Source organism: Protobothrops mucrosquamatus, unplaced genomic scaffold, assembly GCF_001527695.2.
Source record: "Protobothrops mucrosquamatus isolate PMUCROS unplaced genomic scaffold, P.Mucros_1.0 scaffold2482, whole genome shotgun sequence".
NCBI classification, from domain to species: Eukaryota; Metazoa; Chordata; class Lepidosauria; order Squamata; family Viperidae; genus Protobothrops; species Protobothrops mucrosquamatus.
In genome coordinates, this window is record NW_015388550.1 from 2,776 (window position 1) to 74,864 (window position 72,089).

The 72,089-nt window shown below is 38.3% G+C and overlaps 1 pseudogene; it reads right to left on the reverse strand.

Annotated features, from left to right (window-relative positions):
* Positions 1 to 23,384: 23,384 nt before the first annotated feature.
* LOC114923220 lies at positions 23,385 to 25,350 on the reverse strand (annotated as a pseudogene).
* Positions 25,351 to 72,089: the final 46,739 nt, after the last annotated feature.

Consider the following 72,089-nt stretch of genomic DNA (forward strand, 5'->3'; position numbering starts at 1 on the left):
GTTGCTCTTCTCTGTACTCTTTCTAGAGTCTCAGCATCTTTTTTACATCGTGGTGACCAAAACTGGATGCAGTATTCCAAGTGTGGCCTTACCAAGGCACTGTAAAGTGGTATTAATACTTCACATGATCTTGATTCTATCCCTCTGTTAATGCAGCCCAGCACTGAGTTGGCTTTTTTGGCAGCTGCAGCACACTGCTGGCTCATATTTAAATGATTGTCCACTAGGACTCTGAGATTCCTGTCACAGTTACTACTATTGACCAAGGTACCCCCTATACTATACCTGTACATTTGGTTTTTCTTGCCTAAGTGTAGAACCTTACTTTTTTCACCATTGAATTTCATTTTGTTAGATAGTGCCCAGTGTTCAAGTCTGTCCAGGTCCTCCTGTATCTTCTGGAGTGTTGGCTATTTCTGCCAGCTTGGTGTCATCCGCAAATTTGATGAGTTCCCCATCTATCCCCTCATCCAAATCATTGATGAAGAAGTTGAAGAGCACTGGGCCTTGAACAGAGCCCTGGGGCACCCCACTACACACTTCCCTCCATGTAGATGCAGTTCCATTGAGAACCGCATGCTGAGTACAGCCGGTCAGCCAGCTACAAATCCATCCGGTGGTGATGCTGTCTAACCCACTTTTTTCTATCTTATCAAGTAGTAAGTTGTGATCTACTTTATCAAATGCCTTACTGAAGTCCAATTTAGTATATACTGTGGATATACTAAATTATATCCACAGCATTCCTCTGATCCACTAATTTTGTCACTTGGTCAAATAATGCAGTAAGTTTTGTCTGGCATGATCTGTTTTTGACAAACCCATGTTGGCTTTTAGTAGTGATTTTGTTTGCCTCTAGGTGTTCACTGATTCGTTGTTTGATTATCTTTTCCAGAATCTTCCCAGGTATTGAGGTCAGGCTGATAGGTCTGTAATTTCCTGGATCCATTTTTTCCCCTTTTTTGAAGATGGGAACTACATCAGCTGTTTTCCAGTCCTCTGTAGTTCCCCAGTGCTCCAAGATCTTTGAAAAATATAATTCAGTGGTTCTGAGATCACATCTGCCAGTTCCTTGAGAACCTTGGGGTGTAATCCATCTGGTCCTGGTGATTTGAACTCGTCTAGGTTGGACAGGTGCTCACTTATCATTTTCTTGCCTATCTTAATAAAAAACATCTTTCTAAATCATGGAAAGTAGTACTTCTATTATATTTGGCATGGTCTAACTATGCTTGTGTTCTTTGAATCTTGTTCTGGGCACCACTTTTTAAGAAAGAATCAGAGAAACCAGAATGTGTATAGGAAAAGCGACAGAGATGATAATCAAAACTGGGAACTACGTTGGAGGAGAGGTTGAGAAAAGCTGGCATACTTGGCCTTGATAAAAGACAAATGTGGCAGGTAGAATAATACTTTTCAAGTCCTGGAATGGGTGCTTTTCAGAACAAAATCAAAACAATTCTCCACTGCCCCAGAGTTCAGGTCACAGACTAATGGCCTTACAGATCAAGAACATAGAATCAAGTTAAAGGTTAGAAAAACCTTCTTAAGAGAAAAGGCAGTTTGACAGTACAACCAGTTTACAGAGGCAGTGGGTTCCTTTCACTGGTTCTGTTGTAGCAGACTGAAAAAAAAATCTGTCAGGGATACTTTACTTTGAATTTTAGGACTCAGATGGCGGCTGGACTTAGTGACTCAAATGCCCCCCCCCTCTCTATAATTGCAAGAAGGCTTTGGCTGAAATACACACATAGGTTTTCAGCGCCACTGGAGTTCATTGGTTTAGCTGCAAATGTGTCTCTGCATTTAATGGGCAGGGTTGTTAAAATGCAAATTGCATCAGATGCTGGCATGATAATTACTAGGAGCTCAACAAGCATGGAGAACACGTTTCCTTCCTTGCAGCAGCCCTGAGGAATACCTCTCCTCCGAAACTAGTATTTCCTTTGCAGTGTACAATCCTCCACTAGGAACAGTAAGATAGTTCCACCTAATGCAAGGAGCATCTGCAGAGGAAAGATTTTCTGCGAGCCACGTCGGAGAAGGAAAAACACATTTCTCCATCACATGCCTGCTTGGATCACAATAATTACTAATCCTTCCCCAGATGATACCATTTGCATATTTTAAAACCTTCCATGTTAAATGACTTATTTGCAAACAGAGCTAGTTTCAAACCAGAAGGTCCAATCTTTCCTTCACCAACCACACCTGGAAAAAAATTATACATGCCTAAATTAATTTTAATGCGGGGTCACAAATCACCCTCTCCAGGGCATGCTGAAAAAGGGGCATTTTTAATACTTTCTTAAAAGATAGCATAGCAGGATTAAAACTACAGTATGGACACTTTGGAGGAGAATGCTGTTGCCAAAGGCAGAGCTCACCAAAGGGAAGACATTTCTTTATCTTTTTTAAATAAAAAAGTGTTAATTGTAATGTTTCTAAACTGTATTTTACTAAAATTTACTTTACATTACTAAAATGTAATGTTTCTAAAGTTTGATAACGTTATGTTTAAAAGAAGGATTAAAATAACAACAGTGTAAGTAATCCATGCATATGTCCTCCTTGTTGTAGCATGGAGGGGACTATTTTAGTGGTATTGCATATACTGAAAGAGCCTGTCAAGTCAGAGAGGCATTAGCTAAGAGAATTGAACCAAGTACATTTACAACTACCTATTTTGAGTGATGAAATGTGGAAAACAGTTTTCCATACTGGATCAGCCACTCCCTGGGTCAAGAAGGATCCATCTGATGCTTTGGCACATGGGCAAAGGATAATAGTATGTGTGCTACAAGACTCAATTCTATTTGCTAGCCTATCATAACATAAAACTGAAATTCTATTATAAGACAAATCCATTGACTCATGGTTTCCAGACATGAATGTATGAAAACCACATTTCATGGAACAATGTCTTGTGGATCAGGGATGCTGTATACTTGGAAATATAGACTTTATTTAATGAATTGGAAGAACAAAAATAAATAACGAAAACAAAAGATTTGAATCTACACATGCTGTGTAGGAAAACTACACACCATGAACATATTCACGGATGTAGTCAATGAAAATTTTGAGCAAAATAATGAAACTGAAACAAAGTTATCAGAATATTAACATTAACTTGGAGAAAAAGTTTGGGAAAGCATGAAGGAAATTGTAAGATAAAATTGGCCTCATTTGAAATTGATGTCTTCTGCAAATAAAATTTAAATGGAATTTGTCATGACACAAATATGGTTACCCAATCAATTATGATCAAAGATGATCAGAGAGACTAATTAGCTCATGTACCATCTTTCAAAAGTAATAACGATAGAACTGGATCATAAACTGAAAGCAAGCCACCAAAACATTTCAGATGCCAAAGCAGACAATTAGTTTGGAAAATAAATTCGTTTCAAAAAGATATTAGCAATCAATAGAATTTAAAGCAACAAAAACAAGAAAATGAAAATGAAAAATAAAAACACCTCTGAACAAGCAATACAATTTTGACTCCAGAAAGACTGCAGGACAAAATGAACTGCATGAATTTGGGGTCAAACATCTTTCCATTTTCATTTCGCAAATAATTTCATGGCAAGGAACAATGCGTTGGAAATTTTTGGAATTAATAAAAAAAATATGAAGCTTTCAAATAAAGCAGCAGAAAAATGGAAAACAATACAAAATGTCAAATGCAAAAGAACTTGGAGAGATCAAAATCAGAAGAGTTTCCTTCATCTAAAGAAATGCAATAGTTTTAGATACCGTTTAATCTTTTGTGATGACATCACAATAGAGATTGGATTGAATTGGATTGAAAACAAAAAATGAGTACTCAGAATGAATGGTGCTAAACTCAAAGCACTAGCAAATAAAAGTTTACAAGTATGGGAGAAATCTAGGTTTTTTTTAGTAATTAGACTTTTAGTAATTATTATTTCAAACTCAGTCTTTAAGCAATTTATCTAGATTCTTGGCACAAGTGATATTACTCCTTCTCCAGAAGTCTGTTCTGCTTGAGTGAACGGGGGGGGGGGATATAAAAATGTGAAAAAGATATAGAAAGGTTTTCAGACCCAGAAAAAAGGAAATGTTCATTCTGACAGATTTTCTCCAAGAGACTGATGATGATAGTTTGACTGCATCCATACCACAAGTTCCTTTGGAAAAAAGACAACTAAGTTCTACCATAAATTTTGTAGTAGAACTGCTTTAGAATCTTGTAGCCAGTTAGGAGATTTTGAAGTATTTCAATGCAACAGTGAAGATGAATCTCTTATTTCCTGTGATGTTTTTACTAGCCTGATTTAAAAGAAAACCAACTGACATAAAATTCCTCCCCCCTCCCCTTTTTGGGTCCACTCTTCTGTGCCTTTAATGCAGAAATGTCTGTATTTGTTCCTGTCACTGGGGCAAGGAAATTCATTTGTTTTTTCAATAACAGGTTGTCAAATGTTGTCATTTGTTTTACATACTCTAAGATTCCAAAGCCCTTTTCCAAGCCTGTGATAAAGGCTTGGTTGTGCTCGGCCATTTTTTTGAAAGGACAATGCAGTCACAGCACATCAGTATTTTTCTGTCAAATGGATGTCAAGGAAATTTAGGGGAAACTGTCAAAAAAGAAGTGGGAAGGGAAGAGAGAAAGAGAATTAGAAACCTCCAAGAAAATACTATTAACTATGGAAGGCAGTTTTCAGCACATGCAATTTATTACTGCCTCTTTATGGACATGCAGCCTTGGACAGAACAAAGGTGATTCAAAGATTTTTTTCTAGATAAGTCTTCCGATGCCACAGAGAAAAGGGAACAGAGTGAGTGTCTGTCTGAACATTCACAACTGCGCTAAATGTGCCATCTTCAGGAAAAGTGTGGTATGTTCCTAGCTGCTATGGGAGATCCCAGTTCCCTCAACTGGAGGAAAATCACCAAGGGTATTTCTTGCTGAGGACCAGAAAAAAAAACTTTATAGGAAATTTCATAACAAACAAAAAGAAACAAATGAATGCTGGGGGGGGGGGGGAGAGAAGGCAATTATTTGATGGTGGAACGATCTGAATGCATTCAGTGTCTGCATTCAAAGTGCCAGTACTTTCTGCCTGAACCTGCATCTGGTCCCCCTATCTAACACTGATCTGTCTTGCCTAAAATAGATCGGTAACAATAATCTAGGCATTCACAGCTGTTATTTCAGTGCCAGAAGACTATTAGCATATCAAGCTGCTAGATAAAAGGTAGCATGCTGGGAATAATTGTACAGTGATGGAGAGAGGGTACTAATAACTAAGAAAAACAATTCTGGATTTCTAGAGATTTGATTGCTGGGGCTTGTGAATGTTCCGAGAATCCATATCTTTACATTATTTCCACATACCATATAATTAGATTCCAGTGTTTCTTACCTGTGGTAAGAATGCACAGAAATGACCATGCCACCCAGAGGATTCTGGGAGAAATCTGTGTTGAATTCTTTTTAAAACCACACTATATTTAAGGAAAGCCATCTTTGTTTATAATGCTATGATCCATCTGGGTAACAGAGGCATCTAGTGGCAGTTTTAAATTGTCTGTTTGTTTCCATTTCAGTGTATCTGTTGAACATTTGCAGCAAAATTCATTTATTCTGATTATCTAGGTCAGACATGTCAAACTCACGACGTCACATGACGTCGTGCGACGTATTGGAACTTTTTCCCCATTGCCAGCAATGGGGTGGGCGTGGTTTCCTTGACACCCCTGATCTAGGTCATCTAAATAAAAATAATTATCTAGGGGAAAAAATAACCTTTTATGAGTTAATTTCTTAATTAAAAACTTCTTCCACTTTTTCTCCAACGTATGCTATTTTGTGCTCTTCAATATGTAACGGTTCAGCCAAATTGTTCAAATGTGCAAAAATGAAGATATGTAAAAAAATGGAAGTCCCTTAAAGGTATAATGTCACCCAGCTGAATAATAAAAATTTCTTATCTGTGGATCTGTGGAATTCTTCTTTTTTATATTTTGGACCAACCAGCATTATGAGTTTAGCATCCTTCCCCACTCCCCCAAACAAAGATACACTGAACCACAATTTTGATCAGAAATATGGTTTGGGTATAACCTTGATTAATAAAAGTAGCACTAAAAATATTAACATTAGAGATAAGGATTTTCGTATAGAAGATTAGTCTTTTAGGTTTGTAGGACACTCCTTTTCCTGGCCACAAAGCTATGAGCTGTTAAATTTGCAGTCAGATATGAAAACCATTATCTATGAACTCAGAAGAATTCATTTGCTTTCAATTCAAGATACTGGTCTCTATTGCTTTATTCTTCTTTTTGATTGTGAAGGAAAAACAACACTTATTATTAGGCACTAGTCATATATAAGGATAAGCTTTTAATATCTAATTGATCTAACTCACCCTTTTAGATCATTAATGAGTCATTGGATAGATCTGCAATACAGATTTTAAAATCCTGTTATTGGTTCCACCTAAGGAATAATATTGTTCTTCATGGGGTAAAGGAAGTATCTAAGGCACCCTGAAAATATACTTTAAAGCACTCTTGCCAAAGTACATTTTCAAGGTTTCCTGAGGGCCATTTACAGTTTATGAAATACTACACTTTATAAATCATTTTCACCATCTGGAAATTCAGCACTGGTAACTTTAAGATGTGGTGATGATCTCATATGATTTTAAAAGGTTTTGTGGAGGATATTGCTATGAAGGTTATTAGTCATGAGACACAGATAATAATGATGGTATGCTTTTGAATACTTTCTAGCAAAAATAATAGTTAAAGCAGGAATGCTATCAAACTGGTTTGTCCTGGTTGCAAAAAATCATTTGGTTTTGTTTTGGGAAAAACAAAGTGGGGATGGGGATTGGATTTTGGTGGTATACTGGAGGCAACACACTTAATACAGATAGTTCTCAACTTACAATAGTTCGTTTAATGACTATCCGAAGTTACAACAGCACTGAAAAAAGGGACATGACCATTTTTTACATTTATGACCATTGCAGCATCCCCATGGTCACATGATTAAAATTCAGATGCTTGCAACTGGTTCACATTTATGATGGTTGCAGTGTTCCCGGGGTCATGTGATCCCCTTTTGAGACCTTCTGACAAGAAAAGTCAATGGGGAAGCCAGATTCACTTAACAACCACTTTACTAACTTAACAACTGCAGTGATTCATTTAACAACTATGGCAAGAAAAGTCATAAAATGGGGGCAAAAGTCACTTAACAACTGTTTCTCTTGGTAACAGAAATTATTATTTGACTGATCTAAAGAACACCCCATCTATGAGCTTGTCCTGCTTGGTCACAAACTAGCACAGGGATAACATTGTAGTATGTTTAACTTCATACCTTGTGTGTTTGGGGCACCCTTTTTTCTCAGAATTGCTTTTGTATTAGTAACAGATCTGTCATGCTGTGATCTGTTCATAGCCTTATGTTGGTTCTTGCATTTTTCTGTTGGAATCTCTTTTCAGATATTGCTCACATTTTGAACAGCTCTATATTTTTATCTCCTCTGCTGCTGAATGTTTTGCACGTAAGCATGTATCTTGAAAAGAAGCAAGTTGTGGAATAATATCCAAGACGTGATATTGGTAAATCAAACTTCTATATTACTGAGTGCAGTGTGGAATGAGCTTGGGCTGCAGAAAGAAACTGCTTATAGGCTTATAAGCTTTCTTTTGGAAAAGGGTAAAACAAAAGCTCCCAGTTAATTTGTTATTTAAATATAAATATTTTTTCCAAAAGTCTGTAGAATTTGTTCTCCTGCCTGCAGATCCTACGAATATTCCCTCCTTCCCCATCTAATGAGATATCAGTTGTCTTAAAAAAAGAAGAACATCTGGTCCAGCTTTTATTGCTGTAATCAGATTTCCTCAGATAAATAATTTCCTCAAGGTTCTGTCACTATCTCCATGACATGTTCACTATCATTCCCATGTATATCCAGAGGTAAGTGAATACAATCACATTTGCTTAAATTGACTTTTTTCTTTTCCTTTTCCTTTCTTCCTGTTGTCAGTCCCCATGGCCCATTAAAGATTGTAAGTGACTTGTGAACAAGGCTGATATATTTACCAGACACCTGCAAAAGACACAGCAACTTAAGGACAATTGACTCCAGTTGGAAGAGAGATCTATGCGATCCGTCTGGAGGCACATTCAGATAAACCAAATACAAATGAAGTCATACATCCTCTCTACCCTCAGAAAGGGCCTAAGAATCCATCCCGACAAGAATCACAGTGGCAGGTAGAAAATGTTTTACGCACCCAGAGTCATTGTCTTTCATTTCATCCCACGTTGCCTTTAGAGCAGACATGTCAAACTCACGATGTCACGTGACGTCGCGCAACATATCGGGACTGTTTTGCCATTGCCGGCAATGGTGTGGCCACAGCTTCCATGTGATGCATCCGGCCCATGGACCGGCAGTTTGACACACCCCTGTTTTAGAGGATTGAAAAGACAAGTTCCAAGGCCACTCTTGAACAAATTTTAACATGTCCCTGCAATCACGTTAATAACATCAGACATCAGTGGCAGCTGAGTAACTAAATGGATCGTGATCTGGATAAACTGAGGACGGTTGGCAGCATCTTAATTGAATTAAAGAAAAATTGCCACCCATCTGCTGCTTTGCCGTGCTAAGGCAATAATCAGGTAGTCAGGCAATTGGTTCTTTTGGATCCAGAGACAATAAGCACACTGATAAATAAAGGGATTTAGAATTTTGGCAATGATTTGCTCTCTGAGCTTGCCATTTAGTTCCCAAACATTTTGTTACCAGGCTGGATAACAACATCAGCAGGAGTTTTGTAGAAGTGCCTTGTCCTATTCCTCTTTAGCCTACATATGTCTTGTGTGCCAGTGTGGTCAGTTGGTTGTATGACTGGCCATTCGTTTGGTGCTGTATTTAAAGGGATTTTAACTTTCATTATTAGCTCAAGCAAACAGATTTAAAAGCGTAACATAAAAAGAGTATGTACCAAGCAAGATGATACCCAAATCTCTTAACAAGTTGCCAGAAGCTTCTTAATAACTATGGCAGAGATACCCCAATGGAGGCCAGTTTCCATAGTACCCAATGGTAGGTGCATAAGCTCCTCACAAATAGCCACCACCCTAGGTTTTTATCAAAGTCTTTCACTATGACTTCCTGGCTCTGCTATGGCCTGAGACTCCAAGAACTGACCTTGAGTGGGCAGCACTGAGTCTGGGATGAGAATCAAAAGTTTGAGACTTTTATAGCAAGAAAAGCTTTATAACTACATAAAGATTCTTCTCTTCTCCTCTATTCAGTAAACAGGAATATAAAAAACAAGCAGGTTATCAGCTGTAGTGGCAGAGGGTTAGAATGTAGTATTGCAGGCTAACTCTGCTCACGCTGTCAGGAGTTCAAATCTTTTGAATGCCTGACTGGCTCAAGTTTGACTCAGCCTTCCATCCTTCCAAGTTGGTAAAATGAGGACCTAGAGACTATTGGGGCAATATGCTGACTCTGTAAACCACTTAGAGACAGCTGTAAAGCACTAGGAACTGGTATATAAGTCTAAGTGCCATTAACTCAAACCAAGCTCTAAAGTTCTACATTTTTCTTAATATGAAGGAGAAATCACAGTATATCATTAAACTCCTCAAAACAACAATGATCTTCCATATTGCTACTGCATACCTTGTTTATGAATTTGAACAGATTTTTGATAGCATTACCTTACAATTAATACCTGAGTGGAAGGAAGAATAAGGGTCTTTTCATATAACGGTGGTCCAGTTTTTCTGGATCTCTTAGAAACAAGGTTGAAAATGTCACACCCAAATTACAGTCTAGACTAAGGTTCACTGCATGCCTTTAAGTAAAAGGTCACTATAAGAAGTCAGTAAATGAACACATACATAACTGTATAAAAGGTAAAAGTGCCCAGTTGCTTCTTTCAGAAACTAAAAGTTTGGGTCTTATTATGTTGAAGTTGTAACTATTCTTCATTGAGTAAGACCAGAATAAGTAAACCGGCTATGGTGACAATTGGTACATCTATCTACTTGATAGTACAGAATGGCCAGATGTGTACTGTTAAGGCTACATTCTTCCCAGTAATCATATACCTTTAGGTTCAATGGTTAACAAGTCAGCCCCACAAAGGAGCCTATTTAATATTCCTTTAAAGCACAAAGTGGTTACCAGGGGTGTCCAAAGAATATGGACAAGGAAGTCAAGGGTGTTTGTGATGGTTCTCCACCTATTTTTATGTGCATTGCATGGAAGAGACACATTTAAAAAAGGCAGAGCATTGATCCCACCATTGTGGCTATTTTAACTTTTTTTTTTCTATATCCTGCAGAAATGCACACTGAAGGATCTTCAGAAAACAGAGTTCATTTGAAAGAAAAAGGGAAATTTACTTCTCCACTGAGGATTTAACAAAGATGAACAATACTCCCATAAGTAAAATATTAAGATAACACAAATAATTGCTACAAGAAAATGTTGATATTACACAGCAATACATAAATCTTAAGTCTTTAAGTCTAATCTATCACCATTACACTTATAAGCCTTATCCAGATAACTACAGCCACAGGGTTTAAGAAAAGTTACGTTTCTCTCTTATTCTCTGTTCCCCATAGCATTTGTGTGTGTGCCTGCACGGGAATACTTTTTGTATTTTTCTGAGTTTGACTGACACATGTCATTAATTTGTAATTTACAGACAGATAGCAAGGACACTTTCTACCAGGATGTTTAATCTTCAGATTAAGTCTGTTTCCTTTCTAGAGGCGTTCATCTTAGGAGGCACATGTTGACTGAACTATATGAAAGTGATCTATTGGCCATGAGGGGTGTGTTATCTTTCAGGACACTGGCATTTTTTATCCTTTTTTATTGTTTTATTATGGTTTGTAAGCTACCCTGGGTTATGATATAAAAGATGGGCAGCTATACACATCTTTTAAATAAAGTTAAAAAAATATACTTTAGACTGTAACCAGGTATGGGTAGAGATATCACTGATGCAACAAAGATGGCTTATGAATTATTTTTTTAGTGTATGGCATGTTTGGCCCAACTACAAAGGCATTGACAAATTGCCTTTTTCTTGGCTACACCACCTATATGTTTTATAAAAATTTGGACTAAACACACAATAATTCAGGTAAGCGAAGAAAAGGCCACTATTTCAAAACACCGTTTTACTTTACTTTCTTATTGTAGGATCAGATGAGCATCTATGCCAAGGAGTCTGCCAAAACCCAAGGCAGGCAAAATGACTCATTTGGGCTCCAATTTCAAATTCTCCATGCTTACTAAACAAAACAACAGGAATTGTTTTTGTTGAAAATATCAACTACCTTCTAAAAGGAAGCAAGATAAACATTTATAACAAATTTTCTTAAGAATACACTGGTGCCTCAATAATCATTGTTAATTGGTTCTAGGAGGTGAAAGGAGTACTAAAAAAGACGAGTACCAAACAAACCATGTGACTTACCATGTGACCCATTGTTTTGGCTGGGAAGAACTTTCTGTCTATCCCTTTTCCTAGTTCAGCAACCTTCCCAGCATGGCCAACTTCCTGCCCTCCCTTTGCAGCCATCCCCTACTTCCTTTTGTAGTGCCTTCCCAGCATGACCAACTTCCTACCCTCCCTCTGCAGCCATCCCCCACTTCCTTTTGTAGTGCCTTCCCAGCATGGCTGACTTCCTGTCTTCCCTCTATAGCCATCCTCCACTTCCTTTTGCAGTGACCTTCCCAGCATGGCCGACTTCCTACTCTATCTCTGCAGTTGTCCCCCACTTCCTTTTGTAGCAACTTTCCCAGCATGGCTGACTTCCTATCCATTCTCCATGGCCATCCCCTATCCCCTTCCTATTGCAGCATGTCGAGTACTAAAAAATTGATGAGTGTGACAACATTTTCTTGTCAAAATGAGTCAAGTACCAAATTATGACAAGTTGTGAAGCAGTCAAGTATGGAGGTGGCATTGTATTACAGAGATTCCTCGGGATTTAGAAGAATGGACTAGCTTTCATTCTTCCAGTTATTGAAGATAAGAATAGTTGGATTAAATTGGAGAGAAGGATATTCTAGGGTGGTGCTTTTCAATGCATGAACTTCAACTCCCAGAATTCTAGGAGTTGAAGTCCACACATCTTAAAGTTGCTAAGTTTGAGATACTGTTTTAGGGATATGAAAAGAGCTATATGATCTATATCTTGGATAACTGAATTATTGTCTTCTAAGTCAGGGTTATCAGCTGTGGAACCTTTTAAAACAAATATTACAACTTCTCATCAAGGGGCAAAACTTTAGTGACAAAGTGAAGGGGATATTTTTGTCCTTTGTCTCTCACAGAACCCCGTCAAGGTCACATAAAATCATGGGATTCTGCAAAACAACTTTCGAAAAATCTTTCTCTACACCAGACATGTCAAACTCATGACATCACGCGATGTCGCGCAGCATATCAGAACTTTTCCCCCTTTGCCGGTAATGGGGTGGACGCGGTTTCCTCGTGACAAGTCCGGCACGCGGGCCGGCAGTTTGACACCCCTGCTCTACACTATTCTATGTCTACTTGACATTAGCTGGCAAATCTGTGAGATCCATGTTAAAGTCTTTCCCTATACCTTTAAAGCTCTGAGGTCAGAAGTCATGCAATCTCTCAGGGCCCAAAATGTATAATGACTTCACTTTCTCCTCTTCCATATATTTAATTTGCTTTCTTCATCCTGTATAAGTAAAACATTCTAGATATCTGGGGGACAAAATTTCTTGTTTATAAACTGAAAAACAGTTCAAATTAGATTAAGAAATATTTTTCTGGAAAGAACAATGGTCTCATTTAACATAAGATAACTTTTGTTCCTATACAGATACAAGAGTGATCAGAGGTCAAAGGGTGAATACCATTTTTATGGTATGAAAAGTTTTATAGTGTTCAAGAATTCAAATGCAAGCTCAACAGACAGAATTATTTCATTTCCTTAAAAGCCTGTTCATGAATCATAGCCTTAACCTTGCTGAAATATTTAACAGCAACCTGAAGCAAAGTATGCATTTTTTAAATCTGTAGTTCAAAGCAAATTAGCATTTCATAAAATTTTAGACCTTTAAAAAAAATCAGGAGATGCCAACACATGCTACAACATAGCTTAATGAAATTGATTTTTTCCTGGATTCATTATATAGACTAAGTTGGGAGTCTTTTTACTGTGTAGAAGGTATTATAAAGAAAAAACACATGGAAAAACAATGGATAGGGAAGTTTATTGTAATGGAGACAAAAAATAAATTCCCTTCTCATTTTTTTCTGACTAAATTCTTCCAGGGATATCATACATCTGAATTTTCAGATCACAAGTGTCTAGATATATTTCAAACATGTACCTTCCTATTTTGTTTAAAAATAAATTTGAGCTTATTTTATGTTATCCTGGTCATAAGTAATACTGGCTCTTCCAATGCTGCTGAATTCCAATCCCCATTGTGGTTAATAGTGAAGGTTGATGAAAATGTAAAATCTCTCATGTTGCTCAGCAATACATCATCTAAATTCTTCAAGAATGTCTATCATATTTATAAGACCCTCCAAAGGGAATAATGCAGGGGTCTTCAAACTTGGCCCTTTTATGACTTGTGGACTTCAACTCCCAGAATTCCTCAGCCAGCGTGCCTGGCTGAGGAATTCTGGGAGTTAAAGTCCACAAGTCATAAAAGGGCCAAGTTTGAAGACCCCTGGAATAATGTGATGCAGGGTAGCTTAGAACAAACAAACAAACAAACAAACAAACAAACAAACAAACAAACAAACAAACAAACAAACAAAACAGACCATCAATTTTGTTAAAATGAAAACCAAAACCTCATGACTGATTTTACAAGGAAGTAGTGTATAAAAGAGTACTTATATGAGGTTTGTGATAATGTTGAGTCTATTATCACAAAGGTAACATACATAACTGTTGCATACAGTGTCACATACACTGTGGTGTACATTTTGCTTTGCATGTACTCTGAGAGCTTCTGTACCAGAAACAAACTCTTTGTGTGTCTAATCACACTTGGCCAAATAAAGCTATTCTATTCTATTCTATTCTATTCTATTCTATTCTATCCTACGCTGCTTTTACACAGATGCTTTGAAGAATAAAGATTAATGTTATATGTTGAGCTATATCTATGTGATCCAATTATTTAAATGAGAGGGTGGATGTTATGGCTGTTATTTTGATACCAACACAGATAATTCTTGAACTGTTTCTGTATGTTAACTGTTAATTATTATTTTATTTTTATTTATTAGTTTGTCAATGTGCTAGAAACTAGGTGGACACAAATGTTAGTAAAATAAAATAAAAAAATGAGAAACAGTGGATATCCAGCAGGGAATAGCAATAGATAGCATAAAGTGGTACTTTGCCTTGAAAACGAACAAATAATGCAAAGCAGACCAATTGCTCCAATCCTATCTTTAAAATGAGTGGCCACTTCTCTTTATAAAGTTGTTTTGAACTTTGAGAAACAAAATACTTATTCAAAGATCACCTCAGCCCTTATATTTAGCTTCATGTATAACCTGATGCACAAGGTCACAATTTGCTTCTTCAACCAACCGAAGAACCAACTGAACAATGGCAACATCAGAGAAAGAGGAAGGTCTGATTTTTTTACCCTCTTCCTTCTTTGTAAAGTATTAAAGATGCTGCTGCCCCAAATCAGAGAAGAAGGCTCAAATTGGGGGTTATGCTCCCCTGACAGAATCTGTGTTAACTTTTCTTAAGTAGCAGAATTATTCCTTGACTATGTGGAATACTAGGAAAGAGAGATTCACCTTCCCATTTTTCCCTTCCAGGAATTTGGAAAAAAAAATGCTTATTTATAGATCCTGAACACATTTCAGCAGTCATAGAATGCTAGGGCACCATTTTACCAAAAAAGGCTATTATTATGTTTGAGAAGCAGAGAATGTATTTGCTAAAATAATACAGTGTTTGATAAATGCAAAAAAGCTTTTATAAACTGTTTTATCACCAGGGTGCTTTTTTTTTTAAAAAAAAAAAAATCTGCTGCTGATTCTGATAAACTTTGCTAAAAAGGGACCCCACACCTCCCACAGATTGCACAGATTGCTTTCTATGTAAATTAATGATTAACTAGCTAGCTTAGGAATCTGACAATTTGACTGAAAATGTACATGAGGATGAAACTCCAGAAAGATTTTTTTTGTCTGAGTACAATTATTTCAGCAGTACATATGTAGCAAAAGGATCCTCCTGAAGTGAACTGTTTATTCTAAAATAATAGTAAAATAATAGTGTTTGTGTGTGTATGTGTGTGTGTGTGTGTGAAAGAGAGACAGAGACAGAGACAGAGACAGAGAATAGACAAACAGACAGACAGACATTTTGATTTTGTTAACTTTAAAATACAAAACATGAGAGTGGAATTGAAAATGGAGATATTTTTTCTACTAAACCAGGGGTAGGCAACTTTGGCTCTTTTATGACTTGTGGACTTCAATACCCAGAATTCCTCAAGTGGCCTCAACAACTCCCGGAGAGAGTGCTAACAATCAGATGACTCCAAGGAATATCAGTCCTTCCACTCTCCACTATTCAGTCAGAACTGAAGAAGCTTCTTGGATGAGAAGTGAAATGACTTCAAAGGAAAACAAACAAAGTCCAGTTGCCTCTTGAAAAAGCACATTTGGGTCAAATTCATGTAGTTTTTCAGTTTGCAGTGACATGTACAGAACATAGAGCTACAATGGCAAGGATGGTTCAGCGGCAATTCTTCCTTTCACAAAATAGTACATTTCTTTCAAGATCTCAGAAAGTTTCTTAAGACAACTCAGACAAGGCTAATTAATGACACTGGCCAATGTGAGTCATCATCCCCAACAGAATCACGCAAAATGGTAGATCCATCAGCACTTCCTTCCTAATCAGAGATTTAGATGAAAATATTTCAATAAGATTTGCACTGGTTATTTCAAGTCATATCAGAAGCTTATTATTCGCAGAGGAAAGGCACAGGTTAGCTGGAGGGGAGATATGTCAAGTGAGAGAACAATTTTTGGTAGTTGTAATCCAGATTTGGAATAATTGGTAACAAAAAAGTTGAACGCAAATTTGCTGAAAGCCTGGGTCATTCAAGCTAAAAATGTTTGCAAGTGAAATGGAGTGCTACAAATAAGTTTTTAATTTTAAGATTGAAGTAGTAGCTATTAAATTAATTACAGTTGATGAAAAAATATTTTAGTCAGCAGAAGATCTGCGATGAATCTGATTTCCTTATTGTTATCTCAGAATTACACAGGCAATAAAGTTGAATGTGCTGTAATTAAACATTGATTGGTTTGATGATAATACTCTGAAATAAATAGCCAATCACTAATGTACATTATATGCACCATATGAACTAGTTATCAATAGACACCGAGTTCTGTTTTCTTAGTCCTCCTTACTGAATATTAGATAAATGGAATTTAGAATCTAAAAAATACTGTCTGGAAAAAGCATTATATGAATAACAATATATCTGATGATTGTTCATAACTTCATGGACAAATACTGTATATATTGTATATAATATGCAGCTGTTAAGACACGACATCTGATTTTTTTTTTGTCTAAATGTTTAAAATCCCTTGTAAATCTGGTATTTCAAAAACAGATAACTAGAAAAGTCTCATACAACATTTTGTTTCAGGAAAAAATATGTTTCTTTTTGGTAATCTAAAAAAAAAGATTGCTTTTTTTCTCCATTATTATTTTGTGTTGACAAACATTTTTGTCCCAGTAAGCAGAAATTTTCCCCAATAAGTAGAAACTGGGAAGGATGGGAAATGTCGGCTGTTTTGTCATTGACCGCAGGAAATATAGGATACTATAGGAAAATCATCATCATCATCATCATCATCATCATCATCATCATCATCATCATCATCTCCTACATGGATTACTGCCTTGTCGTGGCGAAGGGGCTTGCGTAACTCAATGAAGCTATGAGCTATGCCGTGCAGGGCCACCCAAGATGGACAGGTCATAGCAGAGAGTTCTGACAAAATGTGATCCAGTGGAGAAGGAAATGGCAACCCAATCCAGTATCTTTGCCTTGAAAACCCCATGGACAGTACCAAAAGGCAAAAAGATATGATGCTGGAAGATGAGCCCCTCAGGTCGGAAGGTGTCCAATATGCTACTGGGGAAGAACAGAGGGCTAGTACTAGTAGCGCCAGAAAAAGTGAAGCGACTGGGCCAAAGCCGAAAGGACTCTCAGCTGTGGATGCATCTGGTGGTGAAAGGAAAGTCCGATGCTGTAAATATCTTTTCTCCATAGGAACCTGGAATGTAAGATCCATGAATCAAGGCAAACTTGTGGTCAAACAAGAGATGACAAGACTGAACATCGACGTCTTAGTAATCAGCGAACTAAAATGGACAGGAATGGGTGAATTTAACTCAGATGATCATCAGGTATACTACTGCGAGCAAGAATCCCTCAGAAGAAGTGGAGTAGCCTTCATAGTCAATAAAAGAGTAGGAAAAGCAATACTAGGATACAATCCCCAAAATGACAGAATGATCTCAGTTCGAATCCAAGGCAAACCATTCAATATCACAGTAGTCCAAGTCTATGCCCCAACCACTGGTGCTGAAGAGGATGAAATTGACCGATTCTATGAAGCCCTACAGCATCTTATAGAATTAACACCCAAAAATGATGTCCTTATCATCATGGGAGATTGGAATGCTAAAGTAGGAAGCCAAAAGATAACTGGAATAATAGGCAAGTTTGGCCTTGGAGTACAAAATGAAGCAGGGCACAGGCTGATAGAATTTTGTCAAGAGAATATGATGGTCATAGCAAACACTGTTTTCCAACAACCCAAGAGACGGATCTACACATGGACATCACCAGACGGTCAACATAGAAATCAGATTGACTATGTGCTCTGCAGCCAAAGATGGAGAAGCTCTATATAATCAGTAAAAACAAGACCAGGAGTTGACTGTGGCTCAGATCATGAGCTTCTCATTGCAAAATTTAGGCTTAAATTGAAGAAAGTAGAGAAAAGCACTAGGCCACTCAGATATGAACTAAATCATATCCCTGATGTATATACAGTAGAGGTGACAAATAGATTTAAGGAATTAGATTTGATAGGCAGAGTGCCTGAAGAACTATGGATGGAGGTTCACAACATTGTACAAGAGGTAGCAATTAAAACCATCCCAAAGAAAAAGAAATGCAAGAAAGCAAAATGGCTGTCTGAGGAAGCTTTGCAAATAGCTGAGGAAAGAAGGGAAGTGAAAGGCAAGGGAGAAAGATACACCCAATTAAATGCAGAATTCCAGAGAATAGCTAGAAGAGATAAGAATGCCTTTTTAAATGAACAGTGCAAAGAAATAAAAGAAAACGATAGAATAGGGAGGACCAGATATCTCTTCAAGAAAATTGGAGATATGAAGGGAACGTTTCATGCAAAGATGGGCATGATAAAGGACCAAAATGGCAGGGACCTAACAGAGGCAGAAGAGATTAAGAAGAGGTGGCAAAACTACACAGCAAAACTATACAAGAATGAGCTTAATGTCCCAGATAACAATGATGGAGTGGTCACTGACCTCAAGCCAGACATCCTAGAATGTGAAGTGAAATGGGCCTTAGGAAATCTGAGCAACAACAAATCTAGTGGAGATGACAGTATTCCAGCTGAGCTATTCAAAATCTTAAAAGAAGATGCAGTAAAAGTGCTACACTCAATTTGCCAGCAAATTTGAAAAACTCAACAGTGGCCACAGGATTGGAAAAGGTCAGTTTATATTCCAATTCCAAAGAAAGGCAATGCCAAAGAACGTTCAAACTATCACACCATTGCACTCATTTCACATGCCAGTAAAGTTATGCTTAAAATCCTACAAGCTAGACTCCAGCAGTATGTGGATCGAGAAATACCAGCAGTACAGGGAGGATTTTGAAGAGGCAGAGGAACTAGAGATCAACATACGCTGGATCATGGAGAAAGCTAGGGAGTTCCAGAAAAACATCTACTTCTGCTTCATTGACTATTCTAAAGCCTTTGATTGTGTGGATCACAACAAATTGTGGCAAGAATCAAAAGTTGGAATTAAGATTGCCGGGAGAAATATCAACAACCTAAGATATGCAGATGATACCACTCTAATGGCAGAAAGTGAAGAGGAACTAAAGAGTCTCTTGATGCAGGTGAAGAAGGAGAGTGCAAAAATTGGCTTGAAACTAAACATTAAGAAAACCAAGATCACGGCATCTGGCCCTCTCAATTCCTGGCAAATAGATGGAGAAGAAATGGAGGTAGTGACAGATTTTCTTTTCCTGGGCTCCAAGATCACCGCAGATGGGGACTGCAGCCAAGAAATTAAAAGACGCTTGCTCCTGGGGAGGAAAGCTATGGCAAATCTAGATAGCATACTAAAAAGCAGAGACATCACCCTGCCAAAAAAAGTATGTATAGTCAAGGCCATGGTTTTCCAGTTGCAATGTATGGCTGTGAAAGTTGGACCATAAAAAAGGCTGAGCGCCAAAGAATTGAGGCCTTTGAACTATGGTGCTGGAGAAGACTCCTGCGAGTCCCTTGGACTGCAAGGCATTCAAATCAGTCTCAGAAGAGATCAACCCTGACTGCTCTTTAGAAGGCCAGATCCTGAAGTTGAAACTCAAATACTTTGGCCACCTAATGAGAAGGAAGGACTCACTGGAGAAGAGCCTAATGCTGGGAAAGATTGAGGGCAATAGAAGAAGGGGACGACAGAGAATGAGGTGGCTGGATGGAGTCACTGAAGCAGTAGGCGTGAGCTTAAATGGACTCCAGAAGACAGTAGAGGACAGGAAGACCTGGAGGAACATTGTCCATGGGTCGCGATGGGTTGGACACGACTTTGCAACTAACAACAACAAGGAAAATAATAACAGACATTTTAAAGAATTTTTTAAAAGGCTACCAATGTTAATGGTAGATCTTGTGAGATTGTCTTCTCACAAATAAACCTCCCCCCCCCTCGGGGAAAATCCAATCAGTGATATATTTCTATCACTTACAGATAGTCCTTGATTTTCAACCATTACTGAGTTCAAAATTACAATTGTAAGTTATGTTGGTCATTAAGTGGGTCAACATGTAACTGTGCTTAATTTTACAACCATTTTGGAAGCAGTTGTTAAGCGAACATCATGTCATTAAGTGAAGCCATTATATTAACTGGGCATTTTTTTGCTGGAAACCAGAAGTAAATGTTGGTTTCCAGCCAAAAATGTCATAAAATCCTAGTCACATAACAATACCCAAAATGCAATTGCATGATTGTGGGGAGAAGGGTGGACATCGGAACTTAGAAAGCAGGTTGTAAGCAGCTGTGAGAAGATCCATCATAGCTTCAAACAGTTGCTAAGCAATCGGTCATAAGTGAGGCCTAGTTATGTAAGACTGGACTAGGTCTGTAACATTTTGCTATTCCTTTTCTGAGCATTGTAGTTCTCATAAAATTTAAACATTTGGCTCCATGAAATGTGATGAACTGCATTCACCCAGCCGAAAGAGATGAGGTTTTCTCTCTCAGATGAATTGAATTGAGAGATGGGAGAAGCTATTTATACCAGCATCAATAGAATTTGCCAAGGACAAAGGAGTTAATAAAATGGCTGCAGCAGATCTAAACATAAACATGAAAATTATTTTTTACAAGGGTTGGGGGAGTGTCTTTGCCTGGAGTATTTAACATAGGATTTTTTCCTCTCTCCTTTCATTTTCTATCTTATTAATCTAATCATCCTGGTCCAGTTTTGTCCCACATATTTCTCTTTCCTTTCCTTCTCAATTGATATTTCTCTTTCTCCATCCTATATCCCTTCTTATCCTGTTTTCATCCTGGGGAGATGAAGAGAGGGGGATGATGATTGTAGTGAGGGAAGGAAATGGAGGGGGAGGAGGTATGGGTTATGTAGTGAAGAGATGAAGAGAGGGGGATGATGATTGTAGTGAGGGAAGGAAATGGAGGGGGAGGAGGTATGGGTTATGTATATTTGTGTATGTATGCTTGAGTGGCATGGTGGTCTAGTGGCAAAGATCCTTGCCTCCCACTGAACAGGTTGAGAGTTCAATCCTATATAGCAGCAGATATTTCTCTCCTAGGGCACAAAGAAAAAAAAATCTGCTATGAACACTGCATAGGCGTCAGGAAGGGCATCCACCCAGTAAAAGCTCAGCTGCATCCAGCTGCCTAGATCCTCTTCTGAATAGGGGCCATAGGATTGTAAAAAAAAACCAGCTTTTTGTGTGTATATGCTTGTTTACTCAAATTCTTCTTAGAGTGATTTGTGTCTGAGAGAGAATAGTTGCTAGAGGCAGATGAGTAACAGTTAGTAGATGTAAACCTTATTTTACAGATAGTTTGCTGTAATTTACAATTAGTCCTCATTCAGTGACCACTCATTCAGCATTATGATGGAGCTGAACGAGGAGACTTAGGACTGCTTCTTGTAGTTGCAGCCATTGCAGCATCCCTACAATTATGCGATTGCAATTTGGATGCAGCCTTAAAATAAAGTAGAAACAGCTCATCTGGTCGGTTTTTGGTCTGGTGTACTTGAAAAGACACAACAATTTTTCATATCCAAAAGTACAAATCTCCCACTGTTTCTTTCACAGCTTGAGAAGTTAGGGAGGAGATCCCTTCTGAGCCTTTTTCTCCAGTTGTTGTGCAGCTGCAGGCTGTACCTTCTCTTGTCTGATCATTTCCTAAGTAGCATTTCTTTGTCCCATTTCTCAAGGTCTTTCGTACATACCATTATGCAGCCATGTGATGTTGCACTTAATGACCATGCACAATTCATTTAACAACCACAACTACAGGTACTGTTTTTGTAAGTCAGCACAGTCACAATTTTTCACTTTATAATTGTGTCACTTAGCAATAGAGTTGTCAGTTCTGATTATGGTCATAACTGAGGACTACCTGTATAATTATTAACTTGGTCTCTCTCTCTCTCTCTCTCTCTCTCTCTCTCTCTCTCTCTCTCTCTCTCTCTCTCTCTCTCTCTCTCTCTCTCTCTCTCTGTGTGTGTGTGTGTGTGTGTGTGTGTGTGTAAGAGAGTGAGAGAGCAAGATTTTACATAATTCAGCATATGAAATAGGGATATCCACCATTAGGGATCTTAATATGATACAGATGGCTTTTGATGTGTTAAGCTATGGAAGTTTAAAAATTTACTACGTTGTTAACATTTTATGTCAAAATTTGTTCTATATGATCACCAGCTGTGACCCTGTGATCTCTAAACTCAACTCCTGAATCAGAAGCTGCATGTTTTATTTATTTCTCTATTAGATTTCTATCCCATCTTTCCTTCAGGTCTTTGATGTGACATGCATAGGACTACATCCACCAGTTTATGCCCAGAATAACCAAATAGTAAAATAGTTAGGCTCTGAAAGAATGACTGGTCCAAAGTTATTCAGTTTGTATATTTCCACAGATGGGACTTGAACCTCCATCTTCCAGGTTCTGGTCCTTGATCCATTGCTCATTCCATCTGCTGATACTTCTATGCTCAGAGAAAAGGATCTCAGAGAATCATGCAGGATGTTAGGGGTGGGCATACTGTATTCACCTTCTCCACGATTGTATGAGTGCTCAGTGTGTGAAGAAAGTAAATAGCTGTACCCACTTGTAAATGCTACTTTACAAGAAGTCCTTTAGAGTTTTCCCATAAATGGGTAGAATTGAACTGATAGTTATCATTTAGCTTGGGATAACTTTAATGGAACTGAATCTTAGTGGTGGTTGCAGCATCTCTCTCTCTCTCTCTCTCTCTCTCTCTCTCTCTCTCTCTCTCTCTCTCTNTGTGTGTGTGTGTGTGTGTGTGTGTGTGTTGGCAATTTTCTTCCTGCCCCAAGTCTATAAATGGTTTTTGAAAGAAATCATGAGCACAACGTACAAATATCTTTATTTTTAAGATCTTAAAAGCAATGTCATGCTTAGAAAAGACAAATACTTCTTTTCCTTGTCTCATCCTGTACTTCACTGATGGTCTCTTGCTTTGACAAGCCATTATTTACATACATGCTATTAAGATTTGGCTATTTCGTTTGTAGCTTTGGCATCATATTGGTCTTCGAATTAGGTTAAGACTGATAATAAAAATCTTAGCTGTTTGTATCACTGTGGATAAATCTTCATCATCCTTTTGAGAGATCACCCTCCAACTGCATTAATTTATATTTTGGCTTGTTATCTAGTTTATCAAACCAAACTTTCTCTTGTCATCCTACAATAATCCTACATTTAGGTCTCTCTCCAAATTTCTGCATGAGCCTGAACAGAATTATCAGTATTTGGTTAGCTGCCTTTGATTGACTAAGATTTTATTTTCCGGAGAAAAAATGTGGCTTCTGCCCAGAGCTGGTGGATGGATTTGGATGGCATAATTTGTCTGAATTAACCTTTCTACAATTCTGGTTGGGTTCACTGGAACTTCCGCTTCCTAGATGATCAGAATCTTTGTTCTTCGTTTTCCTTTTCTGATGAATGTTCTGTGATTTTGACTTGTGAGTAGCCTCAGTGCTGTTTTTTCTTACAGGCAGAGGGCTCTTGTGAAACAAACTTACTTCTTTAGACTTTGATTTTCTTTGATCTCGTCTATGTCTCCTGTCTCTGGAATAGTTTCTACATTTCTTCTCATCATGCAGAGACTTTGCTTTGTTTCTTCCCCCGTGCTTTTCTTTTGAAGCAGAACGTATTTCTTTAAATTTGCGTTCTATGCTACCCTTTGATCCACTATTTTTATGTACACTGCTTCTCTTTGGTGATGGTGTTTTTGACCATGCTGGACAATATTCTTTTAATTTATTGATGGGAACCTCTGAGGGTTGACATTTTGTTATATCCTTTTTGCCCAATTTCTTCACTGTAATGATGTTAGCAGAATTTTTGTGATAAATGTTAAAGGCATTGTCATCTACAAATGCTACTTCATTTTGGGAACCCTTACCTGTTTCCATATCCATTGGCCTAAGAATCTGAAGAGGATCTATGTCTACTGTGTCCTCTTTTTCTTTCTGTCCTTGAAATAGGTGGGAGTGAGAGAGGGAACCAGGGAGCTGTACTTTTTCCTCAGAGGATTTTTTAAACAGTATATTTTTAATAATACGATAGGCTGAAACTATCCCTTTTTCAGTATCTTTGTTGGACAAATCCATATAATTTTCTTCATTTGTTGAATGATTTTTATCATCTGCTGTAGCAAATGTGGAAGGAAGGGTTTTTTCTGAACCTGAAAGCAAGAATGTTAAGTTTCCATAATCTAAACTACCATTGGGTTTGGGCACCTGACTGTTTTCAGAATGCTGCAGATGTTCATCTTCTGAAGATGGAGAAGAAGTTAAAAAATCAGGCTCTTTCAATATCATAGGGCTTTCATACAAGGCACACCAGTCATACTTCCTCAGGTTTAATGAGGATTGAACAAAACTGTTGAACTCATGCAGGAAATGACCAGTGAAATAGCGCAAGTGGGGCTCTAAAATAGCTTCAAACTCTTTGCTGTCCAGATCATGTTGAGTCAGGTTACTTAGGATGAGATTCTGCAAAGCATGAATTGTTGATCTCTTGCTACCAAACAGCACTTTTAATTCTCGTTTTAGCCAAGGGATCAGTCTGTCCAAACATTCAGGATGGCTGCCAAAAAATTCTGCTGAAAGTATTTGACTGAAATCTGGATTTGGAGCATTTTGAACTAAAATCCCTGCATGGTAAAGAGTTCTCCTAAACTGAATTACTGTTTGGGCTTTAAATTTCCCAAGGCTGATTAAATCAATATCATTGGGTCTCTCTGTAACTGCAAACTGTCGCATGAGCTGATAAATATCCTTCTGTCTTTGAGTTAATGTTCCGCTAATTTCATTATGCACAATTCCATTGTCAGGAGGTGATGTAAGTCTTTGAGAGGAGGCTGAAGCATAGTCTTCTTTGCTTTCAGAAGAAGAAAAAGAGCCATCATTCAAAGGCAGGACATATTCACAAAAGGCACCTTTTCTGCGTATCGTGTGAAAGAATGAATAGAAGCGCTGCTTACACAATGGACATATAACTTTCTTTCTGGACCACTTCTGAATACATTTGAAGCAGAATTGGTGGTTGCAAGGGTTCAAGTAAGTCGGGTCTTGGATCATTGCTAAGCAGATGGCACATTTTGAATTTTTGGCTCCGTTTTGTTGCATAGTTTTCACTAAAGAACTCTTCCTTGAGGATCTGAAGCCAATCCTTGGCTTACGTTTCTTCTGTAAGTGTCTCATGATCTGAAAGATGACCCACAGAAAGAAAACTCAGAAAACCTGGATTTTTTAATTGAGATAGTCTGCATGATGATGGCATCATAAGCAAGACATCTGCAAATTTCAGAGGGACAAAACTAAAGAGTAAAGGGTTTTTCATGTTTTTTTTCCTGCTCAATTAGCTTCAAGGCAATATTCCCAGAATTGAAAATATTTTAAACCTAACGCTTTTAAGTAAGTACCTCACAAATCCCATCAAATCAAAACTCTTGCTGTTCCTGTTCCTAAAGTGAGGACTGGCATAAAATTGGATTTTAAAATAATCCTGCAAAATATATTTTGTCAACATCATTCTCTGCCACCCACCTCCCCTTCATATGCTTTGTGTGGATAATCTGTTCAAACTATTGGGTGCCTGTAAAAATCAAACAACTTTATTTCTGCCTCCCCAATTTTCTTTATAGGAAGAGCCAGGATAAATGTACTTTTCAGACATGCACTGAATGTTGCTCCATCTTTCATTAACTTGCTGAATCACTGAACTTTCTTGATGATTCAGATTTTGATTTAGGATGCTTAGTAAAATCCTGCTGTGACCCAATATATGAATCTCAATGTATGTGATTTTGTGTTGTATTTGTTCAAATTTGAAGCTCTCAACCTATCTTAACCACCATTCTTGATGCAATTCTTTATATTTAGAACTTTACTTACTTTACTATAGTTCTTTCAACTTCTATCCTCTCCACTTACTCCAAACTTTCGCTGAAAGCTCAGTTCTGCTTAACCTTTTTCTAGAATTATTGGTTTCAGCTGATAGTTCTCTCTCCCATAGAGATAAAATTCAACTGGGTAAACAGAACCCAGAGAAAGTTCTAGCAGTGACCTCACTATGGTGAGCAAGGAAACAATTTCCTATCCAATTCCTAAATCCTTTTGGGGTGTTTTGTGTATTTTCAAGACAGAACATTGCATATGGCTCCAACAACATTTTCAAGGAGAGGGGAAAAAAAATGAGAAAGGGTGGGAGGAGGAGTTTAGAATGAAGTTGACCTTCATTCATGTGGCTATTTATGAGCGCAGCCTTATATCAATTATGATTTTTCTCAGTGATTATGAATGAATTAGGGAACATTTGAAAGGGTGGATCTGCAAGGAACGTGGTGAACAAAGTGTCTGTTTCACGTCTTAAAGAGCTACACCCTCTGGAGGGCTTGGTCCAGCTGCTGCAAAGACTTTGCCTGGTTGTGTATGTCACAATTTTTCTGCTATAATTAATAATGAAATGAAGCAGTTGTGCATGCATAAAATCATGGAGACAATGGGGGCAAAAAACTTAGCAGAAACTGGGTCAAAATATCTAGCTGCTTTAATGTTTGAGGAGATTTTCTTCCTACCAACTTTTGTGAAATCCCTTTCCAATGTTTCACACAGCCTCAGAACTTTATTAAGAAATTATTAAGAACTGGTAATTGACAATATAACTTAGAGTGTTGTTAAATGTGTTGAATTTGTGTTCTAAGACCATATTTGCCAAGAGAAAGAGAAAAACTGTCATTAAAGCAATATAAATCTTTAACTGGACTGATTACTGAAATGCATAAGTGCATAAAGAATCATCTCCCACAAAAAATGTATAAAATGCTGGTCAATAATTATAGTAAAACATTTGGACACAGAGAAAAAACTCACCCGTTTGTGTATTATTATTTTTTTATATTAAAGTTTTACAAAAGACATAAAAATGAACAGAAAGTAATGAGGGGCAGAAGTAGTAAAGAAAGTTAAAAACTGAAAAAAGTAAAAGTGCAGAAAAAAGAACTAAAAAGGAAAAAAAACAGAAAGAAGCTTCTGATTTCCTTTGCAACAAATATAAGTACAATCACAAAACTATCTCTTACTCTGATTACAAAAATAAAATAAAATAAATTCCACTTTTCTGTTTTCTAATTCTTTTTTCCTAATCGACAACTGCATTTTTTCCTGTTTCATGCAAAAAAAAAAGTCTATAAAGGTTTTTTAGTTGACCATAAATGTGAGGAAACTCATAATTCGCTTTGTCCACCATAATACTACATCTGGATGTTAAAACCTAGAAAGATATCTGGTTTTGCCCATGGGGAGAATAAATTTTATCATGGGGGAAAAAAAGTGAAGGCAATGTAGTTTTACAAAAATGATTGTACTTAGAAGCAACTCTGGGTTCCTCATAGCTCCGGGCTGGGAAAGATTAGTAATACTAGGTAATCAAGAAATGAGAATGGCTGCCATCTTTCAGTGTATGGGATCAATGTTGTTGTTGTTACTGTTGTTATGATTATTATTATTTATTTCTTGGGTTGGAATGGTATGGTGTTATGGAGCTTATCATGATATACCTATGCCATAAAAAGACCCTTAAAATGTGGGTGGATGCCTTAATACAAACTTCCCTGCATATTACATAGCATAATAACCAGATAATCAGACTGGTCTAGTGGTGAAGGCACCAAGTTAGAAGGCAGGAGACCATGAGTTCAAGTCCCATCTTAGGCATGAAAGCCAGCTCGATGACTTTGGGCCAATCACTTTGTCTCAGCCCAACCCCCCCTACCAGGTTGTTGTTGTTGGGGAGAATAAGGGGAAGAAGGTGTGTTGGATATGTTCATCACCTTCAGTTTTTTTATAAAATAAAAAAGTGGGATATAAATTAAAGGGTTCTGTAACTGGAACAAAAAGAAATTGTTTAGCCTAACTATTGCTATCTTGCTTTTGTAATCAGTGTTTGCGTCAGGGACAAATTTCATGCAAGCGTGGGAAACATATACATGGATGGGATGTACTGGAGGAGGGAATAAGGGACTGTACAGGAATGATTGATGTCTTCCTTATGATGTAATGGCCCTGTTGTCTGATTTTCATTGGCTAACAAAGTTTATAAAGAAATGCTACTAACTTCCTAAGGTGTGGCACTTCTGAACCAACACTGTCAGTGTTCAGATTGTGTTCCCACTCAGGACTTATTTCGATCGAAAATAAAGTGCTGTTTCCTCAAGAAGCCTCAGTTTGAGTTGCCTGATTAGACTTTTAATGGTATCTCAAATTTAAGTAAATGCTGGGACCTTACAAAATAAAACAAACAAATAATAACAACTTGAAAGAAGAGCCAGAGTGCTGATCTCATACATTTCTGCTTCACTCTTTCTCTGTTCTTTTTCTGCTGTTTTTCTCCTCTTGACTGTGTACAGAGAATTCTGGATGGATAATTCAGCATTTTGCATGAGATAACATTAAACTTTGTTGATATCCTCATATGCATGTCTCCCTGGTTTCAGATTTTTGCATCGCATTAGTTTGAACGTGGTCACCCAACTGCTGTCACAGATAAAACAGGATCTGGGATTGCAAAGGAGATTTTACTCAGGCAGAGCTGCCTTCCAAGTTTGCTGTCCAAGTCTGACCAAGTCTTCAAGAGATGGAATGGGGCACATGTACAGATGCAATGTAAAAAGGGGGTTCATCACCTACAGTCCCTTTACTGCATATCACTCATGGGTCAGGTTAAAACCATGGACAGGATTTCTGAATTTTACACCAAAGGGACTAATTTAACATTTTAATACTTGACCTACAATTTAACTTCTATTTTCTCGGGGTAATGAGTGTGTATTCTGAACCTAGTCTTTTTTTGATACCCTTGACCTAATGTATTAAACTGTTTCCTCACATGCACACACACACACATATATTTAGAATGCCAGTAAGCAGATGTTTTATCCATAATTAGCTGTCAGCTGGACTTCAAACAGCTTAACCATAATGTGGCTGAAGTTAATTAAAGTTAGGATTACAATATTTTATTTTCTGAAAAAGAGTTTCTTGGAAGAGAGAAGTTTAACTCAAAACTCTTTAAGAACTTTTTGCAGAAAATGGATAAAAATTAGCTGGTGATTTCTGGATTTATTGATTAATAGGGGTCGAGTGTGGGGAAAAGGGAACTATTATTTAATTTAAGAGAAGGAAAATAGTCTCAAATATATCCATGTTGTAAAGAAGATTAGAAGTCACTTCTTTAACTATTTTTTCTTCTTCCTCTTCGCTTTTTGTTTTCAACACTTTATAGCTTTCTGACTTTTTCTATATTGTTTCATATTTATATTTTTAAAATAACATTATAAGGAAAAAATATAAGAAAAAAAGGAAGAGGGTGGCTTACAGAACTATGAGTAACACAAAAGGCTACAGTAAGTTTTGCTCCTCTTTGACAGTGAAAATGCAAACATCTCATTAAACTAGCTACCCGGAGGTTATTGGGTTTGAACCAGAGTTTCCAAATCAAAAGTTTTTTTCCAATGAAATATGTGCTTGCTATATAAAAGTACAAGTTTCACCATCAATGATGTTTGTTGTGTGAAATCACAAGCCACTGAATAGTTTGCTGCATGAAATTATAGGTCTTTGCTATTATACCAGTGTTTGCAGCGTGAATCAAAACAGCATCCCTTTAAACAATTTAAATGAGGTTTTTTTTCTACTGAAGAAAAAATTCTCTCTCAAAAGAAAGCAAACAAAAACAGAATAAGCAGCCAATGCAACCTCAGCCTGGGTAGCATCTGCTGATGCCTCATGAATGGCAATACCTCTATTCTACCAAAAGAGCAGTTAACAAACATATTGATCTAGATCCAATATATCAATATGTATGCAATTCAAAGTGCCAATCAACAAGAAAAACAATCAGTTCAGAATTCAAAAACCAACTGACCACATTGGCACATAAGACGTTTATGAGCTAACGAGAATAGGACAAGAAAATCCTGCTGGTATTACCTACTGTAGTTTGGTAACAAAACATTCAAGAATTATATTAAAACAAGCTTGGAGAACAAACCACAACCAAAATACCTCTATTTATACAATTGCTAGCCACTCCCTCCCCTCTTTATGCACCAATCAGAAAGCAAAAGGGATGATACGCTTTCTCAGGAACTATAGCTAGAAAGTGGCATCATCATTTTTTCTTGTATGCTGCTGCATGTGCTCCAGCCTCAGACATTTCAATATATTTTTAATCCACTCATGGATGACTCTTAGCTAGGAAAAATAAATTATCTGCAAACTCTGGATATTTGGTAGCCTTAGCTATGTTTACTAAAATCTCTTTATTTTTATTATTTTTAGCCATCATTGTAGCAAGTTGACTCTTCCTTTTGCCATCCCTATTGTTGGGAGGACAAGATCATCTAAAACAAATAGCTACTTCCTTCACCTGATTAGGACCATCCAATGCTGTCAGTCATTAGAGAAAAGTATCTCAGTTACTGCCAATTGTGGTATACACATACACAAACACACAGGTTTAAAACATCCAAAATATGTCCTTTAGTTTAATTTGAACCTCTGCCCCCACTTGCACCATGTGTTAATTGTTTCCATACATTCTCACATTTGAAAACTTAATTTATTTCCAAATGTCCTCATAATGGATTATTTCCAGCTTCAACTGTGAAGACTATGTCTAATCATCCTTATTTGACTTGGATTCTATAGGTTTCTTAATAGTAAATTTCCACAGTGATCTGGGGATATAGCATGCAATTTTAATGAATTGTGCTGTTCGTTGGCAAGGATTGTATGATACATTTACTGTATATAGGGAAAAATGGCATGCCATTAATTGCTCACCCTATAACTAAAAAAAACCCCACCATCCTGCAATATTCTCTTTTTTCAAGTTGCAATGGAAGACATATTGGTAGACCTATAAAGCCCTTTGCATGTGTCTAATAAATGGCAAGGATTAAATTAGGCAGGTGAAGGGAACCATGCAACCTGATTCTAACCATGCATCCTTAAGACTTAGTCTTAACATATAGTAAGGGTGTATGCAAAGGTATATAATTCTATGTCAAGAGTGCATCATACTTTTTGGGGTAGCACGCTGTAGTTCTCCATGAAATAGTGATTTAATTTAAAAATAATTAATATTGCATTGGTAAAATAGTTATATGAGTACTCCCTATGTAATAATTAATTTCCCGTTGGGTCCCATTTAGCATGTGAGAAAAAAACAATGAATCTAAAAAGGAATCCAAATTTAGTAGGGAATGTGTTAATTCTAATGTAATCTACAGTGGAATAGATTAGTTTGTACCATTTCAGTTACTCTTACTGTGCAGTCCAGTTTCCAATGAACCCACACAAAACATAGGGAAAGTGATAGTCTATCTTTAATGAATATATAAATATATACAGATATTTCATAGAAATTATACAGGGATCATAAAGCATCTCCGGGAAACTGTTCTCTGCTGTCAAAGAATGATCTAGCACTGCATAAAGTATGTAAGTAGCATCACTTTCAATTTAAAAACACTGTCATATAACTATGGCTTCAAAAATCCTTCAAAAAAACTTTTCAGAACATGTTAAATTTCATTCCCTGTACATTTTTCTTTATAACATTTGAGGTAAGTTATACAATGGGCCTTGGATTACCATCAGTGTTTTTTCCCCTTAAGATTCTACCAGTTTTTGGCCATTATACATTAAGCACATTTTTTTTTCATTTATATGAATTTATTGGATTGAGTGTAACATGTAAAACTTCAGTAAGAGAACTAGTTCAAAAGTTCTCTTGTGGGCTATTGGGTTGAAAATTTTGATGTACAAATCATGGTCTTTTAATACATGTAAAACATCCAGGTTCCCACTTAATAGCAGAATCACTTGGAGAGGTTTCAGTAGAACACGGCAGCTCTGTAGTTTTAGTCATTTTTTCACCTTGCCAAAGCAATTGACCAGAATCATCCATTTCTCTTGTTTTTACTTCAATGTGTTCAATAACCAAAATGTCTTCTGTTTGGGGCTGAAGCATCTTAATGACAATCATCTCCTCTCCTTTGTGATGAATCACTTTCGTGCTAACTAAATCTTGTTGTTGCAATGAGGTCTGTCCCATGCCATTTTCTTCTTGTTCTTGGGATGGAAGCTGCAGAGTGTTTGACGTAGGGTTACTGCTAACAAGCTGGGCAACATTAGGTATAGCTGTACCTGGACCATTAGAAAGGCCATCAACAAAATCAATACTTCTTAAGAACCCTTGCTTATGTGCTAGTTCTTCTTCTTCCTCCTCCTCTTCTTCTTCTTCATCAGCATCTTCCTCCCCCTGCTCTTCAGCAATATTGGTCTCTGCCCTCTCCTTACAGCCTGGGATGAATTTGCCTAATATTGGAGTCCTCTCTTCTAGTTGATTCAGAACACATTTATGTGATGGACAGTGTCCATTGTGAGTACTTAAATGTCCATCAGCTTGGAAAAATGCATCCATATTATCTTCATTTCTTACAAGTTCCCCATCAGAAGATCCAAAAGGAAGAAAAAAATCATCCAGAATATGCTCTAAACTGGAACTAGTTGATTCCTGGACTTCATCATCCCAAGTTTCTTCCTCATCACTTGCCATTGATTCTCCATCTTCCCCATCATTCTCATCTGAGTCTTCTGTTTCTCCTTCTTCCTCCTCATCTTCTGAAGAAGATGTAGTAAAAGAAGAATGGGTCTGAAACCCATCATCATGCATGGGGAAGGGAACATCATAACTGGCTCTCCAGTCATAAACCTTAATGTTGAAAGGAGAGCGAGCAAAATTAATGAATTCATGTAAGAAGTGATTGGTGTAATGGAGTAAGTGAGGCTGAATCACATCAGCAAATGCTTGACTCTCCAGATCATAAATAGTTATGTTATTCAGAATGATGTGCTGTATGTTATTGACTAATGATGCATGTGTTCCACACAGAACTCGCAGCTCACGCTTCAACCAAGGCACTAACCTGTTTAGGCGGACAGGATTCCTGTGAAAAAAGTCCGCTGATATATCTCTATAAAATCCTCCAGTTTGGACATTCCTGACACGAACTCCTAACTGATATAGAGTTCTTCTGAACTTCAGTGTAGCCTGGTCTCGAATTTGTGCGAGGGTTATTCCTCCAGGATGAGATGACCTCCTTATTCCAAGTTGTCTCATCAGCTCATCAAGCGTTCTTATCCCATCTTGTGATTGGAGACCTGAGGATCCTCCATATAAGATCCCATTATCTGGTAGTGCTTCAGGTCTTTGATTAGTTGCTGATCTCTCCCCACACATGCTATAGGATGCATTTTCAAAAGGAACAATGTATTCCTCAAAATCTGTGTCAGATCTTATGGTATGAAAGAAAGAATGGAAACGTTGCTTGCAGAGTGGGCACTCTGCCTTCCTGTCTGACCACTCTAGGATACAGGCAAAACAAAATCTATGGAAACAAGGGTTTAAGAGGGCCACATTCCGTATTCTTTCTAAGCAGATGGGACACCTTGAGTCTGAAGGTCCATCAGTTGGCACGGTGGTGTTTTCATTTCCTGTCCCAGTCAGGGATAAAAAACTACTGTCAGAATGAAGTTCTTCATTTGATGATGCCATAATCTGATGAAGGAGAAGATGACAAAGTCAGTATAAAGGCTTGAGTAATACAATGATTAACCATAAAAACAGTGTAATATAGTAAATGTGACATATATGCATGGATGCATATATACTTTGGGCTATCAGAATATGTATTTTCCCCAATAGTATTGCTAAGAGTTTTCTCACTCCTTCAGAAAAAGACCGCCACTCTACAATTTTTTTTTGAGCATTGTTTACTTACAATACCTTATTTATTTTGTGGTGGCTGTCTTTTCTTCCTTACAATGCCCTGAAATGGCATTATTAGCCTGGAATTAAGTCTTTGTGGCCAATACAGAATGGTGGACAAATTGCCAAGCCAGATGCTGCTGTTGTCATTTATAAAGCAAAAAATGAAATAAGTGAAAAAAGGGATGCTCCCATTATAGACTAAGAAATAAAGGAGAGCTTTTTCTCCCACTCATAAAAAGTGGTAAATTAATGTCTCTTCATACTGACCTCTGTTTTTCTGTCATAAAGAGAAAGAAAACTTTTGAGAAGCTATTTATACAAAGCTCTTGTGTAGAGAGGGATGGGTGGCGAGATAAAACACTCACTCACAAACTGCCTGTCTAAGCATGCCCTTGAAAGAAAAAGCTTGTAGCATCAAACAATATCTTTGGAAAATTGATTCTTCTGTATCCCATAATGGTGGACCCCAGTTTCATTATGTCAACTAGAATGGACAGACCAGTAGGATATGACTGCCGAGTTTCAGTGGCTGAGCTGATAGTATGATTTTCAGCTCAAAAATGCTAAAGTAAAGAATGGACTGGAAAGGCAAGAGTTCACTGTCCTCAAATAATCTCATTCCCATCTTTAACCGCTCCTTGCAAGTTCCCCAATTCTGCTGCAAAAAAATGTAGGCCAATGATGCTATCATATTTCTAGCAGACAGCCCAGGGTCTCACTATATCTGCAGGGAGACAAGTTTAGCCCTCAGGCTGAAAACATCCACCTGACCCTGACTAAAACAATGTGTATTTCTAAGATAGAACAGCAAAATAAAGAATAGATATTACAAACCAAAACTATATCAGGTTCCCCAACCTTCAGCTGCTTGGAAACAGGACACAGCAGCCAAAGTGGCAGTTATAGAATCATCTAGGACAGAAAATTCCAAAGTGTGCTATTTGTTGTACAGAAAATGATGTCAGATATGTTCCTGGAGGTGGAGAGCTTGTGGTGTTAAATTGTCTCTCTGCATCCATAGCTACTGCAGCAACTAACATCGCTAAATTGATAATAAGCTCATAGAACGAACCTTACAATGTTGGCATGGTAGAACTCATTTAAATCCCAAATCCCAGAACTGTGCGCTGCAATGTGTTGCTGTAAAACTGAGATCTGTGATATGTGGTCTCAAGGGTACCTGTCCCTTCCCCCCCTTCCCCAATATTTTGCATATTGAGCTAAGAGCCCATTAAAGTATTGCTGCAAAACTGTAGACCTCAGAGACCATTGAAATATTGATTTGAAAGTGTAATTTTTCATATGACAGGAAGGCAAAGTTATTAAATACAGAGGGGATAATTACATAAACTGTATTTAACTAATTTAATTTTAATGATACTGAAATTCAATTAAGTTTCATTTTCATCCTGGCTCTCTGATTTCTTTATTCTGTCCTTATGCAGTATTAGGAGTGCACTACCAAGATGGTTTTTGAACGTAACTTCAGCTCAGGAAAGGTTGTATGTTCCTGACCTAAAAAAATGTAATATTCACGTAAGTGTAATATTTATCTTGGTGTTTATTTGAAGTAATTTTTTTTAATTAAGAAATCATTACTGTCTTTAATATATAACAGGAGAATGTCTATGGAGATTCTCAGTCATCCAGGTCATAATTATCCCAAAGATGCTTTTCACGAGGCAACTGGACTTTCTTGTTTTTCTTTGAAGACATTTCACTTCTCATCCAAGAAGTTTCTTCAGCTCTGACTAGGATATACTAGGAAACTTTTTCAATTATCATTTAAATCCAATAGAAAAAAAATATTCTGATCCCTGGAACTATAGTTGGCCTAGATATATTTTAGAAGACATCTGGATGCTCAAATAGATTAAAAATCTCATTTTTAAATAGTTTTCTGCATATATGTTAATTGTTATGTGTTTGTCAATGCTATTTTATTTTACATTTACCACTCAGTTCATGCTTTCGGTGTGACAGTCTTGTGCTATCGTATCGGAGCCCTCAATGTATAGAAAGAGAAGAGAAAATGCCTGGACATCACTAAGATTTTATGCATTTTGCAACACAAGCTACAATCAAGTAATCCAGTGGTCTCCAATTCCTCCTCTGGATACGATTCTTTAGAATGGGACTTCCAAGCAGAGATCAAAAGCCAGCAGTTCATAGATCTCTCCTTTCCCATGGAAGTGGATGCTTCCCCCTAGTCTGAACATACTGCTGAAATCTGCTGAGCAGCTGCACAGCTCACACAGGATGGTGTGAATACAAACCTGATAAATAATGAAAATATAACTGACATTATAACCAGACAGAGCCTGCTTACAACACAAACTGCCCTTTCTATTTTTGAGCTGTTGTCCAGAGTTAACACCAAGTGGTCTCTTTAAAAGACATCTTTGTAAAGCTTTTTGAAAACCAATTAAATGGAAACTTGGCTAACTGACAGATCTCCTGTACAAAGCATGCCATAGAAGTGGTTGGCAGAGAAGTTATGACAACGTTATCCCTACATCAAGGAAGAGAGTGGTGATCAAAGACAACTCATCACTTGTGTGGGAAAATATGAGAAACAGAAACTAAGGGGGGAGAGGCATTTAAACTACACATCCTACTTACAGCTTAAACAAACCACCTACAAATCTTAAATAGCAGAGCAAACAGAGGACAATATGGATCAAAAAGCAATTACCTTATCTTTAAGCCAATTACTACCCTATGAAAAGCAGCTGATTGTTTTACAGTAGCCGAATGGCTTCCACCCAACAGAGACACCAAGCAAATTTTTCTTACAGTCAGGCAATTCACGGTCCCCAGCATGCTGTCTAAAACAAATCTTCTTGGTCTATTTTTTCCCCAGTTGTTTTCAGTACATTTCTTTTGTTCAGAGGAACTCAGCCTACCCTTAAGCCAACCTGACCCAGAGAACATGGCACTTTAAAGCAGGGGTCCCCAACCCCTGGGCTGTGGCCCGCCTCTGGGCCTTGAGCCATTCGGAACCAGGCCACAGAAGTGGCGGGCAAGCGAGCGTATCCCCACTTGCTCAAACAGTGGGCAACTGCGTGCATGCTCCATTTACATAGAATCATTTCCTCTCCCCCCCCCTCCAGGTTCAACATCATAGTACTCCATGATTACTACCAGACATGGTTAACTACCAGTGATGAAATGTTCACCTATCAGGTTTCAGATCATGATCTAATGCACAAATTCAAAGACAGAAGGATAGCCTGAGGAAATATGCATACTTGTGAAGGCAGAATTGAGCTGCCAAGAGTAGGAACAGGCCCTCAGAGAAGACCCCTTCTATCTTTTAGATATTCAATTTAAGTATAAATCATCTGAAGTTGCTAAATGTACACTTACCTTCATATCCCTTTCCATGCTTCTCCCCCTGATATCTGGATGCAATTAGAAAAGGTAGTCTTAAATATAAAATATCCCAAAGTTGATCCTACTGAAGGACATTTATGTTAGGATGGGGACTTATTTGCATGATTCTGCCCAGACCTGAGGATTATTTATTAAATGGTCCATCCTGGCAAGTAAGAAACTCTAAAATGGAAATGGTGGGCTCTAAACTGATCTCCTTTACCTATACTTGAAATCTCCATATTTTCTTTATGTATTACTTTACCTGGGAATGCTAGTTTAATGCTAATGCTAATTTTAATGCTAAATGCTAGTTTTTAGAGCAAAGTATCCTGAATTACACATGTGTCTCAAGAGACAAATCTATCTTACACTCACTGTTTACATAATGGAGGATGATGGTGACCATTGGCAAATTGCAGTTAACTTTTATGGCAATTTTGGCTTACGACTACCTGTACTATACAACAAGAGGCTATTTGCTAACAAGCAAGCTAGAAAGGCTCAAATGCCAGTGATTGAGAAATTGCTAGCTTTATGAACTCTGAAAGACACAGTCTTTGGTGAAAATATGCTACTCCAGATCCAAATGGAACTTTTACCATGCCATCTGTGTTACATGTTTAAAAAAAATATAGGAAAATTGCCAACTAAAAACTGACAGCCCATAAGATCTAATTGGTTCAACCTTGATTGCTCTCAAGAAAGATCCTAAAAGCAGCTATCATTTGGTTCAAAGAAACCCCCTCACCAAACAACCACATCAAGATATTAAACTTAAATGCAATTACAAGAAACCAATAGCCATCAAGAAGGCTCAATATAAAGTTACAGTTTGGTCTGAGCAAGAAAAGTCAGGAAAAGGGTCTAGCTCAGTCATATTTTGGAATATAGTATCTGGTATACTGAAGCAGTGTAAGCTTCTACTTGATATCCCCATATTAGCTATGTTTTTATACTAACTTATTTGCCAGCTCCAAAGAGGATCATCCAGAAATGATGACTACTGAGTTTTTGACCCTTGATAATCTCCCTCCTTGGCCACCAGTGTCAGTGACATAAATTAAACACATTATTCAGTCACTGTAACCCAGACATGTCAAACACAAGGCCCGGGGGCCGGATGCGGCCCGCAAAGTGGTTTCATGTGGCCCACAAAGCCGTCCTGGAAACAGTGAGGGAATGGCCCCCGCTGCCTTGGCTCTGGCCCAGGCCGGCCGGGAGCCAATGTGCAATTTTGTGGTGGCCATCTATGCTGAAATGCATTCAGTCTTAGCTCCACAAGGCCATCTGGAAACAGCGAGGAACCAGCCCCTGCCGCATCGGCCCCATCCCCTGGGTGCATGCTGGGGAAGTGTCACCCTTTGTGAGGAATGAATAAATGCACCATCATGTGGAAGTGGCCAGCAAATGGGCCTCGCCTACTTCACATATCTGGCTTGATGGGCTCTGCCCTGGTCCCACCCCTTTCTGCCAGAGACCCTCAGATCTGTCCCACTCCTGCCCAGGCCCCAACAGGCACCATTGACGCAAATGATGTAGAGCTGACCACGCCCACCCAGTAGGCCACACCCACCCTGGCCACACCCACCTGGCCCCCCACGGGCAACCGCAATGCTGATGCGGCCCTCAATGAAATTGAGTTTGACACCCCTGCTGTAACCCATCAAGGCTCCTAGTGAAGTCTTTCTAGCCCCGGAGCTTTTCAGGATATAATATGCCCAACAAGTCCTGCTAAAGTGGAGCCCACCATTCAATGTGTGTGTGTGTTTATATATACACATGCACACACAAATACACACACACACATATAATAGCAGGTTAGAGTTTTGCATCATAGTTCCCATATCAAAGAAAGAAGACAAGGAAGACCCCCAAAATTACAGAACTCATAAATCTTATTAACGATTGCAAGCCACCCAGAGTTAATTTGAGGCAAGATGGGTGGTCAATAAATTTTACAAACAAATAAAAAACAGATATTGTTTAATCTTCATGGTAATTCCAGAATTTCTGAATTCTATGGATGTTCCCATGACAAAAATCCTTAACAAAGACATCAACATCCTTTTGTATTCAGATTATAGGGTCCTGTGGCATAATCTCAAGTAGGCCTGAGAAGACAGATGAAGAAATATGGTGCCTAGTGCACTACTAACTTTTTGACCATTAATAAGACTAAATTCAAAGTGGTAGTTATTGGAAAACAACAGGCCAAATACAATTGGTATTTGCGTTGGGAGCCTATAAAACAAATAGATTATTTCTCATATTTAGGAGTGGTTTTTACAGATGCAGAATCTTGAGTCTTGAGCCAACCACTTTAAATGAAGTTCTATAAAGGCAACAGCCATATCTAAAATGCTAACTAAATTACTCAGTTATAACTACTCAAGCACTCTGTCCCCATTTTAAAAGTCCACAAGGCAAAAATGGTACCAATACTAAAATGTGACACAGATCAGCGGGTCTTATCAAACACTTCCTTACTTGAACAATATCAAGTAGGCTTTTAAACTATTTTGGGAACCAACAGGAATGTACCTGCAGCAGCAGTAAGAGTTGAAACAGGCACCCCTTACATTTATATTCCAATGTTCCAATCATCACTTTTAATTACTAGTGAAGGATCCTCTCAATGGAAACTGAATATGTCTGAAAGAATAGACGGACACACTTCAATCTACCACATGGATCAATCAACTTCTCCAAATCATCTCACATCATGGCTTCTCAACTCAAAATCCATCCTCATTTGGATATCAAGCCAAAGAATATTCAAATGAAGAATTTTGGATGTTGACATCCCAAAATCTGTACATTCTTACCTAAAGATAGTTGCTAATATTTTGTTTCCTTTTTGTCTTGTATCTCTCTTGATCTACCCTGAGGTCGTCTTTAGCTTCCTATTCTCCTCATGTCCCATGTCTTTCCTTAAGGATCCATCTCTCTGGATCAGCTAGGGATAGGCAACATTCTGAGTGATTATTTTGATGACCTCATAATCACAGACATAAAAACACCCAGCTCATAATATTGCCATTGCTGGTGATCCCTATCTATGAAAAGTTAAACACACACTGCAATTGCAGTTATAATATCTGAGAACTTGAAGTTGCATTGGAAAAGTTAGGCCAGTTTATAAGTAAATTAAGTGGATATAATGTTTTTGTTCAAACAGTATCTCATTCATTCATTTACACTTTTACAGTACATAGGAGTTGTTTTCTCTTAATGTTCCTACTTCGGAAACCTATTTTTCCAAGGTACAGTTAGCTAAAAGAATGGCACATGGACTAAAAATGAACTATAACAGCTTAAAGAAAAGTGGTTTTTTTATTATTTTACAAGAAAAGTACTTTGCGATTAATTTGTTGCTCCATCTAATTTATACATGGGGCTACCCAGGTTTAGCTCATGAAAATAAATTGCCATTATTATCATTTAGCCAAAGTTTAAAATATTATGCTTCATTTTAATTGGAAAACTAAATGCCTTTAATTGATTTGTATTAAATTACTAAATCTTAAAGACTCCAACCATCACTTGATCGTAACCATTATTTTTTCTAGCCTTTATTAACATAATGCCAATGCATAAATTTATTTTTTTTCCTGTTGCAGCTAACCACTAAGCTTCTATGCAAACATAAAAAAATATGGATTTTAACTTCTGTTCTAACTGACATCCTTAGGCTCTTAAATCACTTTGAAAGCATGGATTAGGTGGGTTTGAATAAATTAATAAAAGTTGCTAATGTAAGCTAAATTATTTTAGGCCACCACAAAAAGGAAGCTATGCTGGAACTACATAACAGTTAGTGATGTTCAGTTCCTTCTAAACCCAGACCATGTTATATTATTATTGCACTTCTTAAAAGGTGTTATATTATTATTGCACTTCTTAAAATTCCTGGGATGTCAGCATTTGTGCTGTCCTTGGTGCTCTCTGAGCTTGAATACTTAATAATAATAATAATAATAATAATAATAATGATGATGATGCTGATGATGCTGATGATGATGATGATGATGATGATGATGATGATGATGATGATGATGATAAAGTTGGAAGGGACCTTGGAGGTCATCTAGTCCACCCTCCTGCTCAAGCAGGAAACCCTATACCATTTCGGACAAATGGCTGTCCAGTTTCTTCTTAAAAACTTCCAGTGTTGGCGCATTCACCGCTTCTGGAGGCAGATTGTTCCACTGGTTAATTGTTCTCACTGTCAGGAAGTTTCTCCTTAGTTCTAGGTTGCTTCTCTCCTTGATTAGTTTCCACCCATTGCTTCTTGTCCTGCCTTCAGGCGCTTTGGAGAATAGCTTGACTCCCTCTTATTTGTGGCAGCCCCTGAGATTTTGGAACACTGCTATCATGTCCCCCCTCGTCCTTCTCTTCGTTAAACTAGACATACCCAATTCCAGCAGCCTTTCCTTATATGCTTTAGCCTCCACTCCCCTAATCATCTTTGTTGCTCTTCTCTGTACTCTTTCTAGAGTCTCAACATCTTTTTTTACATCGTGGTGACCAAAACTGGATGCAGTATTCCAAGTGTGGCCTTACCAGGGCATTGTAAAGTGGTATTAATACTTCACGTGATTTTGATTCTATCCCTCTGTTAATGCAGCTTGTTTGCAACCATTTCATTACTTGATAAGGTAACATCATCAGTACTAATGAGTGTGGGGTTTGCTCCCTGTTTCTATATGGTAGCTTGCCCTGGCAGTATTGGTGTGGTGTGGTTCTCCAAATAACAGATTGCACCATTTTATAACATAGAAATTCCCAATGGATTTCTTTCACATCCTTAATATGTACTGTAGATCTAAATTTAGAGGCAGGATAGGCCCAAAACTTAGCTCTACCCATTTGCGCTAGATACAGGCACATAAAGATCGGTTGGCACAATTCATCAAATATTTTCATGAGAAGCATAAAGGCATTCTTTCCTCTATTTAAAGAGATTTATTATTCTAGAAATATTCAGCCTCACTGATCACTCTACTCTGTAAACAATCTAACATAAATAAATCAAGGCTTTTCAAAGTAAACAATATCTGAAGCAGGAAATTTGATGTAATGGGATCACCTCCTCTGGAAAACAAAGTAAAATCACACTTAAAATGGCAAGGGAAAATGCATGTAGCTAAATTGAGATAATTTAGACCCTCCAACAAGATTGGTTCCTAATCTTGACAGTGATGTAAGGTCCTTGTGGCCTCACTGCTCTTAAATTAATCCTTCTTGTTCTCAACCTCTTTTAATTTCTATGGATTCCAGTCAGTAGCTTGCAAACTGCATCTTTATAATGAGCATAAAAGGTGATCTCTCATATTTCCTTCTGGTTAATAACTTGTTTGGTAAAAATACATTATGTATAGAATATTAATGCACTTTCTTTGTCTTGTTTCATATCTCTTTATCAACTTGTCCTTGAACTAAGAATTTAAATAGTAGGTTGATGTTTGTGTTCTTTAAAGCTGAATGCACAAGCTTGGGGTAATCATTCAATTCATTTCAATGTTGCTTAGCACTGCACTGAACTATTTGATTTGGTTCTTGGTTTCTGATATGGAAAGTGGGGTACAAGAAAAGAAAACAACAGATATTGGACATTGCATATTTTGAAGAGATATTAAATCGCTGTCTATTTTCCAATGTCTGGGGCAGAGGGAAGATTGAACCTCTACTGGATAGGTTGTTTGGGGTGATGTTCGTGATTCGTTTGGTCTTTTGGTTGGTTTCTTTATATTAAGCCATCCAGAATTGTTGGAGGTTGGTGGCTTTACTGTTTACTTCATATACTTTAAATTTGTTGGGGACATTTTAGGAAGTCTATGTTGCTTGTGCATCTTTCCAAAAACGATGAAAACATTTATGTAGCATTTAAAATGAGGATTGTGAGCAACAGGATTTTTTTTCCACTGAGAGAAAAGTTTAATACCTTCTAAATTGTACTGCTAGATTATATGTATTCTTCCTAATTTATGTATGTATTTGCCAACTATCAGAGCAGTGATTAGGTGCCCAGGCATTTTTTTTTTCTTTTTTGGATTCAGAGACAATAAGCACACCAGTAAATAGAGGGATTTTAAGCTTTATTATTTGCTCAAGTAAACATTTAAAAGTATAACATAAAAAAGCATACATACAAAGCAAGATGATGCCTTAAGCTGCCAGGAATTCATAAATAATGACAGCAGGGATACCAGATATGCAGCCAATTGCTAGCTAATGCTAGTTTCTGTTGCAAAAGCTCCTCCCTAATAATAACCCTGCAATTTTTATCAAAATCTGGCACCATGATTTCATGGCCCTGCTATGATCAGGAGACTGCAAGACCTGATCTTAACTGATTGGCATATGACTCTGGGATAAGAATCCAAAGTCTGAGATGTTAGCCAAATATGGCTTCCTAGGCTCGTGCTTTGGCATGCATACTTTCCAATGAAACAGAGACAGGAAGATCATTTTATTATGATTTATTCAGAACATTCTGACTAATAAGGATTCCTCTCATCCAAAGAGGGAACCTCAATCCTCAGCTTTCAGTCCCTCTTCTAGTTAACACATCAAAGAAAATGGTAGAGAAAAGTTGATTGGACAGGACAAAAGTAACCCCTTTTGTGGTAAATCAGCTACACGGAGTTAAATAGCCATTAAACATATTACATGTGACAAAACATATGTCCATTTAAATGAGGTATGACAAAAGGTATGAGGTGTTAAATTTAAGATGTCAGTGATGAAAAAAAGTCATCAGGCTGTTTGGAGTTCACTGAGAGACAAATCAAATACCAATTAGCACTAACAGCTTTCCCTTATCGGAGGACAAACTCCAGACATCCCATCCTATCCTGACTTGAGTAACAAAGACAGTATTTTAGCTTGAATTTTAGGAATGATAAAAGGTATCAATCAAACCATTAGCATCATTTAAAAAGAGAAAAATAAGTCAAATTAAAATACAAAATAACTATGTTAGTTAGCAAGTACAATACAGTACCACAAACTACATACTGTTGGTTCTACAAAGTCGATCCTATGTGAGCCTCAGAGACTTCCACAGTGGGAAACGTTTTGAAGCTAAGATTCCCCATCACCTTTCTCCATTTTTCAGCAAGCAAGGATTAAAAAACAAGCAGGCTAGCTCAGAAGGATCTCCAATTTTTTAGATTTTTCTTAAAATGAAGGAGAAATCAAAATATGTCACTGATTCCTCGCAACAATGATGGCAATTCCCCATTGTCACTATAATAGATTGGAGAAAAGATAGCATTATCTAACAAAATGAAATTCAATGGTGAAAAAAGTAAGGTTCTACATTTAGGCAAGAAAAACCAAATGTACAGGTATAGTATAGGGGGTACCTTGCTCAATAGTAGTAACTGTGAGAGGGACCTCGGAGTCCTAGTGGACGAGCCAGCAGTGTGCTGCACCTGCCAAAAAGGCCAACACAGTGCTGGGCTGCATTAACAGAGGGATGGAATACAAGATCACGTGAAGTATTAATACCACTTTACAATGCCCTGGTAAGGCCACACTTGGAATACTGCATCCAGTTTTGGTCACCACGATGTAAAAAAGATGTTGAGACTCTAGAAAGAGTACAGAGAAGAGAAACAAAGATGATTAGGGGACTGGAGGCTAAAGCATATGAGGAAAGGCTGCTGGAATTGGGTACGTCTAGTTTAATGAAGAGAAGGATGAGGGGGGACATGATAGCAGTGTTCCAATATCTCAGGGACTGCCACAAAGAAGAGGGAGTCAAGCTATTTTCCAAGGCACCTAAGGCAGGACAAGAAGCAACAGATGGAAAATAATTAAGGAGAGAAGCAACCTAGAACTAAGGAGAAACTTCCTGACAGTGAGAACAATTAACCAGTGGAACAACCTGCCTCCAGAATTGGTGAATGCTCCAATACTGGAAGTTTTTAAGAAGAGACTGGACAGCCATTTGTCTGAAATGGTATAGGGTTTCCTGCCTGAGCAGGGGGTTGGACTAGATGACCTCCAAGGTCCCTTCCAACTTTATTATTATTATTATTAAGCTATTATCTATATATTGTCTAATGTATATACTGTATTCATTAAGTAATTGTATCCTATTTGATCAAATTACTAACAATAGTAGCATTTATGCAGTATAATGGGATGAATTGAGGAAGGAGATTCGCAGGAGGGAGAGGATGCATTCCAAAATAGTAAGAGGCAACTCAATTCAGATGTTATGCATGAAAGGAAGAGGATGAAGACAGCCCCTTTCTAACAATTCACAAAGTATATTGTAGATGCAGATAATAGAAACTTCAATCTGGCAAGTTTTTATCTATAGGTGTGAAACAATAAAGAACTCAGCTTGGAAGAATCAGGTGTTAGTCTTAGTTTGAAGCAATTTATCCCTGCTGCAATGGTGTTATTGTTCCGAACTGCTGGATAACTTAAAATTAGAAATTCGGCATTCACATTAATTTAAAAATAATAAAGTTGAATGGCAGGGCTTAATTTCTTTGTTACTGCAGTCAATGATTCTAATTACTTTCTAAAGCTGGTATTTGATTATCTTCATTATTTAGATTCACATGGTTCTGCCAGAATGAAATCTGTACTTTGATTACCTGGCAGTCAACCTTGTTGAATTCCATTGTATTTACATTTGAATAGACATATAAAGAGTAGTTTTTTGGCCTTATCAGAGAAGGGAAGAAATCAGCATTAAATTATGTACATTCTCCAATATTTTGAAGAGATATTGGTATAAAAGGAAGGACTCTACAATTATATACATTTCCTGCTTTAAAACTCCACACATTCTTTTAATGAAAGGTATGGATTTGCTGAGTGAGAATGGAGCAATCTTTCCTAAGACACATAATCAACGACTAGAATTAACTATTTTCAGATACAGTGATGTCCAACAACTCTCAACTTTCCTGTTTGTTCCAGCCCCACGTCTCAGTCCCTGCTTTCTGTTCACTAAAATGGAGGCTGGAGAGATCTTGTCATAGTATGGAGTACTTAACAAAGTGAGATGGTGATTGGTCTCATGTTGTCTACATGCCTTGCTGTTTCCTTTTCAGCTACAAGCACCCCATCTTGAGAGTTTTTATGGAGAACATACCCTCCAATCACAAAAGGGTATGTCAAGTCATCTGTAACTCAGGAGCTGCTCATGAAATTTCCCTACTGAAATTTTCCAGGCAGAATTTCTTCCAGTTCTTATCTTACAAACTAGAATGTATCTTATGAAACTTTCTGTGAAACCTTCTACCAACAGGTAGGACTTTAATGGAGGATTGATTAAGTGATTCATAAGCTGCCTGCCTCATAGAAGTTAACTCCCTCTCTGCTGAAGCCAGGAAGAAAAATATATCTCCCATCTAACTGTGAATCTATTGCAGCATTTAAACTTGTAAATGCTTGCATTTTTAGAAAGAGTTTATAGATAAATCAATATTCATACAGATGCAATAAAAATGCTAAAATGCTGGGAGACAAACTCTGCAGCAAGCAGGAGATCAAACAGATTCCTAAGCAACTAGCCGACAACTTTGTCATCCAAAAGGTAGAGGAGGGAACTAGAAGTAAAGCTATACAAGACTTCTATTCTTACTAATAGAGAAGAAGTGATAGAAGGAGTTGAAGTTGCTGGAACCTTGGGGGAAAGTGACCATGTCATACTGGAATTCAATATAATGCAAACACAAGCAATAGAAAATAATTCAAGCAATGTCTTAAAGTTCAAAAGAGCTGATTTTAACAAATTCAGAGAGAACCTAGGAAAGATTCCATGGATGAAAATCCTAAAGGGGAAAACAACTCAAGAAGCGTGGGAAACTCTGAAAAATGCTGTCATAAAAGCCTAATCTAGCACAATACCACTGAAAAAGAAAAACAAGAAAGTCAAGAAGAAACCAGCATGACTGCACAAAGATCTCTCAAACAAACTGAAAGACAAAAACGACAAGTACAAAAAATGGAAAGAGGGGCACATAACTAAGGCTGATTATCAGCAGACAGCCAGAACATGCAAAGACAAAGTCAGGAAAGCAAAGGTTCAGAATGAACAAATACTGCAAAAGACAAACTAGAAACAAAAAATTAAAATAAGCAAGAAAATGGTAAGAGAACACCTATCTGACCTTGACGAATATAAATCACCAGGACCGACAGATTACATCCCAGAGTTCTGAAGGAGTTGGCAGATGTTATCTCAGAACCATTTCACCATATCTTTCAAAAATCCTGCAGCACCTGGGAAGTACCTGAAGATTGGAAAAGGGCTGATGTGGTTCTCATCTTCAAGAAAGGAAAAAAAACAGACCCAAGAAACTACAGACAAATCAGTTTAATATTAATACCTGGGAAGATCCTGGAAAAGATAATCAAAAAACAGATCTACGAACAACTAGAAGCAAACAAAGTTATAACTGGTAGCCAGCATGGGTTGTTAAAAACAGATCATGCCAAACCAGTCTTATTTCATTCTTTGATAAAGTGACCAAATTAGTAGACTAGTGAAACGCTGTGGACATAGTATACTTAGATTTCAGTAAGGCATTCGACAAAGTAGACCACAATCTACTGCTTGGTAAGCTAGAAAAGGGTGGAATAGACAACATCACTACCAGATGGATTTGCAGCTGGCTGACAAACCATACTCAACAAGTAGTCCTCAATGGTACTAAATCCACATGGAGAGAAGTAATCATTGGGGTACCACAAGGCTCCGTCTAAGGCCCAGTACTCTTTTAATATCTTCATCAATGACTTAGGGAAGGGAATAGAAGGGGAACTCATTAGATTTGCAGATGACACTAAACTGGCAGGAATAGCCAACACCCCAGAAGATAAGTTCAGAATTCAAAAAGATCTTGACAAACTGGAACAATGGGCCCTATACATATACATGTGTGTGTGTGTGTGTGGTGTTTTCCCGAAAGTAAGACCTACCCAGAAAATAAGCTGTAGCTTGATTTTTGGGGATGGGCCTAACATAAGCTCTACCCCAAAAATAAGCTCTAGTTTTGGGGCGAGATGCACGCCTAAAAATCAAGCTAGAGTGGGGGCGGGGTGGTAGAGCTGCCCCACATGCCCCACACCCACTTACCAGGCCTCCCATGAACTGACACCTGCCTCTCCTCACCGGCCCACTTCTTCTATACACACACACACAAACACACACACACACACGTATATGTATATACATGCATATATGTATATCATGGTTATATATTATCTGCCTATATTTATCATGGTTTTTATTATCGCCTGTTCACCGCCCTGAGTCCCGTAAGGGAGATAGGGCGGTATATAAATTCAATAAATAAATAAATAAATAAATAAATAAATAAATAAATAAATAAATAAATAAATAAATAAATAAATAAATAAATAAATAAATAAATATGTGTATACATATACGTACACGTATACACACACACACACACACACACACACACCAACTCCTTTTGTCCAAGTAACAGTTCCCATCTTAGCCAAGGTCATCTTCCTCACTCTCTATGGGTCCACAACTTGCTTTCTTCTCTCCCTCTCCTCCTAGCAGCTTCCTCTTCTGAGGCTGTCACTCCAAACTTTTTCTCAGCGTGACATGGTAGGAAGTGCAACATTCAGTCCATTGTTCCACTGGTATCCTTTGCACAAGCCTCCTTTATCAATGTTTGTCAGGGGAGAGGAGGGAAGAAGGAGAGAGAGTTAAAAGTCAAGACAGTGGTCATGGCAATGCATTTGAACTTTGTCTCTTCCTACAGTGCATGCAGTGGCAGTGCACATTTCAAAAGAGATGACAATGGCATTTGGACGTTTTTGATCCTCACCAAGATCTGGTGGTTTCATGGCTTTTCTCTTTTACTTCTTGTTCAAAAGTAGTGTTTCTGTCCCCAAGGAAGTTCCCTGCCCGGGTAGTTTCAAATGTTTTATCTTCTTTCTTTTTTTGTCTGCTTCTCTCTTCCTCTAATCCAAGTTGGAATCTTCTATATGTTTCTGATCTATCTTCCTCTATGCCCCCTCACAAACCAGTCTCCTCCTCTACATCCTATTCTCCTTCTTGTTATCCAGCCCTTAGCTGGATCTCCACATTTCTGAGAATCCCATTTCCCTCATCCTGCAATTAACAACTTTAACCTTTTCTGCCTTGCATGAGTTTTATTGAAAACCATTGGGTTGTACCACTGCCACAATAAATGAGTTGGCCTTTAAAATGCTGCAAGATTTTCCATTGTTTTCTTAATAGCCCATAATTTTTTCTTGTTTTCCACCGCAGTTTAACTTTCCAATTTTAATAGATGCCCTTCAGGCTCATGAATGAAGCCCTGGTGAGTAATTATTTTTTTTTTCTTTCCAACTACATTTCCCCAACTGTGAGGTTCTTCTCCTACAGTCTAAAATATGCCTGCTTTCGTAGAAAAAGCTTGACAACTCAGCAGACAGGAATGAAAACTGGTGTGCTGAGTTTTTAAAAGCTCTTGTATATCAACACAACTTCTACACCCTCTTAGAAGCTTTTGTTACTATGTTGAAAAATAAACAGTCTAATTATTTCACTTTGGATTTCTTGAGTTGAATTAGACTGGAGAAATGAAGAAAGCAAGGAAAGGATATTTTTTCCCTTTCCTGTTTAAACATTTTGCCTCAAAATTGCTTATGTGTGCATGTTTGCATGTAGAGAAATATAAATGTCAAACCTATTCTGAGAAAAAAAAACCTGATACCACAAGCTTTAAAATATGATGGATATTTTGTAAGCTGTTGGTTAATATACTTGGGTTACATGAATGGCACCAAAATATTTCATCACCAAGAATGACAGGAATCTGCTAGCTTTTAACAAAGTGTTGGAGGAGGAGTTTTGCCAAGGGAACCGATAATAGAGTTTGAATTGATAGCATGAATGAAATGTGATCTGCAACATTATCTGTAGCTTAAAGCAGCACAAATGAAATGAGAGCAAAAAACCGAAAAGCTTTGGCAAGGCCAATATCCTAGGGTTTGGTTGCTAGTTTAAAATTATGCCCCAGGAAAGCACTCATTCAGCCCTGGAATGGTGTAGCAATGTATGTTTAGCAAGCAAAGCTTCTTCATGGTTAAATACAGAGCACAGACGAGATATTATGATACAAGATAAAACTTCCATGGTAGATTTTGCATAGTAGCCTAAAGCTCTTCCCCTCCCCCTACCTCACTTTACAAAGATTTTCACTCACATGAAATTTGTGGCCTGTTAAAAAGGCAGCTGAAAATTCAGTGAATGGTGGGAGATTGTGGTTGCTATTGTTAATGTAAATAAATAAATGTTATTTATTTTAAACATTCAAAGATACTTCAAATGTGCCAACTGATTTTCAGGCTGACTTCTACCATATGGGAGGCTAATAACTGATTCCTATAAAGATAGTTTTGATTTGGCTTTCCTTATGAGTTTCAGAGGATATTATTATTATTTTATTAGAAATATTTTCTAACTAAATAATCTAAGAGATAGGTGTTAGCTGTATAGGCGCCGATCAGCTTTCTTAACTTAATCGACATGAACAATATTCTCCAACAATGAGAGAGAATGAGCTACCTCTTTTTCTTTCTTTTTCTTTTTAACGATTAATCCAGACAGGAGGTGAATCTATCATTTTATGATCCTCCAGGTTAAATACTCTGTTGACTTCTCACTGCTGGATATCAATCTTGGCCCTCTGTCTCTTTCTCTCTCTCTTCATAAAAGCCACAAAAGATAAAATACATTCTCTGGACATATTTCAACAGCACAGGGAACTTCTCCAGAGCACTCAAATCATCTAAAGGGAAAAAATTAACTTTGTATATGGGTGGATTGAGCATACAATGTAGATTTGTATGTCCAATATTTTTCCTTCCAAAATCCCTGCCGCTTTAGTCTCAGAGCTCTTCTAGAGTACAAGTAGAAGCAATTACAGAATCCCGCGCTACGCAATCTAAAGCAGAGGTCCCCAACCTTTTGGGCACCAGGGACCGGTTCCATGGAGAGAGGTTTTTCCATGGACTGGAGGGTGCATATTTTTGCGTGCTGCCTGCATCCTGCGCATGGGGCTTTGCTTGTTTGTGCGGACTAATTGTTGGCATGCTGCGGCCTGGTACTGGTCCATGGACCGAGGTTGGGGACCCCTGAGGTAAAGATTTCTAGTGAGCCAACGTATTTCTGCAGGTTTTCCCTTAGAAAGATATAAAAACCAGAACAAAAGCAATTTGGTTTAGTAGTTAAGGCACCATGCTAGAATCTGGGAGACTCTGAATTCTAGTCCTGCCTTAGGCATGAAGCCAACTGGATCACCATGGGCCAGACGGTCTCTCTCAGCCCTAGAAAGCATGCAAGGGCAAACCAGTAGAGGGGGTCCTCGACTTACAAACACAATTAAGCCTAACATTGCTGTTGCTAAGCGAGACATTTGTTAAGTGAATTTTGCCCCAAAATTACGACCTTTCTTGCCAGAGTTGTTAAATGAATCACTGCAGTTGTTAAGTTAGTAACACAGTTGTTAAGTGAATCCAGCTTCCCCATTGATTTTTCCTGATAAAAGGTTGGACATTGCAGGCATCATAAATACGAGTCAGTTGCTAAGCATCTGAATCTTGATCACGCGACCATGGGGATGCTGCAACAGTCATAAGTGTGAAAAATGATCATAAGTCACTATTTTCAGCACTGTTGTCACTTTGAATGGTCACTAAAGGAACTGTCAAGAAGTACTTCTGCAAAAAATTTGCCAAAACAGGACTTGCACAGTAGCGCAGCAGCCAAGGGATTTCGGGGCTCCATGCCCTTTGACTGAATTTCTTCCTGTTAGGGGACCCTAAATGGGCCAGAAGCCTCCCCGAAGAGGCGGCAAAGAAGGAAGGAAGTCCTGCGGGTCACAGAGAGATGGCGGTCGACCAGATCCGTCCAGGAGAAGACTTCCAGAAACCAACAGGAGAAAGGCTAGCCTAATTTCAGAGTCTAGCCCAAGCTGCAAGCAACCCAAGTCAAAAAGCACTATTTTAAGCTGATTGTAAACAATGCGTTTGAATCTGGGTAAGATCATCGATTTTCTATATCCTATTTATTAACTTTCCTGGAAAAAAAATTCCCAAGAAGCAAAAACCCTCCGAATGTGAAGGAGGGGGATTTTTACCCCACCCTTTTACTAATGGAAGCGGTGAATTAAACCTTTTATGGAGGACCAAAACATACATAAATGAAATGGAATGAATATAAAACCTAAATATGGTTAAGTTTGGAATTATTGAAGGTTAAGATTCTCATTTTAAAGGCAATTTTATATTTTGATAAATTGAAAAATAAACTGGTGCTGACATCTAGTGGGGTTTTGGAAAAGGCAACTTATACTTTAAGACCACAAGACAAATTTGAGATAAGAAAAAAGACTGGTCAAAATGTTATGTTATGTTATGTTAATTTAATTTGTATACCGCCCTTCTCCCATAGGACTCAGGGCGGTTCACAGCATATTAAAAAACAAATACTATTCACAAAATACAAAGATACAGAAATACAAAAATATAAACCCCAATAAAAGCCGAATTAAAAACCAAATATTGCCAGCTGTGTTTCCGATTAAAATTACTTTTAAAANAACATAAACACATTTACAACCCCACCCAAGTAAAACCAATTAAAACCGAATATTTAAAGCTGTGCTATTTAAAATTACTCTTAAGATAAACCCGATTTAAAATCCTCCCTAGGCCAGGCCCGCTTGCTGAAAAAGCCATGTCTTGAGGGCGCGGCGGAAAGTAAGGAGATCCGGAATCGTCCGGATCTCGGGGGGTAGTACTTGACTTATTTTTTTATATCTACAGTGATACCTACAAGAATATGCAAAGACTCTTTGATTCAGCAGAATATATTGATTAAAGATATTGGGCAAAAGAAGAAGGCCAAAGTGAAAATTAAGAAAATAGATGATGGGACTTATCAGAGAGAATATTTTAAAAAGAAACACTTGTTTGAATATGGTTAAAGTAATAGAAAGATTTTGGATATGAATTTTACTTTAAGTGGGAGGAGTCCCTCAAATAACATAGTACTCTCTCTTTCTTCTCTTTTCTTCTCTTATTTCTTGATATGAGTAATATAAAAGAGTTAGAATGGCTTATATATAAGGACATATTTTAGATATTTAAATGTGATTGATTTTAAGAAAATTACAATGGATTGAAAAAAATGTTTTGAATAAGAGTTAAAAGATCAGATGACTAGATTTATTAAATGGAATATTTAAAGATTAAATATATTCTTAATTATGGTAAAAAAAGAATGCAAAAATTTTGGAAATAAATATGTATTAGCTTAGGGGAAACATGGACTTTCAGTAGTATACTATCTTTTTATCCCTCTTTACTCTTGTTCTTTTTTTCTCTTTTTTTAGTCTTATTTATTCCTTAAGTAAGATAAAAGTTATGGGATGGTTTACATGAGAAAAAATAGAATCAAATATTTAAATGTAATTAACTTTGAGAAAATCTTAACCAGTAAGAATGTCTTGAATAGTGTGGGAAAAACAAATGTAAACAACTGTAAACGGGATCTATGATGAGGCAACCAGAATGACTAGATAGAAAAGAAATGTTATATTGATGTGATTATTATTTGCGGAAATATTAGAAAAAAATTATATTCAATTGTTATCTATCAGAACAATAAGAATTGTATTAACTTAAGTTTGGTAAAAGAGAACATTATGGGAAGAAGAGGAAATCAAGTAAAGCTATTAATGTGGATTATAGATCATAGAAACCAATTGTCAGCGAATGTTTTTTAAATGTAAACCCAGACAACACACTGTTTACCGAATATTAAGGTGACCATGTTAAAAAATTAATAAAATATATTATAAAAAAAATCTTGCCAAAACAACTGCAGGAACATGTCCAGGCAGTCATCAGGAATCAACACTGACTTGAAAGCACCCACACACATAGACACAAAATAATCAGAATATTGGTGGAATGCCCTTGTAAACTTTTTCTTCAGGTATGTCAATTCTAATCAGCAGAGAGATTTTCTAGTATGTTGAAGAACATTGAAAATTATAGATGATGCCACTTTAGATGCTGTATGAACTTACAATATCTAAAGCTAGCTGTGATATTCTCATGCACATAAAACTTACAAAATGAGAAATAAAACTAAGCATTTCCCCTAATTAAATAGTGGATGTTCTTTTCTTATTCATTTCTCAGAATAAAATGATTTATCTTCACTTGGATTCCAACATTGTCAACAAGTTTAGTTTAAAATAAATGACTTGGCAAGAACATCTATGGGGTTTCAAAGGAAATAGCATTATTCTGCATTGAGATGATTTTGAAAGTAGGACATGAGTACGAAGACTGGTTCACATGCAAATTTTAACTATAAGGTATCTCATGAATTTTGGTATCCAATTAGTTAATTCATGTGACCTTCATAGAAATAAACCTTTTCCCTTTCCTTTCCTTTCTTTCCTTTCCTTTCCTTTCCTTTCCTTTCATTTCCTTTCCTTTCCTTTCCTTTCCTTCCCTTTCCTTTCCTTCCCTTCCCTTCCCTTCCCTTCCCTTCCCTTCCCTTCCCTTCCCTTTCCTTCCCTTCCCTTCTGTCTACAGCCAGACTGTATCAATTCTGCAGATAATGTTTTTTTTAAAAAAAACACACAAAGAGAATTCAATGTATGCTGGTGTTTAACTCTGGGACAAAGATGTTTGTATGCATTTTTACTAAGATATATATTCGGTATGCAATTTTTGAGCTGCAAACTATATCACCAAATTTAATGCAGCACATCAAAGGTCAAAGCTATATCCCAACACATACATTTGCCTGAAAAGTGTGGATTAGCTCAGAATGTTTTTTCAAAAAATGTACACCAAGCAGTTTGCCACAAACTCATCTACATATAATACCAGTTTGCTCCACAAGATGCCATTTTGATCAATCTACTATTCCTTAAGCTAGTTTTGAAATCAATCTTTGCATTTCATTCCTAAATTACATACACATTATTTAGGTGAAACTCTTTCTTTTGAATTAGATGTATATACATATATATATTCCGTAAAAAGGTTGTACTCTCTGAATGCATTCAGAAAATGCTGTTTATGTGAAGGTTTTTTTTCCCCCATCTGAAGGAATTTATTTTTGAAGTTAGGGGAAAGAACAAAATGCAGTGATTGTGCAACAAGAACATAAAACATCAGCAAAGCTATTGTCACCTAAGGTAGTCTCTGACATCAGCAAGATGTTTAAGGTGCTTGCACCTGGAAAAAGCATATTACATTTGTGCCACTGCAAAGAATATATGGGGGATATAAAATTGTCCTCTTTTTTAGAATGAAAGCAATTTTTCCTGGTCAAAAGAAAGCACACATTAGCCACACATAGTGAAGACTCATTGTTTATAGGTCCAAGGTTTCAGTACAGATACATAGAAACTGGAAGACTTTGATGAGCCGTGGTGGTGCAGTGGTTAGAATACAGTATTGCAGACTAACTCTGCCGACTGCCAGCAGTTTGATCCTGACTGGCTCAAGGTTGACTCAGCCTTCCATCCTTCCAAGGTCAATAAAATGAGGACTCAGATTCTTTGGGGCAATATGCTGACTTTGTAAACTGCTTATAGAGGGCTGTAAAGCACTATGAAGCAGTATATAAGTCTAAGTGCTATTTCTATTGCTATATAATTTTGTGACATCAATGGTATTCACATAACAATATTTTAAGGTTTAGCTCTGTATTTGTACAGATGGAATGGGACTCAACTCACAACCATTCATTGAATAATTAGTGGACGTCCTAGTGGATGATCACTTGACTATGAGCCACCAGTGTGCAGCATCAACCAAAAAAGCTAATACAATCCTGGGTTGTAGAATCAAGACCACACAAAGTATTAGTACTGCTTTATAAAACCCTAGTAAGACCATACCTGGAATACTGCAGCCAATTTTGGTCACCATATCACAAAAAAGATGTTGAGAGTTTGGAAAAAATTCAGAGAAGAGCAACTAAGATGATCAAAGGCCTGGGGACTAAAACATCCGAAGAACGGCTGCAGGACTTGGGTTTGGCTAGTTTAAAGAAAAGAAGAAATAGGGGAGACATGATAGCAGTGTTCCAGTATTTGAGGGGCTGCCACAAAGAAGAGGGGGTCACGTTATTCACCAAAGCATCAGTGGGCAGGGTAAGAAACAATGGTTGGAAACTGATCAAAGAGAGAAGCAACCTGGAATTAAGGAGAAACTTCCTCACAGTGAGGACAATTAACCAGTGGAACAGCTTGCCTCCAGAAATTGTGCTCCATCACTGGAGATTTTAAAGAAGAGGCTAGACAATCACTTGTCTGAGATGGTATAGGTTCTCCTGCTTAAGCAGGGGCTGGACTAGAAGACCTCCAAGGTCCCTTCCAGCTCTATTCTATTCTATTCTATTCTATTCTATTCTATTCTATTCTATTCTATTCTATTCTATTCTATTATATTATATTATATTATATTATATTATATTATATTATATTATATTTGTTCAAAGTTACACTAGTACTGAAAAAAATGGCTTATGACCAGTTTCCACATAACTGTTGCAGTATCCCCATGGTCACATGATCAAAATTTGGTTGCTTGGAGACTGGCCATGTATTTTTGACAGTTGCAGTGTCCTGGGGCTACGTGATCACCATTTGTAACCCTCCCAGCTGGCTTCCAGACAAGCAAAGTCAGTGGGGCAAGCCAGATTCATTTAATAACTGCATGATTCACTTAACAACCGTGACAAAGAGGCCACAAAATGGGATGCAACTCATTTAACAACTGGTTTAGCAATAGAAATATTGGGTTCAATTGTGGTCATAAGTCAAGGACTACCTGTACTAGCATGTTATACTGTTGTCTTACTTTTTATAGATTGGCACCCTCCTTGCTTTACAGATTATTATATACAGCATTGGCATTGGTTGGGGTGGGAGGTTAAAAATTCAATATCTTGGTCATGGCACTGGTTTTGAAGCTCCACATATTTATATTGCATATAATACCAGCACACATACAAAAGGGATGGGGCTCCCATTACATTGCTGAAATTGCAACTTAACCTTTTGTTCAGCCCCTCTCAGAGACTGCTGATAATCAATTTAAGTCATTTTTTATTTTTCCTAAAGAAAACTTCAGAAATCAGGAGCAAATAATAGTTTGGTGTCCCATTATGTCAGCTAACTAGATGCATAGAGAGATGTAAATCCAACAATGGATATTCATGGTAAACTACTGTTTATACATTTGTTGCATGTTGTAGTTGGAACAGCAATAGCACTTAGACTTAAATACCGCTTCATAATGCTTTACAGCCCTCTCTGAGCAGTTTACAGAGTCAGCATATTGTCCCCAACAACCTGGCTCTTCATTTTACTGACCTTGGAAGAATGGAAGGCTGAGTCAACCTCGAACCTGTCAGGATCAAACTCCAGGCTGTAGGCAGAGTTTGCCTGCAATGCTGCATTCTAACTACTGTGCCACCAGAGCTTGCTTTATTTAATTATGGTGCTTTTTGAATCAGTGCTGACTCCTGGCAACTGCCTGGACCAGTCCCTGAAGGCAAGGTTTCAGAAGTAGTTTGCCATTGCCAGTTTCCCAGAGCTGAGAGAGTGTGGCTGGCTGAAGATCACTCAGTTGACTTTGTGCCTGAGGTGGGACAAGAACTCAAGATCTCCTAGTTTCTAGTCTGGATCCTTCACCGCTACCTCAAACTGGCAGTCTAATATTGAGGTTAGAGTTGTTTAATTGCCCATAAAATTGGGTTGACTTATTTGGGATAGGAAGATAGAAGAGAGGAATCGCTCCGAGAGATTTATTCTGGTCTCAGCAGAGTTGAAATTCTAAAGACCTTTTCATAAGGGTAAGATAAAACCCCTTGCAAGCTGAGGTTGGGAGATGTTTATGTTCTGCTCTTGGCAACCATGACAGCGAGTTGCCGTTGCTAACTTATTTTAATATGGGAGGGGGGAAAAACCCACATCCTAAAGACAATCTTTTCTATCAACATCATCACCATTATAGCTCTATTTTACATGCAAAGCATCTCTCCCATTGCCCTCGCACAAGCCAGCATTGTGCATTTTCCATTACAAAATGCAGAAAAGCAATGTGTACACAGAGCATTTTGTTAGGGAAGTAAAACCTGCTAGGTTATTACAGAGCAGTGGCTTGGGTACTTTGCAATTAAAAACAATGAAAAAAAGAACACCTCCCATAACCTGTGTTCTATTCAAGGTCAAGGTAACATATGTGCACACAAATATGCGAACATGCAAAATAGTGACTGCCATAGACTGACACATTTACTACCCACATTTGCATAAAACAAATGGTCCTGAAAAATCAAGGTGAGAATTTTTGGCTGGTGGATTAGATGGGTTTTTGCTGATGGATTAGAGAAACTGAGACAAGCAGAAGCTAAGAATAGTTAAAACAACTTTTAAAAAAATAAGAACACAGTTTCAGAGTACTTCTTTTAGTTCAATTAATGTGTTTTTTTCTGTAAGAAATGGCTTCATCTGTAAAATGCAACTATGTGTTTTATAGGGGGAGGGGTTTTGTACTTTTCCACCTTTTTAAATTTTTGGATGAGGACCTAATAATTTCAAATTTTCTTCTTTTTTTTTTTCCTTTTAACATTGTTAAGATTAAGGACAAGATGTTATGCTGAATATTTAGGAACAGATATAATGCCTCTCTAGGCAAACTGGCTTCTCTACAATTACTAGTTTTAATGGCCAATTCACCCCACCCCACCCCAGATAAAAATAATAAAATAATAACCCTCCATCCCCCCCCCAGTGACAATACACATTTATACCAGCCATTTAATGGGCTCCATCCCGCTCTGGGTTCCCCAGGACTGCTGGTAGAACCAGGTCTTCAGGGCTTTACGAAACTGTGTTAGAGTGGGGGCCAGTCTAATTTCTGGAGGGACGATGTTCCAGAGGGAGGGAGCCACCACTAAGAAGGCCCTTCTTCTAGGTCTCATCAGATGTATCTTCTTAGGAAACAAGAGCCACAACATTCCTTGCCTCTCCACTCTAGTGCAGGGGTTCTCAACCTTAGTTTTTAAAGTGTTAAGCTTTGCTGGCTGAGGAATTCTGGGAGTTGAAGTCCACAAGTCTTAAAGTTGCCAAGGTTGAGAACCCCTGCAGTGGATCAGGTAGATGTGACCGGCAAGAGATAATCTGACCCCAAGCCATGAAGGGCTTTAAAGGTGACAACCAGCACCTTGAATTGCACACCAGAAGCAAATTGGCAACCCATGCAACTCCCGAAGGAGAGGTGATACATGTGCACACCAAGGTCTGCCCAAAACCATGCAGAAGGTTGCATTTTGCACCAACTGGAGTTTCCAGATGCTTTTCAGGGGCAGCCCCATGTAGAGCACATTGCAATAGTCAAGACGGGAGATGACAAGGCATGAGTGACCGGGAGTAGGTATTATTGGTCCAGGAAAGGGCGTAACTGGTGCACAACTCGCAGTTGCACAAAGGTCCTCCTGGCCACGATTGCCACTTGCTCTTCAAGTACGAGTCACGAGTCCAGGAGAACCCCTGGATTACTCACAGGGTCTGTTTGAGGCAGTGTCACCCCATTCAAGACCAAAGGTGGCAATTCTCCATGGATGAAAGAACCCCAAACCCAGAGCTACTCGGTCTTGCTAGGCTTCAGTTTCAACCAGTTGCTCCCCATCCAGTCCCTAACAGCCTCCAGTCACTGTGAGAGGGAGATAGACATTAAAAACTAATATGTAAAAAAAGTAAAGAAAAAGGGACAAATATGCTAATTTTATGTGTCAAAGAACTTACAGAAACAATGTACTTAAGTTAAAAAAAATGCTCACCATAAATGTGACCCTCTAGTCAGTCTTGACCTCTAGCAATTACATGGACTAGTCCTTGAAGTTTTCTTGGCAATGTTTTCAGAAGCATTCTGAGAGAAAGAGAATAGCTGAAAGTCACCAAATTCATCTCATTCCTAAACCAAGATTAAAGTTCACAAAATCCTGACTTCTGTTCCAAAACCTTTAATCACTATCCCAAAGTGGCTCAATTATCATAATGGAGAAGAGTGTAACCAAGTGACCATTGTATAACTCCTAATGGACATCTTTTGAATCTCAAGGATTTCTCATTTGTTGGTTGTCTTTAAACTGGAGTGACTGGGCTTTTAGACCAAAGTCACTTTGCTCCAAGCCACTGTTGAGTAAGTGAAATCATTCCAAAAAGTCTGGCATCATGTTTCCCTGATTTGTTTTCAAGAAGGCGTCTGTGGAGATTCTCAGTCATCCAGTTCATAGTTGTCTCAAAGGTGCTTTTTTGAAAAGCAACTGGACTGGGGTTTTTTTTTCCCTTGAGGAAGAAGAAGAAAATGTTTTGCTTCTCATCCAAAAAGGTTTGTCAGCTTCATCACAACTGATGAAGCTTCTTGGATGAGAAACAAAATGTTTTCTTCTTCTTCCTCAAGGAAAAAATACAGTCCAGTTGCCTTTTGGGAAAAAAAAGCACCTTTGAATCTTCAGGGAAGGAATAGCCACTGAAAACAATTATTTAGAAACTCTTCTCCTGACTTGCCTACTAAAGAATGAAATAAGATGCCTATTATTTGAAGTGTTTGAACGTTTCTTCCATTTAAACATAGAAAAAGAGGTTTGGGGGGAAGAAATGGCTGAGTTCCTCCATCAACCCATGGAATGGAAGAGAAAGTAAAGGAGGAGACATCCTCCATAAATTGTACAGACTTAGGGACCCCGTCTCAAAATATAGTCAGGATCTATTCTGGATATCAGCCCTTATCACATATGGCTACAGTATTAATCACAACCTGTGTCTCTTGTCAGGCAAGCCAGCAAGGCAATGCAAAACAAAATTATTACATATCTTTAAATCTAAATTAAGGAAACAGAGAATGGATGTCAGGTAACCTGAAAGGAAAAAGATTATGATGGTACATAGGAACAAGAGACGTAGAAGAAAGGACTGACAGCTCTAAGCAAAAAGAGGAGTCAAGGCACTCAGCTGACATCCAAGGCACCAACTCTAAAGCAAGATGCAGAGTTAGAAGGATGGACCCACTAACTCTGTACAAGGGTACCTGGCAGTGGTGGGATTCAGCCAGTTTGCACCACTTCGGCAGAACTCGTAGCTAATTTTTTGTTGCCCAGGCCCAGAACAGACTTCCGGAAGCAGCATCCACACAGAGAACCAGTTGTTCACATATCTGAATCCCACCACTGGTACCTCGTGGTTCAGCTTGTTTCAAAAGAAGTTAGAGGTGAGGCAAACAAACATAAATAAGCATGTCCATCAGCAAGCAGATCATGCCTTAGTTAGACATCCAGGTATTTCCAACCACTTATTGATTTATATCTTGGCTGCTATCCTCATGGCAGTTGAAGAATTATTGGCAGGCAGGCAGGCAGGCAGGGAAAAAAACTTGAATTATTCCACATTCCCTGAAACCCTTCATGTATATATTTTTTTCAATCTTTGGTGGTTTTAATCATCAGCAAACGGAACATAACAAAAAAAAAGACCAACTTTTTTTTCCAAAAGGCTGTCCTCTCAATATGTCTTGAGTAAGAAAGATAAGAGTTTTAAATTAGTTTGTCTTCCTTTAAGCACAGCAAGCCACAAGCCTGTAAACAGGGAAGCCCCTGTCAGCAGCTCCTGTTTAGAAGAAATACATCGTATTAACTTCTGATCGGGCAAAAGCAACCACAAACAATTTACCAGCAAGCCTTTGGTCAGGTCAACAGAGGCAACAAAAGCCGTTCCTCCATGGGCCACCCACTTATTTCCTTTGTGGCCAACTACACAAAGATCCCCAAATCTCTCTAAATTGAGCTCCACATCTCTTTGACTTGAAAATCCGCTCTGCTATTTAAAATTTTTAATCTATTTTGCCCACCTGCCACTGCATGAATAAGGATTCCTTCCTTCCCTGTTTCCATTCCCATAGCCGGGTTGATAAAAGAATATCATTATTACTGGAGCTAACATCCATAATAACACAGTATTTAAAGGAAATTGCCATGGGTTGATAAACAACAGAAGACAGGAGGGGGCAGAGAGATTGGATTTGGTACTTAATTTAAATTTCAAATCAGCTTTGCAAAAGAAGCTCACTGAAAGGCAGTATCTCATTAGCCCAACTGTCAGGTGGGTTGGAGTTTATCTCGATAAACCACAGATTGATTTAGCAACATATATGAAGTGCAACACTGCTTCTTCCTCAGCTGTTGAGATTCAGTTCATTTTTCAGGTTCTGAAGCCAGCTGTCTTCTGAAGCCACAACATCACTCTGTGGAAAACTGGAAGTATTTATTACTCAAGAGATGCATGTGCCGTGAATAGGATAATTCATACGTTGCTTGATTGAAGGGGTGCCACTTTTAAAATGTGGAGTATTTCAGCCTACGAGTTCCTGGCCTTTGCTTTATCTAATGGATGCTGAGAAAATGAAAGAAGGTAATCACCCATTACATTAATGTTTATCAATAACATTGAGAACAGTTTGGGTTAAAGCAGGTTGAGATCTGATCAAGGACACCACGCAGAGGGCTTTGGTTACCTAGTCACCCTGACCATTTTGATCTTACTGATGCCCCTAGTTTAATGCTTTATGTTGGTTGCTGGATGGGCTCATGTTTGTAATGTTCAATTAAATCCAGTGGTGGGATTCAGCCGGTTTGTACCAGTTTGGTAGAACCGGTAGCTAATTTTTTGTTGACTTCGGCGAACCAGCTGATGCCCTAGCCCAGGGGTCTTCAAACTTGGCCCTTTTATGACTTGTGGACTTCAACTCCCAGAATTCCTCAGCCAGGCATGCTGGCTGAGGAAGTCTGGGAGTTGAAGTCCACAAGTCATAGAAGGGCCAAGTTTGATAAGACAAGATAAGATAACCTTTATTGTCATTTTTTATTGTGGGCACAACGGCACACATCAAAAATGAAATTTAGTTGCCCGCTCTCAAAGTGAACACATACATGACACACACCTAAACATACTATATACAACATATGTATAGACCCACACCCCTACAATATCTCAGGGGCTGCCACAAAGAAGAGGGAGTGAAGCTATTTTCCAAAGCACCTGGAGGCAGGACAAGAAGCAATGGATGGAAACTAATCAAGGAGAGAAGCAACCTAGGAGAAACTTCCTGACAGTTAGAACAATTAACCAGTGGAACAACCTGCCTCCAGAAGCAGTGAATGCTCCAACACTGGAAGTTTTTAAGAAGAGACTGGACAGCCATTTGTCTGAAATGTTTTAGCAGTGGTTCTCAACCTTTTTAATGCCGCGACCCCAACCGGTTGTAAGTCGAGGACTAAACCGGTCATAAGTCGAGGACTAAACCGGTCGTAAGTCGAGGACTAAACCGGTCATAAGTAGAGGACTACCCAACCGGTCGTAAGTCGAGGACTTTTCCTGCCCGGGAGCGCTGCGCATGCGTTGTTCCGCCCCCTGCGCCGGCCGAGGCATAGCTGGCAAGTGGCAGAGACAGAGCAGGCCGACCACCAGCAGGCCCAGCTCAAGGGAGGTAAGGCACCTGCCGGAAAAAGGGGGGAAAATGGCGGACAAAAAAAATGGCGGACAGCCTTGCTTGGCGACCCCCATGAAATGGTCGATCGACCCCAAATGGGGTCCCGACCCACAGGTTGAGAACCACTGTGTTATAGGGTTTCCTGCCTGAGCAGGGGGTTGGACTAAATGACCTCCAATGTCCCTTCCAACTTTATTATTATTATTATGGACCATCGCACAGTCAGCCAGATGTTCAGACTGGATTTGGCATTTTGTCTACCTATCAAGTCCTTACTCAGGACCTGGGATAGGCAGATGTAGATGTTTGATGGTATTACAGATATCGTCGCAGGATGGAAGCAGTTCCTAGTAAGGCCGCCTTTTGCAATTGACTAATGGCGCCATCATTATTATTATTATTATTATTATTATTATTATTATTATTATTATACACATAACAAATACTGTTCATCTTGAATATATAATGGAAGAAGGAAGCTTGAGAGTTCACAAGGTTAATGCTGTATGGAATGAAACTATGGCTGAATCTGAATGTTCTGCTTCGGATACCACAAAGCTTCCTCCCAGAAGGTAACAAGGAAAACAGGTCGTGAAGAGGATGTGTAGTGTCCCAGATCATCTTACAGACCCTGCTCAAGCAATGCTTCTGTGCTATGTCCTGGATGGGAGGGAGGGAACTGCCAATTATCTTTTTGGCCATCCTCACCACTCTCTGCACTGCTTTCCTGTACCTGCTTCACCAGTGTCTTGCTGTTAAGCGACCAAGCCAGCCTACTTATTAACTGCACACCCAGGAATTTGATGCTGGTAACCATCTCCACAGATGAATCATTAATGCACAGAGAAGTGTGGCTGTGCCTGCCTTTTCTGAAATCGACAATGATCTCTTTGGTTTTTCTGGGATTTAAAACAAGGCTGTTTTCCTTACACCAGTTCACCAACCCCTCAACCTCTTTGCGGTAAGCACCCTCATTGTCATCATGAATAAGGCCCACTACTGTTGTATCAAGGCCCACTACTGTTTGAAGACCCCTGCCCTAGCCCTTTTTCTCAAGGCTCAGAACGGACTGCCGGAAGTGGCATGGACGCACTTCCGGTGGGTCGTTCTGGGCCTGGGAGGCCTTCCCGGCTCAGAACGGACTTCTGGAAGTGGCATCCACACAGAGAACTGTTTGTTCGGGTGTTTGAATCCCACCACTGATTAAATCTTATCTAATTGCAGATTCTTGGCCACTTCATCTCTATTTTATTTTCCTTAAGGGGAAAGTTACTGATGAATGCCTTCTTCATGGCTTCTTAGAAATTAGAAATAAAAGCTTCTAGTTAGGATGGCAATAGTCCGCAATCTCCAAAATGGCATCCTGTTATGCAACACAATGAGATAATGTATTAAAGAAGTCCCTGCAGATTTTATTCCACTAGTCGTTGCTGACTACAGGGGACGGTGCTATCTCCATTTCAATTAGCCAGGGCTGTCAAAAGACACTTCCATAGTCATATGGCCAGCATGATGTCACAAGTGCTGTTGCCTTCCCACCAAGGGGATACCTATTTATCTACTCGCATCTGCATGCTTTCAAACTGTTAGGTTGGCAGGAGTTAGGGTGAAGATGGAAGCTCATCCCATCACGTGATGCTTGAGTCTCGAATCTGAGCTGTTGGCTTCCCAGTTGACAAGCCCAGCATCTTAACCACTGCGCCATTGCTGCCACCCAAGATAATGCATTACCTGTTAAAAAAAATCTCCTTCCTGGTATAGTTATAAAACCCACGTCAGTACACATCCTCAGGTAAGATTCACACATTCAGGAATGCTTATGCAATGCTTCAACCTCCATCTCACACATTAGGTAGCCTGGCAAAAGTGAAACAGCCACGTGAACAAGCAGAGATACAATAATTGGGATTATAATATCCGAAGGCCCTTATTAACATCCTTCTTTGTGGCAGGATCACAAAGACTGGAAACAAAGACTCCTTCCAGCTTTAAAACATTCGTTTTGATATGTAGAGACAATTTCAGCTCCGCTGTGGAGACACTTTTCATTCAGCCTTTGAAAGTTGTCTGCCCATTTGCATATCAGACCTACTGTGTGCTGCCTTGTCATTTTGGGCAAGGCTTCAAATGGGTCTTTTGTTTCAATGATGCTTTGAAATTCCTCTCTGAAGTAAGACAGCCCGCTTCTTCTAAAGAGTTGCATTGCTTAGCTTGTCATCCTTGTGAAGAAGTCCGGATAGGAAACACAGCCAGAAGAGCAAATTCTACTTTATTCTAAGGTTACATTAACAAAATACGGCACCATCGGAAAGTACATTTCTCCTCCAGTCCCTTTGCAGCCCAAGACACAAAGGAGACTCCCTTGTTAGATTACGTGCCTTGCCCAAATTCCTTCTGCAGGCCAGATTGCCATTTATCTGAGCATTTCCAGGGCAGCGACTCTTCTCCCTGCCTCCCGAGGCCATTCCCACATACCATTACAGGTAGCCCTCAACTTATGACCACAATTGAGCCCAAAATTTCTGTTGCTATGTGAGACAGTTGTTAAGTGAGTTTTGCCCCATTTTGCGACCTTTCCTGCCACACGTGTTAAGTGAAACGCTGTAGTTGTCCAGTTAGAAACACAGTTGTTAAGGGGGAGGGGAATCTGGCTTCCCCATTGACTTTGCTTGTCAGAAAGTCACAAAAGGGGATCACATGACCCCCGCCCCCGGGATACTGCAACTGTCATAAAGATGAGTCAGTTGCCAAGTGTCTGAATTTTGATCACATGACCATGGGGATGCTGCAATGCTCATAAGCATGAAAAGCAGTTATAGGTCACCTTTTTCAGTGCCATTGTAAGTTCAAATGGTCACTAAACAAACTGTTGTAAATTGAGGACTATTTGTATACTTCTTCACTCTGTCCTGAAATCTATTCTGGCTATTGGAAGGGCCAGAAGAGACCCCCCCCCCCAAAAAGGTGCCCAGGGGTTCAGTGGTCTGGCTCCTATTATTGTGGCACCTCAAATAGCATGGCCTCCCTAATATGAAATGCCTTTTGGAGGTGAAATATGGCTGTTTGTCATATACCTTGTCTGTGCATCACAGACTAATCTGGATGCTTTGTGTTGAGCACAGGAATACCTGCAAGGTGGCTGTGGGGGCATCAAAAAAAGACAAGAGGACAGCCACAATAGAGCGATTAAAGCCTTGCTCTTTTTTTTATTCACACACCCCTCAACTGATCCCAGGGAGGCAGAAAAGCCATCAGTGTATCAGTATATATAGTTTCCATCTATATCCATCCCAAATGTAAAAAGCCTTTATCAACACAAAACATACATGTTGTGTTGGGTCCACAGAATATTGCAAAACAAATAAACAGAGCAGATTTGACTGGAGCTACATTTAGAAGGGATTCAGCCCTCTAGGCTGAATGGTGCCTTATAAGCTATAATTAAATTTATATAAGAAGCCTAACACTGAGGGGCTTCTTCAACACTGCATGGAGGCTGCTTTTCAGTAAAGTTGTCCTTAACCAAATGCATAACAATCTGCATTTGGTTGCCGGGTTTTTCAATAGCACATTGCTAAATCTCTTTATCAGGTATCAGCTCACTTGAGCTTTCCATACACAGCTGCAACATTCCCATGGAAACAGCTGGGCTGCCAACTCCACTTTCCAGCCTAAGCAGTTGTATTCTAGACTGCTTGCCACAATGAGATTAGGGGGCTGTTGGTTTGATTGCTGAGCTTGGTGATTTGGCTGCAAACGTTTCGTCTCCATTGGGGGGGGAAGATGTCTTCGGTGTGCTTTGAATTGTGCTCGTCTGTGAGATTAAGCTGCAAGATTTGGCACAACTGTTGTTGCAACATTTGGTTCCCAGCATCCCAAGCCAGAGTAGCCAGTGGCCAAATTCTTTCTTCTGAATTTTTAGAGGGCTACAAGTTCCACCACCTTTGGGGTGGAGAACTCTAAAGATGTATTCAAGAGAAGAGTGATGAAGGACAGAAGTGGGTTTCTGGCTGGCTAGGAGGCCTATACAGCTTATTGAAATGTATGAGGCCTAATCAAGCATGCTTTTACTTTATTTGAGGACTGAAAGTTAAAAGTTGAACTGCGTGGACATACAGAAAAGTCAAAGGGTTGTTTTCATTGTTGAGGGCAGCCTTCATGTTATTGAAAGCAGAGTTGGAAGTCTCCTGCAGCAATCCTTACCTAGGCAGATATTTACTTATTTATGTCGGAAAAATTTATAAATTTACAGTATATAACTTTTAGAAAACAGTTCTATAGAAAAACATAGATTAACTACCCAGGTCTCCAACAAAGTTACTGATTAACAGCCTCCAAAATCCTTTAAATTTACAGCAAGCGAAAAAATTAATTAAACACTTATTTCAAATTGGAAACACACACAAGCAAATGCACAAAACTCAATTAATACTATGTAAACCTAATTATAACGCTCACAGTTCAAACCAAGAGACCCAATTCACATCACTTGATTTAATCAACCCCTTCTCCGTGTCAACACATACACACATCCATGCCTCTCAAATGTCACCCTAGAACTAGCATGTGCCCACATCCACACCCCTCAAAACTCACACCAAGATCAAGTTCCCCTATAAAGCAGCCCTTTTGTACCACCTTTTCTCTGCAGCTACCCCCAAAGGCAAACCTCTTTGTTTTGGGAATAAATAAATCTCCTTTCCTCACATCTGCCTGGATTTCATTTTGATTTATTTTTGCACAATCCCAGCTCAAGTTGGCACCCCAAAGTATTCTCCTAACATTTATTTTAATGTATATGCCACCCATCTCACTCTGCAGTGTGACTCTGGGTGGCTTATAGTTAAAATCAGAAATATAAAAACTATTAAAAATATCAGATTCAAAGACAAGAAGCAAAAGGCAAGATTGGTATATTGGCAGCATCTTCTCTATTAGTTACCTGCAACATAGGTGTCCCCACCAGGCCCCCAGGCCAACCAACAGATATGAGCACAATATAAACCTAAATATGTAAAATCATTCCAGCTGAATATTCAAACTCTGATTGTAATCCTCTGTCGATCTTCTAGAAATGAAGCCTTAGTGAAAGAATCAGACTCGCTATTGAGTAAACATATTTAGAACAATGTGGCCAAGGGCTAATTAATTTGCAGTTTTCATAGATGAGGGAAAATACTAATTGGCAGGGCTGGAATGAATGAGAAATAACGGAGGCTCTTTTGGTTTGGTTTGTGCTTCTGAATAAAAATACAGCCCAAAGTAAAAGAAGCGCTTTGAGTTGTGAATTTAATTTTATAGTAATCAGAGCCACTGGGAATTAAATGCCATAGACATAGAAGGTAGAGTGAGTGTGTGCACGCATATGACTTTTCTCTTTCTTTCTTTCTTTCTTTCTTTCTTTCTTTCTTTCTTTCTTTCTTTCTTTCTTTCTTTCTNTCTCTCTCTCTCTCTCTCTCTCTCTCTCTCTCTCTCTCTCTCTCTCTCTCTCTCTCTCTCTCTCTCTCTCTCTCTCTCTCTCTCTTCCTCCTCCTCCTTGCAAACAGCAATACAAAGATGATATCCCAAAAAAGAATACTGAAGAATCAAGTAAAAGCATCAATAAAATTATGATGTTTTATTTATTCGTTATATCAGAGCTCCACCTTTTACTCAGAAGATCAAGGTGATGCACTGTACATATTATTCCCTCTATTGCTACTTTTCCCCACAACAACCCAATGAGCAGGTTGAGCAGAGAGAAAGTGTTGACCCAAGAAAATTCTGGTCTTGAGATGAGTCCAGAAGGCCCTTCCTAACACCATTTCGGAACCTTTCCCTCTCCTCCACATGGGTTCTCTGTAATGATGATTCATCATTCATGACAATGTACGGCCATGTTTATTTCTAGTCTGAATTACCTGATTCTGAATTTGGATTTGGAATTGGGGGGGGGGAGAAAACTTGGTTGAAATTGAGGAGTTAGTTATTGCCACTTTATTATTATTGAATAAAACTCTATTTTATTTTTAATCTGTTATACAGTTTTAATGTGTTATGCAGTAGTTTTGCAGAAGTGATTTCTTGCAGGACCACATATCCCCAATGGTTTCTGGCCATCTTGCTAGATCTGTCATGCTCTGGGTCCCCTTGGTGGAGCAGCATCTTCTGAGGTGGCCTTGGAAGCCTTTTATATATATATATATATATATATATATATATTTGAGACCTGATTTATGGAACAGCCTCTCCTCAGGGATACAATGGCCTCAATCTTGTTGGCTTTCAGGAAAATGGAGAAGACACAGCTTTTCCGTCAGGCAATGGGCCAAAATGTTGATAGAGCTGGCACCAGGTGGTTGGTAGATGGATGTCAGTTTTTATTGGTACCTCAAAGCAATTTATTATTTGAAATATTTAATTTTAAAGTACTTTTTATATTTTGTTCATGCCCAGAGTTCATTTCAGGAGATGGCTAGCTATATTATTGGATTATGTGCCACCAAATAATTTTATATTTTTTTTTACTTCTAGCAACCACACAGATTTTCTCCATGATGATCTGTCCCTAACTTGGTCTGTCAAGACTTCCAACAGTGGATCCATCTTCACTCTAACTGTCTCACCACTTACTGCTGGTCATCCTTTTCTCTTTCCTTTCTCTTTCCTTCCACATTTCCCAACACTAAAGTCCTTTCCTCTGAGCTACAGTAGGCCTTCACAGACTGTCTCTGAAGTAGAATAAATAAATCAAGAGAGAGCTTAGAAGAATTCATTCATTCATTCATTCATTCATTCATTCATTCATTCATTCATTCATTTAAAGAGCTCGGGATATTTTACACAGGAAATAAATAAATAAAGTTGGGAAAAGCAGGCTTGTAATGAGCTTATACCTCATTAAAGATTATAAATTCAAATATGGTTAGGCAAGCTACAAAACTCTCTTTCCTCATTCTCCTGTTCAAAGCAGATGTTCGCATTAGTCATGCAGTCAATCTTCTTCAAAGTTGTGTCATGTCCCTGTGATATTCCCTGCATTTATAATGGTGCTTTTCTAGGCAGACTGAACATTGTTAGGATTGAATGGTGCCAAACGTTTCTATTGTGATAAAGAAAAAATAAAAATATAAAGGATGATTGATACTTAAAAGAGGCAAAGACTTTGTTAGCCAACCAAGAAAATAATCTGAAGAAAGGTTGGTTGCTTAGGTTACTAAAATATAAAAAGACAAAACCTCCACTTTAAATGTTTCAGGGATGTGATTACAATAGAAATGCTCCTGGTAATTTGATTCTGGTAAAAATTGAAGGAAGGTAAGGAATGACTTAAAATAAATGCCAAAATGCCTCCTGTTTCCCCAAAATAACAATTTCTGACATTCTGCAAAACAAAACTACTGAGAACAGGAATTTCACCTTCCGCCCTGGTTCTCTACCTGTCAAAATAATGCTGAAATAAGTACCTCCATCTCCATGTGGGTAAAAATCTATCCTCTGTAAAGCCAGACACAAAACTTCCCTAATCCAAAAAGTGAAATTGGTGGCAAAAAAGAGAGAGGAAATTGTGTGTCTTGCAATGTGCACCCAACTTAAATGCCCATGTTTAAGGAACAAAAAAAAGGAGGATGTATAGGAAGACATCATAAAATGGTAGCCACGACTGCATGACAGATGCCTTTTAAAAAGATTGAACTTTAGTTATGTTGTTGCAGCCATCAACTGATTTTTTTGAAGCCCAGCCCAGCCCCATGCAATCCCTGAATTCAGATGATACTAAAAGAAGGAAAAACATTTTGAAATATCAATGCAGCAGAGAACTGTCTTGTGCAAATAAGACAGTATTCCACTCCTAAGGATTTATTTTTCCCGTTTGGTATAATTCACCAAGCTGTCTTACAGTATTACGCAAAGCATATGTATGTCAGAAGGTTTCCTGAGATTTGCCAATAAAATGGAATCAGAACTTAAAGAGGTTTGCCTAGTTCTAGAACTAGACATTCCAACTCCTAGAAGAATTCTAGAATTCTGGGAGTTGAAATCCACACACCTTCAAGTTGCCATGTGTGGAAAACACTGATTTAGTCTCTCTTCCCTAGTTCCTTAGATTTTTTTTTAACTAGGCAAGCTGGATGAGGAG